The sequence below is a fragment of the Hesperophylax consimilis genome, chromosome 22 (genome assembly GCF_061612785.1).
Source record: "Hesperophylax consimilis isolate HC1 chromosome 22, BYU_Hcon_1.0, whole genome shotgun sequence".
Lineage (NCBI taxonomy): Eukaryota > Metazoa > Arthropoda > Insecta > Trichoptera > Limnephilidae > Hesperophylax > Hesperophylax consimilis.
This window is the reverse complement of record NC_142857.1, coordinates 25,097,017-25,157,150: the sequence shown is the minus strand read 5'-3', so window position 1 is coordinate 25,157,150 and position 60,134 is coordinate 25,097,017. Positions and strand designations below refer to the sequence as shown.

General features: G+C 35.8%; 2 protein-coding genes across 4 annotated transcripts; both read right to left on the bottom strand.

The window, feature by feature from the left end:
* Positions 1–12,317: 12,317 nt before the first annotated feature.
* On the bottom strand, positions 12,318–21,399 carry LOC149413354 (uncharacterized). 3 transcript variants are annotated; one of them, XM_089644988.1, is made up of 5 exons: positions 21,230–21,399; positions 17,876–18,062; positions 14,851–14,980; positions 13,214–14,059; positions 12,318–12,791 (listed from the first exon to the last, which is right to left on the bottom strand). In XM_089644988.1, exons 1-5 carry the CDS (start codon positions 21,280–21,282, stop codon positions 12,601–12,603), a joined length of 1,407 nt encoding a protein of 468 aa, XP_089501114.1. In that variant the 5' UTR covers positions 21,283–21,399; the 3' UTR covers positions 12,318–12,600. The 3 variants fall into 3 exon arrangements, with proteins under 3 accessions (XP_089501114.1, XP_089501115.1, XP_089501116.1); XM_089644990.1 differs by having other exon boundaries at positions 12,598–12,791; positions 13,593–14,059; XM_089644989.1 differs by lacking the exon at positions 17,876–18,062 and having other exon boundaries at positions 21,230–21,338.
* Positions 21,400–34,001: 12,602 nt separating this feature from the next.
* Positions 34,002–59,423, bottom strand: LOC149413353 (uncharacterized). The gene is made up of 4 exons (XM_089644840.1): positions 59,267–59,423; positions 40,333–40,540; positions 35,263–35,454; positions 34,002–34,657 (listed from the first exon to the last, which is right to left on the bottom strand). The coding sequence occupies exons 1-4, from the start codon at positions 59,282–59,284 to the stop codon at positions 34,458–34,460; spliced, it is 618 nt and encodes a 205-aa protein (XP_089500966.1). The 5' UTR covers positions 59,285–59,423; the 3' UTR covers positions 34,002–34,457.
* Between the last annotated feature and the right edge of the window lie 711 nt (positions 59,424–60,134).

Here is a 60,134-nt window from a genome sequence, read left to right as displayed (position 1 = left end):
ATTCAAAAGAAGGTGATTTTTTAAACAATATTCATTCACCAGAGAGTCAAGGTCATGCTGGAGTTCTATGCTTCATTAACATTCCTTTATCGCTCTTATACATACCCTTCTGTTATTCGGACTCTCGACATAGCCTGACTCAAGTATTTGATTGAATGTGACGCGTCTTCCTCAGGTGTCTCTGACTCTTTCTACCGTGCACATTCGTGTCATATATGAAAAATTCCTTAGAATTATTAACTATGAACTCGGTCCACCAATTGAAACAATAAACTACAATCACTTGATGAAAGAACCAAACTTATTAAAACTCTCAGATAAAATACTTGTTTCCGACTTGATTTTTATTTATAAAATTGTTAATGGTATTATAGACAGCTCTAATTTATTAAGTATAATTACCTTCCATATACTTATAAGAACTAGTCGATCCAAAACTCTTTTTAATTGCAATAAAAATATCAGGACTGAGTCATTTAGATCAGGGCTGTCCAAACCACGGCCCGCGGGCCGCATGCGGCCCGCGGTTTAGATTATTGCGGCCCATTGAACCTTTTTTTAACCGACTTCAAAAAAAAGTCCGGTTCGGTTACACCGACTACAAAGAGGTTTGTAGGTGTACCCACTGCATATAATAATACTTTATTAACACGCTTTTATATTAACTTCACTTGTATGTTTGTTTGCTTGCTTGCTTGCTTGTTTGCTTGCTTGTATGTAACTCTCCTGCTGCCTTCCTCGGCCCTAGTGGTAGCCGTTTCTCAGGCTCCCTCTCCGGAATAAAAGTTACCTGTTAGAACCATAGTCGGTAATAAAGAAACTACCATTAAATAAATATAGTTTAAAGAAACTAAAAAAACACGCTTTTGTAGCATACGAAACTAAAAAGTGAAAAATAAATATAGTTTAAAAAAACTAAAAAACACGCTTTTAAATAATATCGAACTAAAAACTTCAAAATAATTTTTAAAATAAGCTTAAAGCAATAATGAATGAAAAATGATAGTATTATTGTGAAAAAGCGTCGGGCGCACGATATACGAAAAATATGGCACAAAGCGCCCACGCTTTTTAACAATAATACTATCATTTTTCATTCATTATTGCTTTAAGCTTATTTTAAAAATTATTTTGAAGTTTTTAGTTCGATATTATTTAAAAGCGTGTTTTTTAGTTTTTTTAAACTATATTTATTTTAATTAATAATTGCTTTAACTTAGTTACTTTATTTATTTCTTGTCACATTTTGTATGAAAGCAATTATTATTCAGATTTTAGTTCATTATCTTCTTTGTTCGAAGTTTTAAATACATTAATGAGCAAACTATTTTTCTCGCGACGAAATTCAAACGTTTTGGGTATGTTCGATCACGTCGCTCACATCACTATTGACTCGAGAATTCCCCGAACTCAAAATAGGTACCTACCGCGCATCGTTCATTGGGCATTTGTTTGTCACTTGTCATTCAACGCAATGAAAGTTTTGATTGCGCAAGGTTACTCTCAGGTTATTAAAGACTTTTACATTATTTTAAAGTTTGGTATTACGTTGTTCGCTTTGTGTTTGAGTATATTGAACTTTTCATCATGTCTACAAAGAAGAGGAAGTTAAGTGAAGAAAATCGTACATTCAATGCGAAATGGGAGTTAGACTACTTTATCTCCAACAATAACAATAAAATTCAGTGTTTGATTTGTATGCAAGTTTTATCTGTAAGTAAAGAATATAATGTTAAGCGACACTATACTTCTTTACATGAAGAAAAGTATAAAAAACATGTCGGTGAAGCAAGAAAAGTTATGGTGGCTGAGTACAAAAAAAAACTAATACAGCAAACAAGTATGTTTTCAAAAGTAAGTACTGAGAATGAACAAAGCTTGGCTGCCTCATATGAAGTTTCATTACAATTAGCCAGAGCAAAAAAACCATTTAGTGATGGAGTTTTAATAAAAAAATGCGCAGTTGAAATGGCTAAACGCTTTATGCAGCCGAAATTAGCGGAAAAGTTTGAATCTGTTGCATTATCTCATCAAACGGTGGCGCGACGAATAGAGGACATGGGTAATTATATTACAAAAAAAATATGTGATTACTTTGTAGATTGCGAATACTATTCAATATGTTTGGATGAAAGTACCGACCAGACCGATGTCAGTCAATTAATAATCTTTAAACGTTGCATTTCCAAAGATTTTACAATCACGGAAGAAATGCTGGATTTAATACCATTTCATGGAACAACTAAAGGCAGTGATATATTTGAAGCGGTTAACAAAACTATAGTAGAATATGGAGGATTTCGTAAGTGTTCTTGTATTGTGACCGATGGGGCAAAAGCTATGACCGGGACAGTGACAGGATTCGCTGGACTTCTAACACAAAATGGCATTGATTGCCCGTTGTTGCATTGTATTATACATCAGGAAGCCTTGTGTGGAAAATCTTTGCGTCAAATGAATGCTATGAAAGTTGTTATAAGGATAACCAATTTGATTAGAGGTGGAAACAGGGCATGGACACATTGAAGGTTACACCCACCCTGTCCCACCCCGGTATAGGTGACTTATGGTCACCCCTTCGGAGCTCTCGCATGAATCTAATTTTTTTGAATAAACGGCTCTACAAAGTACAAAATGAAGCTAGACCTTCAATGTCCCCGCATACGGTGTTAGGAAGCGGTAATGCGAGCGCTTACAGTTACTAGTCTAAGAACAACACAGAACAATAAACATCAAACAATCAGGTGAAAAGTGTCAGGCAAATAGTTGGTGGAGGGAACCCACACTCCAGTACCTGTAAACACAAAGAAGAAATAAGTGACATAATAGAGTGGCGGGGGAGTTTCGCCGAACCACGACTGGCAGTCCTGTTGAGAGATTGGTGGTGGTTGGGGCGACTGGCGCAGGTCAGGACTTCCACACCCCTTAGCCAACCACCCGGTGGAGCCCTGAAGATAAGTATGGGAAAAAGAGGGATAAACCCTAAAGAACCTAGGGGAAAGAAGCGTCAGGAGGTCGGAGGCAGGGTGGAGGTTACCCCAACCCGCACAGTCGCCCCTCTGACCACCAACGCTCCTCAGGGGTGGCGCAGGTGATTGGCGGAGTCCCCCGGTAAAAAAAAAGGAAATAAAAGAAGCTCCAGCAAGGTAATGCGGGGACGAGGCCCGTTGTCCAACCCCTATTGGGGAGAAGTAAACAATACAAGACAAACAACGGAGTTCAGTTCTAGCCTGTAAACTCGTTGCCGTTACTGAAAAAAGAAAAAAAAAATACATATAAAAGAAGAGAAAAGAAAAGAGAAAAGGAAAACAATAAACAATCCAAAAGTGCCAAAAAAACAAAGTTGAAAGTGTAAAAATAAAATCTGCATAGTCTGTAAAGAGGACAGCATGTGAAGTATAAGATAACAAAAAAGTAAAACATAAGAAAAGAAAACTGAAAATAAGAAGAAAAATAAGAGACAAGTTATTTAAAAGAAATGTAAACGAAAGAAAAATCATCTGCAGCAGCTGGTACAGTAAGGAAAGAAAAATAATAAAAATAAGAAGAACAGAATAGCATAAACAATAATCGGAGATTTGTAAAAGAATTAGTCATGGAGCAGGAGCAATACACCAGGGGTTCTCAGTTATCACGCTAGTCAGCGACTCTAAGCTCAGACCATCTCTCAACCCAGATCCTAGTAAACTTCCTCAGACATTCGAAATTAACTCTGTTAGAAACAAGATCGGTGTTCCACACCGGTCTAATGGGGACATTCAGACCGTCTATCATTTCGTCTCTGGCATCCTTCAAGATCTCACAGTGCCACAGAATGTGCTCGGCCGACTGGTAAGTATTGCCACAAGCGCAATTGGGATGGGTAGACAGGGCAAGGCTGTGAAGCCTCCCCCTGAATTCCCCATGTCCTGAGAGGAGCTGCGTCATGTGATGGTCCAGTTTGAGGAAGGCCCCTTCCATTCTGAGTTTAACTGATGGGAAGAAGGAAAAGGTCCATCTTCCCATGCTCGACCTATCCCAACGGACCTGCCACTCTTTAAGCGAAAGGTCCCTCATCGTCCGAAGCAGTCCAGGGAGAGTTCCCGGTCCACCTGGTGTCAGAACGACACCAAGATGGGTTGCCGGGGATCCTCTGGAAAGTCTCTGCTTGGTTAAGACTTCCCTAATCTCCAGATCGATTGGCAAAATGCCGGCCAAAACTGGCAAAGCGTCCGAAGCAACAGTACGGTATGCGCCAGATAGTGCCAGCAAAGAAGTTCGCTGGCCCCTAGTAAGAGCGAGGAGTATAAGGCAGTTATCCAGGCGGTGCTCCCAAACAGAGGCAGCATACGAAACTTGCGCAACGTATACGCCCCTGTACAGAGCACGTAGTGCCGGACTGCGTAGTCCCCATTCAGCGGTGGAGAGTCTCCTCAGCTTTAGGAACAGCGCCTGAGCCTTGCTTGAAACATCTTTAACATGAGCCAGAAATGAGGACGATCGATCGAGTGTTACACCTAGGTACTTGACCGTGTCTGCAAATTTGATGTTGGTGTCTCCCATCCGGATGGTAGGGTTTCTTGTTCTACTGAGAGAGCCCTTCATCAGGAGACCCTTTGTCTTGTGGGGAGCGAAGGTCATCTTATTCCTCTCCCCCCATTTAAGGAGGGTGTTCAAACCATCACCAGCCTTTTCTTCAATTTCCTTTCTGCTGTTCCCCGAGACAAGATACATTTTATCATCCGCGTAGTCGATCATGATACATCCTTCAGGCAAGGGTAACCTAGAGGAGTCGTCAAAGTCAATATTCCAAAATTCAGGTCCCAGAACGGAGCCCTGAGGACAGCCCATATTTACTTCGCGTTCTATAGTAAAATCACCATAGGATATCGAGACAGTTCGTCCCGATAGGTAGTTGTCAACCGATTTAAACAGGCGTTTTGGACAATTCCTACTTTTAACCTTTGTGCGTATCATGTCCCACCACGCGAAGTCGAAGGCACCAGTTATATCTAAGAAGATTGCTACAACATACCTCTTTGTGCAGACCTTCACCCAGTTAAGCGCAAACGAAATGGCGTGCACAGTGGATTTACCCGGGACGAAACCAAATTGAAGTTCACTGGGCGGTGATAGTGTACTGCGAAGACGCTGCCGAATAAGTAATTCCAGGATCTTACCGAGGACTGGGAGCAAGGTTATCGGGCGATAAGCCTTTACATCGGTGAGTGGTTTGCCGTTCCCTTTAGGTATAATCCTGAGCACGCCCCTCTTCCATTCAGAAGGGAAAATTCCTCTTCTCAGGCACGATTCCATCACTTGAAAGAGCTCCTCTTTAGCGTGGACCCAGACATGCTTCACTATTTCGCCGTTGAGTCTGTCATGCCCTGGTGCCTTCTTTGGACCCAAACCCTTAATTATAGCATCTATTTCAGCTCTAGTGACGGGAGTGATTCTATCCTCTTGGGCGAGGTCTCTAGGTGGAAGCCGTGCTAGATTTCTAATCTGTTTTTGGTGGTCACTTTCCCCAATTACTGACTCTACAGGGACTAACTTGCCCAAAAGTGTGTTGAGAGTAGAGGCCACGTCCACAGTCTCAGCGTCCCTCCCATCAATATTCCCAATTAAACTTGACAAAAACCGATCCGATCCCTTGCCGGATTTTTCAATTGCGCTGTGGATTTCCCACGGGTTGGCGTTGCCCACATCTTTAACCCAATTATGCCAGACAGCTCGTTTCGCAAGGAGAACCGCATGTTTGAAAGTTGCCCTGGATCTCCTGAGAGCGGCCTGAAGGGCAGCTGTCTCCTCCTCCGTACAGCTTCCCCTCCTGGACAGTCCCAAGGCCCTATAGGCTCCTTTGTAGGCCCCCTTTAGCGAAGTCAGCTCAGGTGACCACCACGGCGTTCTAATTTTCGTCTTTGGGTTTGATCTGCCCAGAGAGGAATCAGCCGCAGATACAACGGCAGAATTGAAAAAGTTCCCCAAATTGTCCGGATCATTAGCTGCTACGTGATGAAAATCCCTTAATGTATCTCGTAGCGCCTCCCCAAAGTTATCCCAATTCGCCCTGGAGGTGTTGAAATTCCAGGAGGATCTCGGAGTTTCAGTTTTCTTAACACCTATTGTGAATGTGATTAATCTATGATCCGAAACTATTGCGCATTCATGGACTCTCCATTTAGATATCCTGGCCGCAACTGATCCAGAGCAAAGAGTTAGATCAATGTTGCTCTCTCCTAGTGTGTTTGAAAAGGTAAAGAACGAACTCTGTTCGTTAACGATACAAAGGCCTTGCGCAGCAATCAGGTCTTCGACGGCGTCAGTCCGTGATCGTACTGAATGGGTTTTATTATTGTCAAACCAAAGAGGAGAGCGAGCGTTAAAGTCCCCTCCGATAACTACGTTACGACCTTTAAGCGCGTTTAGGGCGCGCGTCAGACTCAGGATATGTGGTCCTACCGGGTTCCCCCATTTAAAATAGACTGAGATCAGATAGATCTCAGTATCAGCAAACTTAATACATACACAGGTTTGGTACTCATTAGACAGCCCAGCCAGAAGGAGGGGGCTGATCAATGATGTATTGACCAGAACACCCGCCCCTGGGGATGAGCCGACTTCGAGTACCGCTCCCGGAAATTCAATTGGTGTCTTACCTTCCCGGGTGTACTGCTCCTGAATAAGCAAAATGTCAATGTTGAGGTCAGACATGACCCGCTGAGCGTCCAGGGTGGCCAACCGGGATCGCTGCAAGTTAATCTGACCTAGGGAGAGTAAATTATGCGGAGCCATAATCGGTCATACGGACTTGGGCGTTTATGGCGGCCAGGTGGGCAGGACAGTCCCTGTCTCCCGTTGGATGGTCGGCAGTCTTCTTAAATCGGGTGCAGGTAGCGCAGACAGCGGGGAGTGCCTTCCTGGGGCAATCCTCATGATTGTGTCCCACAGCGGCGCAGTGGCGACAGGTTTCTTTCTCCTGGGAGCAGGACTTACTAATATGACCATACTGTTGACACTTGAAGCATCTGGTCGCACCTGTATAATCGCGAGTGCGGCAGGCGTTCCACCCAAGGAAGCACATTCCGCTGTCTAGTAACACCTTACGGGCAGCTGGATGACATGTCACCACCATGTTCATGGTAGGAGTGTCGCGCTTGCCAAACAGCGAGACTCGCCGCATAGTCCGAAGGTGATCTTCCAAAGACAATGTGGTCTGGCCAGATAAATTATTGGAGAAAATCTCAGTGAATAATTCCTGATCTGCGGATTGATCGCCCTTTGGCACGTTGTAAATCACTATTTTTGGAAGACGGCCCAAGGGATTGATCATCTTCAGGCCATTTGCAGTAAGTCTCGCTTCGGCTTTCTTTATATTCTCCAGATCCTTGGAGTCCTTGGCTTGAAAGGCCATTCCCGCTCCTTTGATTTTCCTAGATCGGACTATTTGGAAATCATCCTTCTTGGGGTTAAGGATTTTCTCCAACGCTTTCTGAGTTTGCTCCGAGGTTTTTCCCTCAGGGGCCTCAGGGTAAACCAAAATTGTAAGTGGCTTTTTAGGAATCGGACGCTCGAATCCATTAATAACTATTTTTTTAGATGCAGGCAGGGACGAAGCAGCCCTGGCGTAGGATAAGGTTTCCTTCGGAAAGGGAGCAGTGGTTGTCGACGGGCGAGTCAGGAGTGCTTGATCCAGTTTTGATGCCATAGCAGATTGGGCATTAAGCATCTCATCTATGGTGGAGCTTCGCGTAGTAAGAGTGTTTAACTCAAGCATTAGTCGGGTGATATCCGACATGAGGTCATCGAGAGTTGTGTTCAGGATACTTTTGTCGGCCTTGTTGAGTTTATTTGTTCCGTCCATCAGGATGCAGCGAATTTTTTGGCATTTAGCCAGAGCAGGGATGGCTTTGTGCTCCTGGTTGTCGGGAGAGTCACTATATCTGACTCTTTTTTTGTTTTCAGCGTTGGGTGACGCGGCAACGGTGATGGAGACCATTTCGTGTGATTCTGGTATAGGTGCAGAACGGTTAGTATCTTCATGGTCTGAAGAGTCAGCGAAATCCGACTCACCAGGCGTGGAGGCATCTTGGTCTTTGGACGTTGTTTTCCTTTTTGGTCTCCTTTTGCCTTTGGAGGGACCTGCAGGAGCTCTGGCGCCCAAAATATCCGCCTGAAGGCTAATCATACGGGCTAAAAGAGCACTTTCCCGCGTACTGGATGGTCCGGCACGTCTGCCAGTGGCACCACCGGTTTCGCCAGGCGAAACTACGTCGGAATCCATTTTTCACAAAAAAATGGGGAAAATGAAAAATTTACCCCACTTTTTGAAATTTTCCCCAAAAATGGGGAAAAAAATGCGGAAAATTTTTAACCTAAACTGTTGTCAAATTTCAAAAAAAGTTGAAATTGACAAAGTTACGCGTTTACCCAATGAATTTTAACAATTACCCAATTTTTAGTAAATTAATTTTATATCTTTTCAGTAGCCCTCCCCAATGTATTTAATAAAACTGCAAAAATTTAATGTTTTCAAAATCCACTTATTAGTCCTCCACTGTGAATGGATTATCTAAAAAAAAAAAAATGTTCAAACGGATATGGCACTCCCCTGAGATTTAAAAATTTTGGACTTAACCATATTAATTTTCAAAAAAAGTTGCAAAATTAACCGTTGTTGCCAAATGAAGGGTCAGTCCTCCAAGCAGTTCGCACAAGTTCTTTCGTCACTTCACAGAAATTATCGTAGAATATTCTAGAGAATTGACCACGTGTTGGACTTTAAAACGGTTATAAAACCAAAAGTATGGCACTTACAAAAAAACCGCGACGATCACTCGACGCAGAAAGAAATTCTGCGTCTGATACAGTATGTGTCGTCGAGATTCACTGCGAAATACGGCCGTAAGTAGTATTTCAATGAGGAACACCGCGGTATAAATTTGAAATCACTATAAAAAACTCAAAGTAGTGTCAATTTCACCGGAACTTTTTGTTAAACGATGCGGAAGTAAACTTTCTACCCTGTATCGATAATGGATACCGGGGAAGTGGTGAGAACCACCAATATGGCGGATTGTTAAATTTAAACACTTATATGCTATCAAACACTAGGAAAAAAGAACAACACAGGAAAAAAAATATTACAGGCGGATAGCCCGTAAAAAAATACACCTGGTGGCGCTAAAAGGTTTGTAAGAATTTTGACCGGAACTGATATAGAGAATATTAATTGCCGAGCAAAATTGTAACACGTTCTAACCGCGGAGGCTAGAACTGAACTTGCACATAGAAAATAGCATGGACACATAGAAAATTTAGAGACTTTTTAAGTGAAATCGATGCAAACTATGGAGATTTACTATTGCATTCGGAAATCAGATGGCTAAGTGCTGGCCAGTGCTTGCAACGCTTTTTCGCCTTAAGAAAAGAAATACCTTTATTTCTAAAAAATGAGATATCATCTGACACTTCTGAACTACAAGATAAAATGCGAGATCCTCAGTTTCTAGCTGATCTTGCGTTTTTAACTGATATGACGCAACACTTGAATGAATTAAATTTAAAATTGCAAGGTAAAAACCTCAATATAGCCAACATGTACGGAAATGTGAATGGATTCAGAAGTAAACTGAAATTGTTCAAAACGTCTCTACAACAAAATGATTTTTCTTTTTTTTCAAGTTGTAAAGAACATTATTTAGAGATGAAAAATTTTGAAGACTGTAATTTTTTGGACCACCTCAAATACATGGACGAAATAATCGTCGAATTTGAGCGGCGTTTTGCAGATTTTAAAAAAATTGAGAGTGATATAGCTCTCTTTACTCATCCATTAACGATCGCAGTTGCGAGTGTGAAGATTGATTATCAATTGGAACTGTGTGATCTGCAATCAGACCCCCTTTACAAGGGCAGAACAGAAACAGGAATTGATTTTTTTAAGCTCCTCGCTGAACGTTTCCCGAAACTGACGAATTTCGGGCAAAAAATGGGCTCGATGATGGGCAGTACCTACCTTTGTGAAAGTGCATATTCAACAATGAAGTTTATTAAATCGAAATACAGGTCTTCATTGACAGATACTTCACTTAAACATGCACTGCGCCTAGCTACCACTAGTATTGAGGTTGATGTTGACAGAATTGTAAAAGACAAATTAATGAAAAAGTAGATAATAAAATAACGATATTACGTATTATTACCAGTATTTTATTTTTATAAATATTTTGCGGCCCACCAATGTATTTAGTCTTTTTTATTGGCCCTGGGTCCCATCTAGTTTGGACACCCCTGATTTAGATACTCACTTGTACCTAGATTGCATGCAGTTAGAAATATATTTACAAGAAGGCTATAATAACATACCTCAGTAATAATAATAATTAAGTTTATCATAATACCATTTATCTGTATAATTTTAATTGCAAATTTTTATATTGATTAGTTTCACTGAATTGTTATGTTCATATTATCAAATGTATGTATAAGCTATTACGGGCGTATATTGGACGCTTGTGCGTTATATTTTAAGAATGAGTTTATATGGTTTTTGTTTATATCTGTCGCTACTATTTTATATTTGAAGTAATAAATAAATATTGTTTTGTGTATAATGTTAATCCGTGGATGTGACATTAATAAACTATTTGAAATTGTCCACATTCACGGAACCCTGCATTGTGTACCTAGCTTTAAGATTGTCCAATTGTTGTTAAATTCCTTGAAATGTAAAAAAATGTAACTTGTAAAAAATGAACAATAAACAATTGGCCGGCGGGTAGCGATTAGAAAGTGTGGGTTCTGAGGCTGGCTCGTACACTCCAACGGCTATAGAAATCCGACCAATGAGAAGCCATAAACGGGCCGCCGACCTTGGCCGACCTTTTTTTTGTGTGCCGTTGTCGAGTCGCAACTTTGACAAAAAGCAGCAATTTTAAATTTTAAAGTCTCTTTCTCCATTCGGTCACCAACGCCTCGGACCTTCGCATCTACCAGCTACCTGCCGCAGCCCCTTTCTGCCGAGTTCTGAGAATTTTATTGGCCTTTCTCCCTCATCGACTGAAGTATCCTGCATCGACTAGATTCCGGCGGGCACCACGAGGCTTAAGAAGCTGACATACTTAACCGCCTTTTTAACCCATTGGCCTCCGAATTGTTTTGTACCGAAGTTTTAAATCTGCAGTGGTGTACTAAATCTTACATAACTTTTAAACTAAACATGCAAACGAAACAATTTTTTTAAATTTACTCGTTCATTGAATTAAGGTATGCAAAAAATATATGCAGTTTTTTAAAAAATAATAATAATATGATTAAACGAGGATATAAAAATATTTTTTTTATAAAAACCATTTTTTTTTCTTTTTTTTATAATTGGATTAAGAAAAGTTTTACATTAATCATACTTATGACCATAATATATTTTATTTCAATTTGGGCTTATGTTAGCCGCCCACCATGCATTTTACGAACAAGCTTGTCAATTCCCGAACCACACGCTATTTTAAAAAAAATTCAATGACGCTGAAATATAAACAAAATTTCAATCGTAAATATCAGGAAAAAACTGTACCAACGGAGTCCTGCCAATTACTACGAAATGAATGCTTAATTATCTACAGAGCGATTGGCATTTAAAATTTTAAACACAGATGTCAATAATGTATCCCTTTTTCGTTTTTAAGCCGACGACACCAGACCCGCCGGGACGGCGTCGTTTGAGGCCAATGGGTTAAAGGCGATCTTTCACTTATTTGCATTTTGCACAAAAGTCGTCTATATTCCAGAAACGTCCTTTTCAGGACGAAAGTCAACTGATTTGCATTTACAAAGTCGTTTGAGGCGTGTAACTAACCCCTATTTTTACAGTCTGTATGCACACGACATTTAGTCGGGTACAGGGCGTATCATAAATAAAATAAAACAAACAAATATTCTCATTTCTTCATTCATTCCCTCTACATGCCCAAACCATCTTAGCGTCCCTTTCCTAATCTTACTCATTACGTTTACATCAACCTTGCATTCTTTGTAATCTCCACATTTTTCACATGATACATGCTTTTACCATATATACTCAGGGATCTTACTTCTACAGCATTTAGTCTACTTTCATTGTTCCTCTGCCAGTTCCATGCTTAACTGCTGTACACCAGGGTAGGTACCAGCACTCCATTGTCGACTGCTAGCTTCGCTTCTTCGGACAATTTTTGTTAACGCCTACCGCATTCAATCATTTATCATCAGAGTTTCCTGTCACCTTATTTATAAATTTCGGCAAATTTAAACAGTCTTATTCTAAAGAAAAAAACAATAAAAAATATAAATAGACTTTATTCAAGCAAAAAGCTATCTCAATAAAAAATATTGAATGGATTCAATTCGTCAAGACTTCAGTTATCAGAAACCGTAAAAATAAACATTGTAAATGTATCAAAGAAATTGATTATGAAAACAAAACAAATATTCTGTTAAGGCCATCTCCTGCAACAAAATGTTTTCAAAATATCCAACAAACATGTTTTGTTTTTCATGGCCGATGGAAAACAAAAAACGTTGGGGCCCCGACCCAATGTTTTTGTCAGATATTTTGAAAACATTTTGTCGCAAGAGACCCGATTATACAGTTTGGACCCCACATTTCTGGTGCGTTCTCATATGCCCCTTTAGGGTACATTTTTGAACAAATGCTTTATCACACAGGGTGCATTTATGAGCTCTCAGATTCGCATGGATTTTTAAATGTTCCATTAGGGTTTTCTTCCGGGCAAATGATTTGCCACATTTTTCGCAGGCAAAGGTCTTGTCACCTGGAAAAATAGAGCCATAGGTATTAAATTGGTAATAAACATGACCGGTTAATAGTTGAGTGGATATATGCTTCTCTTTCCTATCTGAGGTGTCGTGGGTTTTATTCCTTTGCTAAGCCCGTCATCACGGTCGGTCGGTAAGCAATTGCCATAAACCGAATGTTGCCCAGAGAAGACCCTGAGCAGAAATGTTCCACACTGAACTGTGAAGCAAACTGTTACCTTACTATAGCCAACTTAATTTTCTGCACAGGGTCTTGTCTTACAGCATTCTGTTTATGTCGATTGCTTACCGACCAGTGGGACAGGAAGCTAAGTCTTCAATCATTCTACAAGAAACATTTCCCATTAGTAGGAAGAAATGAAATATTGTTGGGTTATTCATAATGTGAGGACTGAAAAAAAAGTATAATTGAACAAACCTGAATGTCGTAACTTGTGCATTGACAATTCCCCATTTGTAAAGAACTCCTTATCGCACATATCGCATAGATAATTCTTCTGCTTCAAATGCAACCGTTTAATATGCTCTGACAGCTTGCAGTTGCGATAAAACACCCGATTACACGTTTCGCATGTATAAGTCCTGCACGGCAAGCCATGAACATCAAACTGGTGCCGATTCTTTTGAGAATAGTCATTAAATCGTTCTGGACAAAGGGTACAACAGTATCCTTTCTCGCCACGGTGGAATTTTTTAATGTGTTGTAGAAGTGCCCCACGATTGGTGTAGGTTCTTTTGCACATCTTGCATGGGTGTCTTTGATCAGAATGAATGGTTATATGACGAATGAGACTTACTTTGTCCAGGAAGGCACGTCCGCAAATATCGCAGAGGAAGTTTGGAAAGTGTATCGGATAATGCTTCCTCAGTGATGCGTGAACGCCGAAAGATTCGCCACAAACTGGACAGATTAAAGCGAACGAGTTTAAGATAGGTATGGCGCCATTTTTTGTAACGATTTTTTTCTCTGAAATTAAAGGTATCTTAGGTTTTATTTCAACTTTGATATCTTCGTAAGCAATATCTTCAATGTCGTAATATGGAATGCTTTCGTGGTCTGAGTTGAAATTTATCAACGGAATGTGCGAGTCTTCGTTTGTTGGGTCCATTTCCTGTTTTATTTTGTGTTTGTTGAATTTCAATTCGGTTTTTAATTTGTCTTTCAGTTTGTCTTTTTTATACTTTTTTACCGTTTTAGCTTTCCGCTTCTTGCTGTGTTTATTCAACATGTTTTTCTTTATTTCAAGTTGCTTGTTACAAGTATCTGAAATAAATACAGCAAATAAATTGTTAATTAATTTTCAAGTTGAATAAGCAAAGAAACTTAAAGAATGTTGAAAAATTTTATTCCAAAATATACCTACTACACTTTAAAACTTTTCAGGATAATAGTTTGAAACATACAGTGATCCATGATCATAGTTAAATGGATATTTCAAAGCCCTATAACTCATAATGGAAATGACGTCGGGAGCTAAAAATATGTGTGTTGGCCTAGTAAAATGAAATAGAAACTTTTCGAAAAAGCAGAGCTTCCATCGAGGAGTTTTTTTTATTTTTTTTTACCATACTGCCCCAGGACCATTTATCAGATAGCCAACACCCCTGCCATCCCAGATAGGTCAGCCCAAGTGATTTGCTACATTTGGTGACTTAACAGGGGTGCCGCGTTCATGGGGCGGGGTTTGTCTAGGTCTCGGCGGCGGACGCGTTTGCCCATCTTCTGCGTGGCGGGTCAGGCCGGGAGAGACTGGTTGAGTTGGACTTTCTCTCGACTCATAGCCTTGCACCGTAGTGGCGAGGATGGATTCTTACATACTCCTGGACACATTGACCCCCGGATTCCTATCCACCACTCATACCTTTTTCCTTCCCAGAACTTCCTCTCCTTGATTTCCCTCAATAGAACCTCCACACAGCATCCCCAAAGATGATATAGGCCATGAGGGAAAAAAATTCAGTGTCTCCTGAAAGGAGCTAATGCAAAAAAAATGAAATCCTAAAGTTTAATCAATTTAGATATTGTGTATTATAGTTAATAAATAGGTATATTACCATTAGAATGTCCGTTGTATGTTTCATCCACAGATTCAACCTTTTTCCGAAATACAAATGCATCCCTCAAATTAGTTATACAAGTGTTGCATATTACACTACATTTGTCTCTTTGATTCACACCTACCAGCTAAAAAATAAATTATATCGCATAAAAAATTAATACTTCATCGATGGTCAAATAAAATCACACTGGAAAAAATACCAGGTGTGAGATAAGATTGAGGGAGTTTGCATGGAAATTTAATAATAAAAAATAAAATCTAATTAAAATGGTGTGTATCAGATATACAAATACGTATCGATTCACTTTTTTCACATTCGCGCGCGAAATTACATTTCACAATGATAGGTATTTTGTACAAAATTCGTAATATTTTTTGAAGAAAAAACATTTTGTAACAGCGGAATGGAGGCAGAAACTAAAATGGAGAACGTCTTGAACCAAAGAATATCAGTACCATATCGGTACAACACTGATGAAATGTAATGAAAACGAAGTTTTACCGCTGTAATTGTATTTCAAGTGCATGTTTTATGACCACAGTCTACAATAACTCTACGAATTCAATAATTCTATGAATTGCCAGGTACCCAGTACACATCACACGAGATCTGGAAACTAATTTTTACTTCACAGAAATTCAACACGTTTTGGCGTTTCCTGAGGTCTACAAATAGCACAAAAAATACTTTAAAGCGTCTCCTACTCTTCACCAACAGTACGCAAAAGACGCCTTTAAGCTTCTCCCGCAAAGAATGGGTTAAGATAATCGTTACAGAAGTCATATATCATTTTTTCGTTTATCATGCCATTGTAGGAATCATCATCACAGGTTTATCAATTAAAATATTGATGCCCTCAATAATAAAAATAAAGCATTGCATAAATAAATATTTGTGTCCGTCAATTCTGAAAATATTGATTTTGGATAAAATTTTACTATTCCACCTGATTCTTAATGCGTATAGATTTTAATTGAAATAACACTTTGTTTCTACTTAATTACAATAACAACAACTATTAACTTCGGTGGATAGGTAAAATAATAAATTTAATTTATTTTAAATTAATATATCAATTTTTGTTATTTGTTTTTGGGGTGTTATGCCGTGTTGTGCTAAGTTACAGTTACGTTACAGTGTTCATCATCAGGGCAGATGTGTGATGATGGACACTGTAAAGTTGTTCGAAACGTTGGCTAAAGAAGGAGTTAGCGCAACAAGGCATAACACCCCAAAAACAAATAACAAAAATACTTTTGGCCGTGAAATCTTAAATCTTAATATATCAATATCTCCAATTTTGGTTGAAAATGAGTACTGAAATGTACCAAAGATTGCCTATATTTTTTATGGATTAAAATATTGCATCTCCTTAATCTACCATTCCAAAGATATAAACATGTTAAAATATATTGTAAATCCTCCAAGCAATGTTTCTATGAGCACAGATTAGTGATGCAACGGAAGTGTCTTAACGGAAGCAGAAACGGAAACAGATGTCAAAAGTAAATCTTAGCGGAAGCGGAAACGGAAGCGGAAGCGGAAGTGTTAATACTATGAAGAAAAATAACAATTTTATTTTTTAAGATTTGTTTAATTAAATTTGTATTTTGTACTTTTAGTACTCCAAATTAAACAGTGGTAAATTATATTTTATAAAAAGTAATTTGGCTGCTTTTTCACCTTTGAGTCTGTTTCGGTGTTCTTCATATATTAAACCAGCTGCACTAAATAATTGATCACTGGCTACACTGCTGGGGGGAGCTGTTAAGTATTGGCGAACTATTGGCAACAGATGGGGGTATTTGTGCGCATTTACTTTCCACCACATAAGGGGATCCTCATTGAGAGGTAGTCTCTTCTCTTTCTTGTACTCACGAACATGTGACTGTATCTCTAAATGTAAATTGTCACCATCGTCAGTTGTAGAAGAGTTCTCATTCTGGTCTTCATTTAAACTTAACATCGATTGCAATATTTGTAATGATGATGATGATTTTGAAGTAGAAGGCTGCACTTCGATATCTTCATCTTCATTCGCAAATTGAGTTCGACTTCTTTTGGGGGAAGGTACACGGTCATCATCTTGCATGGAATTGGGTTGTCTGGTTCTAAATGTAATATTGTTAATCATAATCGTTGCATTAAGTAATTTAGATTCAACCTGCTCTGTGATGATGCTGGTAAAAAAGTGAGATTTTTATCGCGGATCCAAATAAGTCGCGATAGTGTATGGTGCGGTGATGCGCAGAATGCAGAATCATAAATAAACCCAGTGTTGCCAAAATACATAAACTATAAACAAACGAAGTCGTTGCGACACGTTTGTATCGTTTGTGTCCCGCCCCCTGTCCAGTCGTCCCCGCGCCCCCCGCCTCCGCGTTCCTCGCTGTATTCTCCGTTTAGAGTTCTGTTATAAAGTTTGCGGAACCAGAAACGGAAACGGAAGTGAAAAACTTGCGGAATTTCTGCAGAAGCGGAAGCGGAAGCAGAGCTCTGTTGCATCACTAGCACAGATATACAGATATGCGTAATTTGTCGTTTTCAGTTGATACCATATTTACATACATACATATTTTGTCCAAATTACAGTAGACAATGCAGCCAACCGTACACAAGATGGTGTAAATTCTATAAATTCTTTAATTATATAAACACGCCCAAAGTATTAAAATAAAACTTTGTTTAAAACTTAATAAGTACACAAAACAACTATTTACATCGGGGAAGATGGATAAACATGCCCAAAATAGGTTAATAGGTTCTTAGTTTGGGTTATTTAAATTATTTGTGCAGATTCAAAGAGTAAAAGAACAGAACTGCTTAATATATAGAGGACTAAAATGTAAAATATGGGAAATATCATAGGTTTATTGATTTTAACTACTTAAATAATTAAAACTTTAATGCATTTTTTTCCATATCCCCCGATGTAAGAGGAGTATGATAATTTTACACAATATTTTAGTATTGATTGTTTTACACAAGGATTTGAACTTATAACAATAATTTAGCTTACTCTCAAATTGAAACAACTTAATAGCATTTCCGTGTAGTTTTCCAACACATTGTTATATGGATAGTTCATATGCATACTCCTTAAATCATGTTTACTATTGCAAAATACACAGGCACCAGGGTTTATGTTGGATTTCAAAATCGTCTTCCTGCGAACCCTTGGCTGGTCGCCTAAATCTGCCTCAAAGCTAGAAATAAAAATGGGTAAATACCCAGAATTGCTGGACATTGTTAATAAGCACAATTTAACTTTATTTTTACAAACACTTCGTATCAGTTTAACCCTTAGGAATCAGACCCCTGCATAAGTAGTGTTGAAGAATCGAGCCCACGGTATGAAGTCCTGCAACTGCAGGGTTGACGTGAACATACATTTTGTCATCAAATATTATGTATAATAGTCATAAAGACAAAACTAAAATTGTAACCTCATCAAATATATTATTTATTTTTTATAAAAACACAAATAACATTGTTTACATCACTTTATTTCGATACAAAATCTCAACATGTTTCATGAACCAAGTTCACTTCATCAGGAGCACAAGTATACTAAAGTTATAATTAAAATTAGGTCTAGAAAGAAGAGGTAGAAGGAGCGGGGAGGGATAAGAGTGGGGGAGGATTATTCAAAGTAGGAATTAAAATGTCATTAGACGGGAAAGACCGGGTAATTGGGAAAATATTTAAAATGGGGTTTATAAAATTTTTTTGTTTATTAATAATATCTGCTTTCATATTCACGTGTTTTCTTATTTCTAGGATTTCAAAATTATTGATTTGAGATACCTTGTAACCAGAATGTAGTATTTTAAAACCTGAATTAATATCGAAAGTATGGTCGTTATTTAATAAATGATCCGCAAATTCTGATTCACAGTTTCCCTTTAAAGCCCTAAGATGTTCTTTAATTCTGATCTCAAAGTTTCTATTAGTTTTTCCTATATAAAAGGAATTACAATCATTACAGTTGAGTTTATAAACACCTGATTTTTTAGTTTGACTATCAATATCTTTATTATTAAGAATATATTTTTTTAATTTGTTATTCGTATAAAACGCCGGTTGAATAGTGAAGGGGATGTTTTTATTTATAATTTTGGAAGTATCATTATCTACAAATAGAATTCTACGCCATTGTTTGTTTGTATCTTTATAAATAGGATAAATATAAAGTTTAAAGAATTTATGTTTAATTTTTTTATTTAGTATTTCATCTATCAATTTATTAGGATAGCCGTTATTAGATGCTATTTGTTTTATGATATTTAATTCTGAGATATAATAACATGTTGAGATTTTGTGATATGAAACATGTTCATGTTTGATTTATTAGAAACATGTTCATGTTTGAACATGTTCATATTTGATTTATATTTAAACATGTTTGTTTTATGATATTTAATTCTGAGATATAATAACATGTTGAGATTCTGAGATATGAAACATGTTGAGATTTTGTATCGAAATAAAGTGATGTAAACAATGTTATTTGTGTTTTTATAAAAAATAAATAATGCCATCACAAAGTGAAAAGCAGTTAGAAGAAGTTTTCTTCGAAAAAAAAAAAATATTATTGTCTACTGGTTGGATTTTACGATCTTATCTTTTTATGAAAGGTTTGATTTAAACATATATTTATAAGATGTGGATAATCTAAATATCGCCTGGCTGACGGCCGCACATATACAGTCGTATACCCTATTAAATTAATCACTGTTGTCATGTCACCATGCGTCGGGTCACATATCAGCCGTTGTCTTTCGGGAGTCCGCATTTTGTTTATTGACGGTCATTATTTTATGATAACTGTGTGTATGAAATTGTTAATTTTTATGTTTTTTTATTGATTGCAAAGGCAAAGTTTTATTAAAAGTAAAAGCGAGTTTGCTAACTTACCATCACTCCGTTTCACCGCAGGGGTAGGCAGAGAGGACGAACCGCCAAAAACTCGGTCTTGACACACACTCCTTGCCTCATTCACATTCATACACCGTCTCATACATACTCTTCTATTATTCTGACTCTTGACATGGCCCGACACAAGTATCTGATTCACTTGATTGTGCCATGTCTTCCTCGGACGTCCCCGACTTCTGCTACCATTCATATTTGCATCATATATTCTCCTTTCACTCCTTTCTTCGCAAATTCGCTCCACATGGCCAAACCATCTAAGTGTCCCTTTCTTAATCTTACTCATTACGCTTACATCAACCTAGCATTCTTTGCGGATCTCCACATTTCTCACACAATCATACATGGTTTTACCCACATATGCCTCAGGGATCTCACTTCTACAGCATTCAGTCTACTTTCATCCTTCCTCTGCCAGTTCCATGCCTCACTGTCATACATCAGGGTAGGTACCAGTACTCCATTATGGACTGCTAGCTTCGCTTCTTTGGACATTTTTTTGTTAGCGCCAACTGCATTCAGTCCTCCATTAATGGAGTTACCTGCATTTACCATTCTTTCAATATCTCTGTCAGCCTTCCCATCCATAGTAAACATACTTCCTAAATACACAAACTCATCCACCAAGTATTCCTCATTCACAACTATATTGCTCTTTCAAACACCATGACTTTAGACTTACTTACATTCTACATCAACTCATTCTAAGTATTTCCGCATGATAGAAAAAAATATTAAAATACTGTTATAAAATATGAACTCCCGGTCATATATGACCATCAAACACTGGAGGGATTAAAATAGATTATTTTATTTCTTCGGCGACTGAAATATAACGATTGAACTAATACAAAGTGTTTTATCCAGTGATTCTGGATATTGGTAAAGTTGTCGAGTTCCGCTTCATGCTTGTGTATGTGTTTGATTTCAACTTCAATATTTAATGGAGACTACTATTTAAGTCGGAGGTTTAGGTAAATATGCACAAAATAGGTTTTCAGAGTCTTAGTTTGGGTTATTTTAATAATTTATGAGTATTTCCTAACCTTAAAACTTAACTTTGATAAGGAAAATATGGAACTTAAATACATCTTTTACCATCTCCCACTACATAATTAGTTATTTCTTCTGACAAACAAATTTGTAACAAAGTTGAAACCAAGTGCTATTTATATATTTTTGGCATATAAAGCGTGCAGCGGAATTCGATATGTTTAATGTTGTTTCTTGTAGTAATTATGTTGAAAGCAAGTGCAATATATTTTTTTTGCGTAAGCATGAAGCGCAATTCGACATGTTTATCATTAAAACATCTGTAAAAATAATTATGTGTAGGTTCCAAAATATTAATTTCGATATCTACAATTATTTTACAGTATAAGGTAATTAAAAACGGATGATTTAAAAATCATTTAGCGAAATGGTTTTATAAATTTACCTGTTATCTCCTAAAAGCTTTAATACATTTGAATATAAATTTCCGGATGACATTGTTGTATGTACGATATTATAGTTGTCTTCAGAAAAAAATGTACGATAACGTTTACCAATGTTTACAATGCAATAATATCATAATAATATCAAACAAAATCATTTTTAACTGTCAGATCCATGTCAGATCTGAAAATGGCATATATTTGTTACCATACTGAAAATAATGTAGTCATTAATTTGTCAAAGCAGGTACCTTCATTTGTAAAAAAGGGGTATTGTCCGTAACCAATGCTTTGTAAGGAAGTATTATGACCAGACATGAGATTCTATAAAATCCGCCTACTAACATCATTTTTAAAAGCTTGTGCAACTAGGCGGGAACCTGGCGCATTTGTCTACTCAGCTACTAATCGTTAAAAATGTAAATAGTAGATATTTCAAAATATGTAGGCATATTAGGTGACTAATAAACTAAATCTAACAGGTTTCGATCGTGTGTCCTGGTCAAACTCCAACTCAAACCAATAAAAACACTCGCGACATCAAAACGGTTATTGTGGAAATGAAAAACCCGGGGAAGTTGTAATTTTTTAAATAGCGAGTTCAGTATTCATCCAAACTATTGAAATCATTGGAAAATTTCAAATTAAATTAATTTATTTAATGTAAATGGTTTTTATATATTAAATGGATATTGCGATTAAAAAATTTCATTATATTAGACACAGAAAATTTGATTTTATTGTTGATTTTAAACTAAGTCGGTACCAGGTTTCTTCATTATTCTGTAGATGATGTTTTACTAAAAATTGAACAAACAGTATGGAAGAAATTATGTATTTCTCAGTTTTAAAATAACAATATCAACTCCAGTAGGCTTATTTGTAGTACCTACATATCAACCATACAAAATTGAAAAGTGGGGAAAGAACTTTGAAACTTTTAGCCCCGGCTTTCTAGTGATTATCGTAAAGTTTGCTACATAAAATAACTTTTTTCTGTTGGTGAATCTTTTTTCCAATTCCGCGGGAATTAATGGCGTCTTCGAAGTTCTCATATAAGTGTATAATACTGTGCTGCTGAATTTTGTTTCATTATAATAGTTTTATCATTATGCAGCTTTTTTGCAAAGCAAAGTAGTAAATTTACGGATTTTTATAATATAATGTTTAAAATGGCCAGTGAAAACCTGAATGTGAAAGGCTTTTTCACCAAGAAGGAATGGAGTGTAATGTCTGAAGAGATACGTTACGGAGCGCATTGCATGTACGTCGTGTACAAACAAGGTAAGATTCTTTTCTCCTCCCCTCTCCTATTTCACCAACCTTAATTGAAAAGGGTTTTAGGATTTTCACAGCAAAAGTATTATTGGGATAAATTTGAAGGTTTTATGCCATGTTATGCTTCCTCCTTCTTTCATCATTGGGGAAGATGTGCACCCACACTTTGGTGAAGTTTTGGTGTACCCTGGTGTCCCTATTAAGTTTTTGTCTTGCAGCTGTTGTCTTTGTGCTTGTTGGTAAGTGATGTTGTCAATTTTCTATCAGTCTTCTTCACTGAGGATTACACTCAGGTACAGGTGTAGACAGAAAAGGTCTATTCCACTGTTCACTCACGGTGAATTCTTTCACTCCGCAGCGCTGTCACCGCTACGTAACTGTAAACTGTAAACGTAACTGTGACGCTGTCCGAAACGTTGGCTAAACAGGGAGGAATCGCACCACGGCATAAAACTCCAAAAACGAATCACAAGATTTATACATACTGATAAATGTTTATTACTTTGTCCACAGGAAAGATTGAAAAACCAGATTTTGTTATTCGGTATGAGAAATTCAAGGCAGAGCTAGAGTCAAAGAGCAAAAAGCAAGGTACATAATACTATATTATGCATGTTGTATTTAGATTCATAATAAATTTACTAAAGTGTTCCTTTTCTTCACTGTTTGTAGATAAGAGTCCGGCATTCAGGCTACAACAACAGAAGACCCGAATGCGGAATAAGCTAAAGAACCATAAGGTGCGTATTGTATTAATGTTCCTCTAGTATTAGTGGTGTATGTAAAAGGGAATAAGGTGTCATGTGTGTTGGTTGGATTGTTGCAGGTTGGCGCAGTGGAGCAATGCTTGAAGGGCTTCAGCCAACTGGAAATAGACGAGTAAGTGTGGAAATGAAGAGTTTGTTGTATTTTGTTTGTAACTATATAAATTATTTTATGTGATCTTTGGTCTTTACTATAGACACTTGACAATTATAATAGTGATGGCATTAACATAGTGATGTAACATAAATATGTTTTGATTCCTGCAGATGCGCACGGAGGAAAAAGTTAATGGATGAGGTGGTTAGAGCATTGGAGGAGGAGTTAGACACGGGTCCAGACAGCGAGCCTGGTGAGTCTTTAGTCCTATAGAGAATAGAGAATATACTGTGGTGTGTGTTGGGTTAATTGGCTTCATGAACACATCCTTACTTTCAGTGTACATCAAGAAGAGGCGGCTGAGAAGACTGAAGAAGGTGAACTACATGGAATTGCAGGAACAGGAGGACGACGCTTACAGCTGTAAGTGTGTAGTGGTGGGTGTACTCGTGTGTTGTGTAGTGGTGGAGTGTGTGTAACTGTGTGTGTGCTGAATTTCCAGGGTGTGATGAATGCGACGCACGCTTCCGGACGTTCTGTCCTCTGCACGGACCGCTGCTCATAATACCAGATGACAAGACGGGAGACGCAGAGCTCGGATGCCCCCCGCATGTAGCGCTGCGGTCCTCGGGAATCCCGGGGGCGGGGCGCGGTGCCTGGGCGGCGGAAGCTCTGCCCAGCGGTCTGCGCTTCGGGCCCTACCGCGGCCAACTCTCCATCAGACCCAACCCCAACAGCCAATACGTGTGGCAGGTACTACTCACCTACTCACTTCTTTTGCTATAACCGCTTACCACATGTATACCAATTACCAATTCGCAAATCATGCTGTTCAGGTGCGCCGTCCAAACGGAGGGAGGCACTATATAGATGGCGAGAAGATTAGCAATGCCAACTGGCTGCGCTATGTTAATTGTTCGCGCAATACCCTGGAACAGAACCTGCAAGCCTTTCAATACAAGGGGCAAATCTTTTACAGGTAAGTGCGGTATAATATACTATACTACATTACACTTAGTCGTCAGCTGTAAACCATACATTCTATTTGCACTTCTGCGTATGCTTTCAGAACAGTGAAGAATATAGAGTCAAACACGGAGCTGCTGGTATGGTACGGACCGGAGTATGGGAAGACGCTGGGTATAGATCCCAAGACGTACCACGCACCTCTTTGCACCCGTACACCTACTCCGCTCCAAGGTATACATTCTTCTATATTATATACCACTGCACCGTCTGGAGCCACTCCCAGACTGGAAGTCAATTGTTGCCAAGTACCTGGTCATTAAAATATATTCACTAAACATCTAAATTCTGCGTTTCACATAGCCATTAATAACTCGGACGGGTTGTTTTACAGAATTTGAACAATGAATCAAATTCAAGTTCTGTAAAGGTTCCATTAAAGTTCTTTTTTTATTTTACCATGGGCCGGTTGTTTCACAGTACTCGGATAATTACAGAACTTGAAAAACTTGTATATGTATTAGCTACGAAATTTGATGAATAGTTCAAATTCTGTAAAACATCCCACCCTCATTATTATTACTGTATTGAAGCTCATCTTTGAATCCACATAATATTTTATTTGTACTTTTGGTAGCAAATTGTTTTCAATCTACTTCACTACAATGAATAGAGTTGTGATCTATCTGTGACTACATATTTACATTTATTGAGCAAAAACAAAGACAAACATTGCTTTTCTTTGCATTATTTCACATCTCGCACTGGGGTGTGAAAAATTGTTATCACTTCTTCGATGATAATAAAAAGTACCTTAAAACATTGTAATTTGAAAAGAAATAAGTATGTCTGGGTTTGATCTTAAATAAGCCAATAAATGAAATGTTTAATTAACTGAGGAATTGAATAATCTTGACACAATGTTGCCTGTTGTATGCTGATGATGAGTTGCACATTTCTAACAGAATGGAAGTTCTTCAGTCTGTCGTATATAGTGGACGACGCACTGAGACGCTCCCAAGTGAAAAGGGCGAAATAAATTGTAAAGGCCTTCCTGTCAATGTAAAAGTATTTATCAACTTACTTGCTTTTTGGGAGCGGTCCAGTGCATAGTGCGGGCGTTGTGCGGACGGAACCAATGATGAATGCAAGCCGTGGTGTTTGAAAGAGAGATACAAAAGCACTGTGCAATATAGTTATGAACAATAACTACTTAGAGCAAACGGATGAGTTTGTATGTTTTGGAAGTAGGTTGGCTGTAAGGATATTGAAAGAAGGGCAAACGCAGGAAACTCTATTAATAGAAGACTTGGGGCCAGTTGTTTCACAGAATTTTGAACAATTCATCAAATTTCAATGGTAATTTAAGGTTTTATACCAACACTGGTGTATAGAAGTGAAGCTTGGAACTGGCAGACGAAGGATGAAAGTGAAGTGAATGGTGAGGCGTGTGTGTTTATAAAAGCATGTATGACCGTATTAGGAGTTATTTAATGAAGCAAGTGTTCTCTGCAGGCGGCAGTTCGCAGTGTGAAGAGGAGCGGGTGGCAGGTGGAGCCCCAACCAGCGGAATGGGGACAATCGACTCACAGCCCTCCACAAGCAAGGGGCAGAGCTACACTGTGCTGCTTCCACAGAAGAAACGTTTGTCATGTTCCAAATGTGAATACTCCACTAATGATAACAGAAATTTTAAACGTCATAACCTAATCCACACCGGTGAGAAACAATTCTCGTGTGATGTGTGTACGTACACCTGTTCACGAGCTGGCGACCTTAAACTGCATAAACGCACTCACACCGGTGAGAAACCATTCTCGTGTGATGTGTGTACTTACACCTGTTCGCAAGCTGGCCACCTTAAAGAGCATAAACACACTCACACAGGTGAGAAACCATTCTCGTGTGATGTGTGTACGTACACCTGTTGTTATGCTGGAAGCCTTAAGCGGCATAAACGCAATCACACTGGTGAGAAACCATTCTCCTGTGATGTGTGTACGTACACCTGTTCTCATGCTGGCCACCTTAAAGTGCATAAACGCACTCACACGCAATCATATCCAAAATAAACTTAATGCTAGTCTCACACGAGCGCTATTCTCTCATTATATGTGGGCTTGGTCTGTTTCACCATATCGCTCGCCACACATTCTTTAATATATAGATATTTTTTAATTTTAATTTTATTTATTTGCATTATAAACAGTATTTATACATTCTTATTTTACAGTATTAGGAATAAATTATATCACTGACCAATAAAATAATGTCATTAAAAGCTAATACCTATTCTATTCTCTCATAGTATAATATAATATGGGCTTGGCCTGTTTCACCATATCGCTCGCCATACATTCCTATGGCGAGCGATATGCTGAAATAGGCAAAGCCTATATTATTAAAGGTTAGCACTCGTGTGCGTAACTAAACACAATTTAACATTTTCCTCGTAACTCGCGATGTGTACCCGGGAATATTCCCCAAACTAATTTAAATCCCCCAAAGTCCGGAATTTATTTATTTTATTAAGAGAGTTATTCAGAATGAGGTTATCTTTTTTTGATGAAAAAGTATGAAAATAAGTTAACAGTAATAAGTAACAGTAATAAGTTAATAATAAGAAAATAAGTTCGATATCTCCACAAATGACGAAGTTATGAGCCTTTAAAGTGAACATGAGTAAAATATTTACAATTGCGTCTTTTGACATCACACAATACATAATTCAGAACAATTCATAGTGCTGCAGTACTGCTGCGTCATTCATTGTATGTACGTTGACATCACTCGCTTATCGGCCGTCCGGAAATATCCACATTCATTGTATGTACGTTGACATCACTCGCTTATCGGCCGTCCGGAAATATCCACATTCATTGTATGTACGTTGACATCACTCGCTTATCGGCCGTCCGGAAATATCCACATTCATTGTATGTACGTTGACATCACTCGCTTATCGGCCGTCCGGAAATATCCACATTCATTGTATGTACGTTGACATCACTCGCTTATCGGCCGTCCGGAAATATCCACATTTTGACGGCTTATATCTTCGGTACTATTTGGTATTTTCCAATCATTTTAAAAAGTTCTGTCCTCAGCGTTATCTGATTAATATGATACATTGGAAATAACATGAAATTTCGTTGTAGAAGACAACCGCACGGGAATTTCAACATTTATGTGAAAATTCACCCAATATCCCGGAATACTCCTGGATTTTTCCAATTTCCTAATTATTTTTTTGTCTTTATGTTTTTTAATTTTTCTAAAAGTTAGAAAATACAAATAACAATACGCAAAAGCCGCGTTATATTCCTGAAAATTGTGCATTTCGCATTTTCTCGTTTAATTCCAAAATCCCCGTTTTTGGCTCAAAACTCGAGTATCATAAGAATTCGCGATATCACAAAAGTGGAATTTTCAATTCACTACTAATAATTCTTCACACCAAATTACATAATATTCAATAAATAACAATAACAATATGATCCTACTTTCAACACTTCGACATGACACATCTTACAGTCATTCATGGTTTTACCACACAAACACCTCAGGGATCTCTCTTTTACGGCATTCAATCAACTTTCATCTGTTGTCTGCCAGTTCCATGCGTCACTACCATCCATCAGGGTTGGTATCAGCACTCCATTGTGGAATGTCTAGCCTCACTTGTTTGTTTAATACAATTAACCGTCACATTGTTTAATGAGCGGTAGAGAGAGGTTGGTAGCACTTCATCTATATCGCTCCAAGTGCTCCTTGCTTCATTCACAATGAGATTTAATCATTTCAAGTATATAGGTACTTAATCAAATCGCAATCATTCAAAACTTCCCGGTAAATAGTCAAATGACTGAGAAACTTACGACTAACAAATCTAATGTAATCTTTCTTACAACTTACCACCTGTAACTAGAAACTTACAACTACTACATTGACTCAATTTAGTAGTTATAAGTTTTAAATCTGAAACAGAGGCGTGTAGGTAAACTAGCGTGGGTATTTAGCGCCCGGGAAATAACTATCCTACCCAAAAGGGGCTATGAAAATATGCATTGTTATTTAAAGCCCAATATATTTATATTATTCATCAACTGATGGACGAATGCGCCACAGGTGAAAAATTACAATACATAACTTATTTGTTACAACGTAGATCAACTTCTGTATTGCCTTATTGGTATTACCTGTAAAGAAGTTACAATTTAACACATCCCACCAGAGGCGACTTTAGGGACCCAGTCGTGGTAGGTCATTTGAAAAAAATGTGTGACTAATCTTTATTTGATATTGTGAAAAATGTGTGACTAATCTCTATTTGATATTGTGAAAAATGTGTGACTAATCTCTATTTGATATTGTGAAAAATGTGTGACTAATCTCTATTTGATATAGTGAAAAATGTGTGACTAATCTTTATTTGATATAGTGAAAAATGTGTGACTAATCTCTATTTGATATTGTGAAAAATGTGTGACTAATCTTTATTTGATATTGTGAAAAATGTGTGACTAATCTCTATTTGATATAGTGAAAAATGTGTGACTAATCTTTATTTGATATTGTGAAAAATGCCCATTTATTATTATCTATATCAATTTGTTATAGTATTTAGAGTCCGCTAACATAGTAAATTGGAAATAAATGCACAATCCATGTACTTACGGCAAATTCTGTTTTAATGCAGTTGTGCACAACATTAAAGTAAATAAAATAAGAGTTTGATTCTATTTGGCAATGATCTTTTAATTTTTATGTTTTTTTCATTCTTCAGCTTCATTCTGAAGGCGTGTAAAATGAAAAACCGAGATATTTTTATGTCACCATCTCTGTAAAACATACAATATTCATCGTGTTGTTTCCCCAACGGTCATGACCTAAGCTTTCATCGGTACTTAATTTTTACTTAGACGAAAGACATAATGCCGTCTCGTTTATTCTATGGCGCGCATAGGGACAGAAGATGCCAAAGTGGACATTCTTTAAATTGATACAGCGAATCGTGTGGACTTGTGAATGAAAGCTTCTATTAGAGACAACAGATGTCACTGCTCGTCACTCGCCGCAGTCGCTGTTCGCGTTACATTTTAAATAAATTAAGAATAAGGCCAGTTGTTTTTATGCACATAATTGATTATTATTGTTATCTTATAATTTTGGGGGTCAAACACCAAGTGACCTAAGGGAAGAACCGCCACTGCATCCCACATTTATTTTGGTTTTATCTTCTGCGTTAAAATTTGATTGCTCAATGTATATTATTATAAGAGTCAACAATCAATTCCTTCATTCCACTATATTATTATTTAAATTAAGTTCATCTGAAAATATTTCTATGTTCTTGAAGGATTTATTTTCATATAGCATGTACCTAACAAGAAAAATTAAAAGGTTTGTTTTCCATTTATGTTAATATGGTAACTGTATAGAATATATTAACTAAATTACATAGTTTTATAACTGAAAATATTTTTATGTACTAGAATGATTTTGTCGCATATATTAATAAAAGCATGTACCTAATAATAAATATGAAAAGGTTAGTGTTCCATTTTCATTACCATGGTGACTGTGTAGTTGCGTGAATTTCAAAAAAATATATAAAATTGAAATACTAAACAATCCATTTTGTTTCATTGAAATAGTTGTGAAATTTTTTTTTTACTTAATCTCCACACTGCAAGTCCTAGTGTCTCTTTCGGGGTCTATGCCATCTTTGAGGATGCTGGAGGTTACCCACCACATTCCTAAGGGCATCACAACTCTATTTTATTATTGACTGTGCCTACTCAGTGAAGCGCAGATGGTTTTAGTAACAATTGAGGAATATTTTTGCAAAACTGACTGCCTCCACCTGAACGCTTTGTTGGAAAATCACAATAACCAAATATATATACAGCAGGGTTAATACAAGTATGTACCTACCATAACCAAAGTATGGTTATCAGCTCCTCCTCTGGTACATGAGAACGTCTGCCGGAATGAAGGAGTAACAGCGGGACTATCCACCGTCCCAGTCAATGGGCCCATTTGAGGCAGGAAGTGCAGCTTAACGACTCCGAGACTCTTCCTAATACAGCAGCGTTCCAGCGGTCCAGGTATATTTCTATAAAGGGGATGGAGATATCTCCCGAGGTCCCTAGGGGAATAGAGGGAGCCGGAGACACCTGAAGCGCACTGCCCGGTCGAGGAATCGGAGGAGCATGACGCCAACACATACCCCGGAGGATGCTGTATAGAGGGTGTGCTTCAAGTATGTTTCTATAAAGGGGATGGAGATATCTCCCGAGGTCCCTAGGGGAATAGAGGGAGCCGGAGACACCTGAAGCGCACTGCCCGGTCGAGGAATCGGAGGAGCATGACGCCAACACATACCTCGGAGGATGCTGTGTAGAGGGTGTGCTTCAGGTATGTTTCTATAAAGGGGATGGAGATATCTCCCGAGGTCCCTAGGGGAATAGAGGGAGCCGGAGACACCTGAAGCGCACTGCCCGGTCGAGGAATCGGAGGAGCATGACGCCAACACATACCTCGGAGGATGCTGTATAGAGGGTGTGCTTCAGGTATGTTTCTATAAAGGGGATGGAGATATCTCCCGAGGTCCCTAGGGGAATAGAGGGAGCCGGAGACACCTGAAGCGCACTGCCCGGTCGAGGAATCGGAGGAGCATGACGCCAACACATACCTCGGAGGATGCTGTATAGAGGGTGTGCTTCAGGTATGTTTCTATAAAGGGGATGGAGATATCTCCCGAGGTCCCTAGGGGAATAGAGGGAGCCGTAGACACCTGAAGCGCACTGCCCGGTCGAGGAATCGGAGGAGCATGACGCCAACACATACCTCGGAGGATGCTGTATAGAGGGTGTGTTTAAACCCTAAAGACTTACCTTTGGCAATGTACTTCTCATATATGAAATGCAGATTGTGCGGAAAATATTTTCGCATTTCATTCGATTTCAGGTAAATATGCTGTTTTTTATTGTATTTCTAAATAAAATACTGTTCATGAATGCAGATAAAAGACTCTTTTGATAAAGTCTTTAAAGTGATTTAAGGATGGCTTTTAAATAATTGTTGAAATGAAGTGTGATTTACGTATCTGTGGCTTTAAGCACGGCGGTAGATAAATAATTAACCTTATTTTGATTAAACTGATTCAAAGTATTTTTAGTAATTATTTCCCTAACCGTTGCACTTTTTGCCTTTATTAGACTTTGTTTCAACAATGACCACAAGAAACGACTATTTACATGCACAAAAGAGGTTATTATTATTATAGGTTCTTACTTTGGATAATAATTAAGTAATTTATGCATATTTAGATTGAAACAAAACTTACGCAAGTGTCACTCCATACCAATAAAGTCGAATATGGTGGAAATGGGGTCAATTTATTAGGTAAATTTTGAATTTTAAATAAAAATGGAATAACAATCCATCTATCCTGACATATATCGTTGTTTCTTGTAGTAATTAAGTTGAAACGAAGTGTAATTTCCATAATCTGTGTCTTCTAATATCAATGAGCTTTTGAATATTATTACAGAAATATTAATGTATGTATATATAATTTGTATGTACAGTATTACCAGAATTAAAAAGTCGCATATATTAAAGACGCTTTCAGAATTAAAATATTTAAATGATAATGTTTACAATTCAAAAATATCGTACAGAAAACACACCAAAACATTTTGAACTTTCATATCTGAAAATGACAAATATTTGTCGATATACTAAAAAGAATATAAAGTCAATAAGGTGCTACGAATCCTCTTAACAACATGAGAAGACTTTGCACTAGAAACAGACACTCTGTATAACTCATACATACACACAATACAGCACTGTTGATCATCAGATATGGGCAGGGTCTGAAAAGCATTCCACCAGCTTTCCTAAATGGTGAACTTCTGAGAGCAGTGGAAGAAACAAAGTATCTCGGGGAACATCATCAAGCTGATAGACTACGATGACATCCACCAGCTCTGTACATCCTTTGTATACACGCCAACTTTTGGCCAACTTTAAGAACAGCAGCATGTATAACAACGCCTACCGTGTGGTTTTTAGCCTTCCTAGATACTGTAGTGCTTCCAACATGCTAACGGAGGGATGAGTTCCTGTTTTTGCAGTCCTCGTAAGAACCAGGGTGGCAGGATTAAGGGACAGGATGCACAACACCGGAAGAGACTTCATTTTGGAATCCCACTAAACTCCAGATTCCAGCATCGAAGAACACTAGAGAAAATTACTCGCCCCATCAATTTTGAATAATGCTTTAGACCAGTCATTTCCAAAGTGGTCTATATGGACCCCCAGGGGTCGATATGTACATGTAAGGGGTCCATGTTAATAGAAAAAAAAAATTTGGAGCTCATTCGCAATAGGCAATCATTTAGGTCAATTTTAGGGCACATTTTTTAGGAATGTCACTATGTTGTGGTTTTGTGTGGAATCGTTTTCAAAGTAATATGTGTGATATCCAGGGAAATTCTGAAATATTGACGAAGAAGTCGAATTGTGGGAAAATCTCATATATTCTAGTGAAAATCTCAAAACATTCAAAAGAAACTATTATGGGGAATTATTATTTCGTCTGAAAATACTGTGGAGAATCGAGTACTGAGCAATCGAGAATACCTCATTTATACAAACCCATTCTGAAATCTAGGGAAAATTCAGTTTAAAAATCAATTAATTATAAGCAATAATTAGTCTCCTGAAATACCAATACAAATTGAAAATATCTCCCGAGTAAAAATAAATGCCGCCAACGGGAATATTTTCAATTTGTATTGGTATTTCAGGAGACCAATTGTTGCTTATAATTATTTGTTATCCTTTGTGCTATGCATAAAACCTTGTCTTATAAACATTAGTTTATCATTAAATAATAATTATTAAAAATCAATATTAGGAAAGCAGGAGGTCTACCGAAAACAAAAAATAGGAATGTGTTCTACAGGACATAAAAGTTTGGGGACCTCTGCATTAGACCATGAACATCTTTCTTTTGTTCTATATTATTTTGTATTTTTTGTTGTTTTTTATTTTCTTATATATATTACCTGTATGTACATACTTATGGATTTGTTGGATCACACTAAACTCATCACATTCCAAAATCAAATAAATTATTTTTATTATTTGTCAAATTAGTATTTTTGGGCATTGTCCGTATCCAATGCTTTACAAGAATGTACTATGACCAGGCACGACAATATTAGTATTCCTCCTAGTACTATAATTAGATTACTTGTGCAGTAGATAATGAGGACACTACCGGAGAAGTGGGTGGGAACTTGACCATACGTCTACTAACCAATCAAACATTGCCGACGGTAATGATTTTACCTACAGTAAGAACTTTGCTCCAAGTTTCAATCTTCAAAATTGTTCAAAGTTCAAATATTTTTTGAAAAAACACTTTTTAGTTAGTTGTGTCTTAAAATATTAAGATAAACCTCTAATTTTAACTCTCGCTAGTGAAACTTTTTTGTGTTCAGCTAACATTTTCGGCTTTTCTGTAGAAATGTCCAATAAAATGGGCATAAATAAGTAAAAATCTCATTTTATAATAAATTTATATTTTATTCTTCATATTACATTAAAAATATTTATTACTATAAAGGGTAAATACGGCATATTTATTTATTATATTTAATTCATTAATACAATAAAATTTATTAATGAACCACATTAATAACAATGTTGGCACAAACTTTTGCAAAACAATAATTGCATTTTTTCTTGATATCTCTCATTATTTTATGGAGCTTGGAAAATAGGTAGGGAATATAATAATATAGCTTGGGCTTGTAGGTCTAAAAATAAAAGCCGAACAAGAAATAGCTTTGGATGGAAATGTAAATACAAAACAAAATATGTTTTAAATGCTTCACACAGGATAGGCAAGAACCAATACAAGTTTGTCGTTTTTTATTAGAATTAAAAAAATCATTTGTAAAGTTGGTACCTATTAATTATTTTTGATAAAGAACACCTTGTCATAATTCGAAATAAAAACGCTGCTTTCAGGATAAGTAGGAACCAGTCCAAGTACTTACTTATTTTGCAGAAAAATCTGTGGTATTTTTATTTCTTTGTTCATTAATGCTGATATTGGTCATATTGATGCCTCTCGTCCAACGCTTGTTGGGGATCGTGCAGACCTAGCGCGCGCCTCTCTGCCTCTCTCTCGGCACCGATGCGGGCGTGGTCGGCGGCGATCTGCTCGAAGAGGGTGAAGTGCTTCACCTTGGCGTGCTCCACGGCCTCTGTGTCGTGGGGGGCGTTGGCAAGATGGGCAGCTACAAGAAAAACAATGTTGTAGTACAAAACTGCAACGTTCTCCTCCCATTTCAGTAGGTTTTTTTCCTGTTAGTGCAACGTACGGATAAACGTGTGACAAATATTCTAGTAATGCTATCCTTTTGCATTATATTTTTGGATATGTTATTTTGACAACATCATCAATTTTTTTTGGGTATTGAGATGCAAAGAGTTTCCCAAAAATTTATTGAAAAATGTACCTACAATAAGTTTTAGTTTTTTACTTTTCACATAAATTTATTTTTTTGTGATGTAAATTGTTCTTACACCAATCACCCACCTTTCCCTGCAAAACCAGTGATGGTATTCCCCAAAAAAAATTTTACATTAATTTCAGGTAAATTTTTCCTAGATATCAGAATGGGTTTGTGTGAGGTGTTGTTGATTACGTAGTACTGGATTACCTATAATATTTTGTCGAATCCATGGAGGGGGGGGGGGGGTTATTAGAAAATTTTAAATTTCACCAGAAATTGCCCTCACTTCATCCTTTTTTTCGAAATTTCCCTAGATGTTTGTATTCTTTTCCCTTTTCCCTAAAAATATATATTTCTCCCACAAATCCAGAGAAATTTCCACTTACGTGCGGGATGAGGGTTGGCCTGGTGGTCGTGCGCGATCTGGTTGTAGAGGCTGTAATGGCGGTCTCGGGCGCGCGCCACGGCAACTGTCTCAGCGGGCGCGGGGTGGCTCAGCGAGGGATGGAAGCCATTGGAGTCGGCCACGTACTCCACGGTGCGCACCTCCTGGCGGGGATCCACGTACGAGTAAGAACCTGGAACACGCAATGTATTAGAGTATGTCAACTCATTCAACTAACAATTTGCATTAGTAATTACTATGTATCCAATAACTTTATACTGATAATAAAAAAATTATAATTTTAAACAGTTTTCTTATGAAAGAAACAGTACACATTACATAAAATAATGTTACACAATGTTAAAAGTGTGCTTCCAGAAATTAACGTTTCCTAGAAATTGTAATCCTAAATAATCCCAAAATGTTCATTGTGCATGTCACTGCAAAATAGATATATTATTTTAAAAAGGCTTTTTCGCTAAAGAAAGTAGGTACCTATTTAAACAAGAATTTTTAAACCACAAACAGGGAAATATGCAACATGCAACCCAGTACACTGAGACAGGTTTGTAACTGCCGAATTCTTTGAATAATTAAGTAATTGTGCATAGAAACGTGATAGATATTTCAACTGCAATATGTTTACAATACAGTGAAGTTAAGTATCTTTTTATGTTTTAACATTATGGCACGTAGCCACTGTAAATAATTCTGCTGTTATTTATTGTTGTGTAAAACGATGCATAATAAATTGAAAATGGACAAACAATCTGAAAATATTTAGATGGATTTTGTTCGGTGTTCTCAAAGCGTGAAATTATTTCTAAAAAGTCTCAGAATGTGAAGGTCAAAACCGCATCCTTTGAATAAAACCCCGTGAGGCATTGAATTGAGACAAGCGCGAAAAGGTAAAAATCATCAAAACTTCGGACTGCTTTTAAGTTTTTCTTTTATGTATTCAATATTAATATTATTATTCAATTTAAAAAAAACAGTTTACTCATAAAACTTACCCTGTTCCGGCCCATTTTTGTGAAGGGATTCTTAAAAGTGTTATAATTATGAAAATACTAGGTTAAACCAATTTAAACTTCTCGTATTTATTTAAAACACCTTAATTATAGGCCTTAGTCGTAAGTCACTGGATATAAGTCTTAGTGATAAGTCAGTAATTCTAGTATTAACTATTTAAGAAATATATTTGCACAGCGCCCTTGAGGTGATTTCTCACGAAAACGGCGCTATATAAATTAGCCAAATATTATTATTATTATATCATTTTTGTATGGTAGTTTTGCCAACATTGGCCTTTATGGAGAGCCACATTGCAATGTTTGCACATATACCGGTGTGATGGTTTGAACACATACATAATATAAACGAGACGAACGTACTCCAATTTTTTTTGTTTAGATTAACAACATAAAATGCGACATGCATGCCCTTCAAACAGACTTATGAATTCTTTACCACGGAATTGGAGACCTTTGCAGCGTGCTTTGAAAATAAGATGTACTCTTTTAGACGTGAGTTGGGAGAATTGATTGAAGTGTTTTAAAGTAAACACGTTCCCACGGAAAGGGAGAATATTGCGGGACGAAGACAGTCGGGGTTTAAACTTCAATACGGAGAGAGCTCGGAGAAATTAATTAAAATCAGTGGTGATTGAAAAAGTGTGTGAAAAATTGCTCTTAGTTGGTGAATTCCGATGGTGTTAGAAATTATTGTTGAATATTAAAGTGGTGTGAAATATTATTGAACCGGTGTTTATGTGAAGTGAAAATGGTTGGACTCAGTGAGGATACGATTAAATGTTGTGCGATAGCGATTATATTATAAAATGTGTTAATTTAAACGTGATTTCGTAAACAGTTCAAACTAAATTACTTATCTTAAAAACATAGAAATAATAATAATAGTAATAATAATAATTGCGTCTTAAAACAAAGCGAACGTATTTAGCAGCAGAAAGTGTTTACCATATCGGTTAATCGAGCTAGGGAGGAATTAATAATTAACGAGATTGCGTCCTATCCACAGAGACCGTAAACCAAAGAATCAAACAAATCATTAAATAAGAGGTTATGTAGCTCTGGGATAAATCATAAAACTGCGGGTTCGAATCCTGACAGAGGTTTTAGGGAGGTACAATTTATTTACAGAATTATTTTATTACTCTTCTATAGACGTATGGAGGAGACCATAAAACTGAGCGAATTGCAAGGACTTCGCTAAAAGGAGGAAGGAATGCCGAGAGAGAAGTTAAACTAAACTGATTTAGCTATGTAGGGTAGAACCAAGTAAGCTTCATACTGGGATTGGGAAATGGCTGACAGGGTGAGTTTCTTTATACTATTTATTAAATTTCAGAGGACCCTTTAAAGGACGGATGCAACCTAGGAACAGGAACAAGGTTTATAATACCTGCCATACCAATAATGTATTATTGCAGGAGTCCAGTCACAGTGTTCAATACCAGGTTTACAACACCTGCCATCCAAATAATGTTTTCATTACAGGAATGTGCCAGACAGGATTGTCTATCAGCTGTAAGAGGGAGACGGGCCAATGACCTTTTCATATGTGGGTCGATAACATTTGAGTTTGAGTCGTATTTAAAAATTACCTACCTGCCGATCTGTTATTCTTTTAAAACATTACGAATCAAATCATGAAGTTTTCCCTGCGATAGGTATTGAATCGCCGACGAAACATTAAATACCTATTACAAATAAGGCCAACCAACACAGGCTTGTCCTAGTGAGGTTAAAAATTATAACTTTAAAAAAAGATACAATGTAAAGAAACGATAAATAAATAAAAAATATATAAATTCGCAGTATGAAAATACCTATCTACAGAGTACCTACCACAACACTGGCGTACAATTGAAACAGCGAACACTATCAGGAATAGAGGCGTTTAGGATAGGCGCAGAGTACATTCAGTAGAATGGGAGGGAGTTTTGCTAGCGTATGACCGCCCGAATAGAAAGCGATCGGATGCAATCAGACAGAACAAAAATGAATACTTATCATCTGTTATTTGACTTTATAATTTACAAATTGGGATACACAAGAACAAATCTAGAGTCAAAAAGGGGAGATGGTAATCTCCGAAATAAAACTACCAACCGAACAACTTTTCTCAACAGGTCCCTTTTCGTGAGGTAGGCAGCCTCGTAAAATTAAATGCCAAAATCAAACCAATTATCCGTTTATACCTACCTGAGAGGATAGGTATTCAATAGAAGTTACCCATACCTAATACACGAGGGTGCTAGTAACCTCATAAAACAATTACTGGAACCAAATATTAAAATACAGACAGTCCTCATCCTAAATTTGGCATTTCGAGTAGACCTTACACATATCTCACATGATAATTGGCTGAATGGATAAGCACACAACTTATCGATAAAAGCTGACTTAATGTCCACAAGATCGTCGTGTGTTACCTGTGTTATTGACCTAGAAAGGGATGTAAGTTCCCGACGACGAGGAATTTACAGCGTTTTCTGGAGGTGGCATGTAACTTGAAACCTTACCTACGTGTCATATTTTCGCGACTAGATTTGTGACAAGGGATGTCATGGTTTTCCCCTTCTACATTCAGTAAAGTAAATTTTCCTGGAGGTGTAATGAGGTTGGGGCATTTTTGAAATTGGTATGAAGACCAGGTTTTCATTATTCTGGCGTGAAGGTTGCCAATCGGAACAAGGGGAGGCCGCGCGAAAGCCCGTCAGCCCCGGCCGGTTCGGATATCCAGACACGTAGAGATCGATTGCCTTGTTCTAATTATCATCCATCAAATTTGTTTGGTAAGCGGAGGAGCCAACTTAGCTTGAACAAATTCATTTCCGTTTCTCCTTCCCCTTCCAAAATATACATATGGATGGCACCGACAACTTACACCATAAATTTATCGTATGTATATCACATGTATATAAACTCTAACACTTTATCATACTCACATTACCCTACGAAAGGTAGAATCACGTAGCTAGTTGGGGAGCAGGCGAGACAGAAAATAAGGTTTATGAAATGGCTTTAAAACACAGCGGTAAGAGATTCAACTCACTCTATCTCAAAAGAACCGAGGGATACCACATACATAGATAATCAGGTTTCTATACCGAGAAACAAAAAAACAACACAACGTTCGGTGAGACCTTTTTATACTGAACCGTCACGTGAAATAATTACGTTCAAGGTCGTAAAACACGCAGACAAACTAGGATGCACAAACTTGAGGGGGTGTGTAATCAATAGAGAGAAGCAAAGGCTTGTACAGACGGTAGGGAGGATATTCCTACTCCGGATATATACATAATCTAAGCCTTATGGAAAGGTTACCTATGGAACCTAAAGAAAATTCATCGCAGAAAGAAATGTTTGAAAAGTGCAGATGATTACACCGGGTCTCACTCGTTTTTTTTGTGCTTTGCACACACCTTGCAGGTTCGGCATGGTATTGCACATTAGATAACAGTTTTGGAATGGTTCGAGTAGTTGCTATTCACAGAACTACGAAAAAGTTATAATAGAAGTCATTAGATGCCACAAAATGTACATTTTTAGACGGCTGGTCAATCACGTGAAAACACGGGACCGGAATCATTGACTATTACGACTACATCAATGACCGGGATACAATGTGTTAACTTATAAAGAAAAACGAATTGATTTTACCATAAATCAATAGTGACATATTACGTATGCCATTATTGATTTCCGAAATCATTAATGTTTTTTTCATAATTAAATTAATATTACCCTTTAAAGTTTCCCTCAAATATTGTATTCTTTAAATTTGACCAAAGATCGTCAAATGAACAAATGAATTTAGAAGTGTAAATTAAAATGTATAAACATGAAAAGAATCTATTTTAAGATTAATACTTACGTAAATAAGTCAAATAAACAATTTTGATCCTCGGAATTAGTACAGTGCAAAACTGTTTGAGTAATGTGACATCCCCAATTGGAGTGTGTTTGTGAAGCTGAAGAGTGGGGAGAGGAGGAAGAGAGTGGGGGGGGGGAAGAAGATAAAACGGTGTCGCGTAACCTACCTCTCACAACACCGTCACCCTCGCTGACCTCGCTGTGCGTCCTGTCATAGTGCCCGGGGTATCTGCCCGCCGCGTAGCTGAAGGAGTAGGGCTTCGGGGGCGGTGGGGGCTCCGTGTACACGTGGCGACCGTGCCCCGCCAGTTCCTCAGGAGACAGGTGGGAGACGTCGGCCAGGGTGAGGTACACGCACATCATGAGGGGGAGAAACTGGAATGAAATAATAATCATTAGGAAACAATAAGGTTACATATGTACAGTAATATCCTTGATATTAGTATATGAGCTCACCCGTATAAGGCACTCGATTTGTATATTAGGTTAGCCATAGATGGCGTCAGCTGTCGAGAATAAATAAGGTGCTAATCTCAAGGTCGGAGTCCAGATTATTCCTACCGCCTACTTAAGATTTCAGAGTCCATTAAATCTATCTCGATAAAAACGAGAAATTTAAATTGGCTTAACCCAGTATTTTCATAATTATAACACTTTTAAGAAAGGGTTGTGTTGGTTGAAGCCAGTGTTTTATTGACTAAGAGAGTTTGCGAGAAAACTCCAGAGATACAACATATACATACAACACGTACATATAACATGTACATATGTTGTAAAGGTGTGCGTGAAAATGAAATAACTAGGTGTATATTAATGGTATACCATTTAGTTATACATCGCAATGTGTTACTGAGACAATCGGGGGCGGCCCCGTGTTGGCACATTTGGAGCAGTCCGCTCCGGGCCAAAGTCTTGCCAAAGCGCCAAGGATAATAATACCTAACACATAAAATAGCACCATTGAGGTTATTACTAGCACCATGCGGAAACGAGAAAACTTTTCGTACGCCTTTTTACAGTAAGACGAGTTTACTCGTTTTGTTGTGCAAAGCGGTAAGGAGCGGGAATTTTGTAAACAAGGGGTTCTAAATGAGTGCGAGGTCATGTGTTTTCTATTGTCGGCTGTACACGATCTATCTACCTGTCAATACAATGAGTTTGAAACACAACAAAAAAAAAATCGCTGTCGCGTATGTTCCGCTCACAAACTACGCAGTGAAACGCGGTACATGTGCAAGTTCTGCAATGTGCCCCTGCATAAAGGAAAGTGTTTCGAACGCTATCATACATTGAAGCACTATTAGGTTTTAGAATTTTTTTATATGTATTGAAAATTTCTAAATAATCTTGTAATTTAGTACGAATAAGTTTCGATTGTGAAATACTGTTTTTTCTATGATTCCCAAGAAAGTAGAAAGTTTTTGTTCATAAAAAAAATGAATTACACATACATTGCTGAGTAAATAAATAGAGACATCTTTTTAAAGTAAAACACTGAAAGTTTCATCGAAAAATATCAAATAGATCATAAGATATTAATATTTTGCGGAAAGTCTAATTTTGGCGCTAAAATTTAAAAAAAACACCCGCGCTTCGCCTCCAATTTGGCGGTAAAATGCCCGACCATATAGTGTTAAGTTGCAGATACCGGATTTTTTCGACGTATACAATGTTCCCACGAGATAAAGTCCGTTGGATCAGGACTTCTAGTTTCTACTTAGAGACAGCCAGCCGCACAAATGTCTCCATTTCATCAATTGTCTGCCTACATTCCTTTTTTAGAAACTTTGGAGGCGTTGTTCGCCAAACTAACCTTCCAACTTGAGAAACAGTGACAAAATTTTTGGGATGAGAAACTTCGATGAGGAAAGTCACCATGGAGTGACCATGATAATAAATATGTACTGATGTATTCGCGAAATCCTTGAGAACTTTCTTAGCGGAAATCTTTAAAAACGACTACGCAAATGCCAATAACGATACAGGCGAGAAATTATTATACTTCATCCATGATGATTGCATTAAAAATAATAGATTCATTCACTCTTTTTAACATCTCTCTAAAATAGTGAATAGGTACTTGAAGAATTTGGATAGAAAAGCTATGCAAATTTCATAACATCAGAAGTCACGTCTTTGTACTGCTTCTGGTTATTGGTTGATTAAAAATATTTTACTTTAAAGTCATAAATTGTTCGATATAATACGAGGCGTTGTTCAAATCAATTATTTTAGTCTGTAAAAAAAATTACCCTTAAAAAGCATTTTTTTTTACAATAATACATCTATTTTTATTAATACATACATATATATATTTTGGTTTGATGAGGATTGAATCTTCCTCCCCTGGGACTGACTAAAATGACTGAACCACGCTATGACCTAGGCAAAATCCTAATTGGATTTTACCGTGATTAATTTCGTATATAATTACGGTAATTTTTTAATTAAATTTCAGATAAATACGTGTATGCGTGAGTGCCACAAAAAGTTGATAGAATTAATTGTCATCAACAACGAGTCTATCTGCCGAATTTCAGCTCGATTGGATATTGGGAAGTGGCTGAATTTTCACTTCCAAGATTCCACTTCATTCAATTAAGAAAATAAAATCGAAATTCTAATACATGAATTTAATAATAAATAGCGAGCAAAACTTGATTTCTAAATTGATTTTTGTCCGTCAAAACTATAGGTTATAAGTGGGTACCTAAATAGTTGGCAGGACTGTAATGAAATTCAAATACAATGATTGTAATACATACGGAATACTATGATTGCGAATTTCATTTCATAAAAGGTTCAAACAAAACTGAATGCAATCTTTATCAATGGATTATTATAGCGAGATTGTTGAACTAACACTTTGTTTATTTAAGGCGATGCCATACGTACCTAGTAATGCAAAATCATGTGTTTTTGGTTTGAAAATTTGGTCGCCTAGAAATGTTTCAGATGCTTTAATTATATACTGCGAGTAGAATACATTCTGGCCTTTGAAATAATCGAGTATTTTTTAGATAAGTCTTTTTATAAGCCCAGAAAAAAATAATGTAAAGGTCTATGAAAACTGCGTTAAAGTTCAAAATCTTCTACTTACGAACCCATTTACGGTTATGATTTTATTGTATAATGTGGCAAATTAAGTTATTTATAAAATGATCGAAAAAAAAATAAATATTTATGCCTGAACATCCACAAAATAAAATAAAAGGCACTTTTTGGCAATGTTTTTTTCTTGCATAAATCAAAACAGGCGGATGGTGTTAAGCGGGAATTCAAACCTAATCGCAATCTACGTAAGGGTGGTTATTGATAGCGGCTCAATTTGAAATATTACACGACGTAGTGCATCGCCTTAATGATGAAACTGAAAATTACTTAGCTAGTTAAAAAGTTACTGAAAATACCATAGAAGTTAATGAAAACTCTCTATCCAAAACCTACTTCGCCTTAACACAGGGGAGGATAAAGAAAATATTCTATATATCTCTTTTTATATTTATAATTTACATATAATCTTCGAAAGCAAAATTATATACTACCCAAATAATAAATTGTGGAAAAATAGTATGAAACAAATGAGAAGAAGAAAATGGCGGAAAAGGCAAAATCAGTAGATAGATTTATCAATACTGTTGGATTTCTGTTAATGTAGGTAGGTAAAATATGATACCGCTAGAAGAAAAAGACGGATATTGGATATTCAGTAACCTTCATTTTAAATTACTTGCAAGAAACATGACACCATCGATTCTTACAACACATTAAATGCAATATTTAATCAACCCATCATCATTATTAGACATTTATTAATAAATTATAAACAAAGCTGTTGATGTTGATGCAATATGAATCGATACTTTTTCATTTTGAAAACGTGGGTAAAAACGTGCATCACTGTTGTGACCTTTGCAAAATAATCACTTGTTTTGTGAAGGCGAACATTAATTCATAATTTATTGAGACTCGATTTCGTTGATATCATAAATATAATATTATAGGTATTTATCGTGCAAGCAGCCGACAATAGGGTTGTCAGAATACTGTTTTGTTAACTAACTAACTAACCATCACGTCGTTTTCCGAATGGGCAGGCGGAGATGATGAACTGCCGTATAACATTGCCTTGGCATACCTACTCATTTTATTTTATTTTTTAGTTTTTATGCGTTAGTGTCTGGTGCGTGTGAGGCTGTAGCATCCTCAATTGGGGTTGTGACCTAAATGCTTTGTGGGTGAAAGTAGTGGAGAGTGAAAGGCGATAGAGAAGAGGATGGTTGGGGTTGCGTTATTCAGGTCTTGTCACTAAACACAAATAAACTATTTATACTGGAGCGTTTTTGGCATATTATTCAAAGTTTGCAAAAACGTTTTGAGCGATCGATTGAACCTAAAATATAGAACCTAAAAATATGCAATAAACGGTGAAATCTAGGTGGATTCATTGAATTGTAAGTTTGTAACTTTGAATAAACGGTGAAATAAGGGGGATTAATTGACTTGTAATTGTAAGTTTGTAACTTTTTTTAACTTTGAATAAACGGTACAATCTAGGTGGATTCATTGAATTGTAAGTTTGTAACTTTTTTAACATTGAATAAACGGTGAAATCTACTTTTAAGTTTGTAACTTTTTTTAACTTTGCGAATAAACGGTGAAATCTACTTTTAAGTTTGTAACTTTTTTTAACTTTGAATAAACGGTGAAATCTAGGTGGATTCATTGACTTGTAAGCAGTTTCAATATTAATATTTATAGGGATGATATTAATTTCACCAACCGGTGGTTATAGCAAATTTTAATCAAAATGTAAGAAATGTTCTGCATTCAAAGTACGGCACGTGTCTGAAGATGAAAACAATTTTACATCTAAGAAAGGAGACACGAAAACAGAAGGATATATAAATAGTTGTTTACTTATGGCAGCCCTAATCAGCAGGTACATCCGCATAGAAGACGAATAAAGTTCCTTGAAAACGTGTTTCGTGTTTCGATGACCAGGAACACGACCTCTCTTCACAGGTACTCTGTTTTTTCTTTATTATGCTATGGTGAACGTGACCTTTGAGTTTTAAGGAATTGAAATTCCACGACTGAATGAGTAATACATTATTTCTTAATGGCACGGTTTTTCACGGCACGTTCTGGAATATAAACATATAACATTATATATGAGATGGAATTCATGCACGGAGAACTTTTTTTGCTAATTTATCAAGAATCTCTTCAAATTATTCGTTATCCGGTTAAAAACAGGATCGCCCGCCCTTAACGAATGAATCAACAGGTTTCCTGATAAACTTTTAGTAACATGCCAATTGTCTAGTGTTCTAGTATTCGTAAAAACCCTAACATTTTCGCATTCTGTCATTATATATTATTGAAATAAACGCAGGCGTATGAACACGTGTTCCGATATTATAATGAATTTACAAAAAGTTTACCAGGAAGCGGCAATCCCGTTTTAACAGGATTACCAATAATAATTAGAATAGATTTTTTTATCATTTTTAATACTGCTAATTTTATTATTCTATGAATAAGATTTTTTATGTGAATACCGCAAAAGAATTCCAACCGCTCTTAACTGACTGGAGCCAGTGAGACTATGGCAACCCCAATTGGGGTATATTGTGAGGCTGAAGGTAGTGGGGAGGGGAAGGAGACGAATAAGAAGAAGGTCACTAAACATGGCTAAAGCCATTTCAAGTAACGTTTCAGTTCTTAATAGTGTTCTTACACCAGGGCGATATTGAGAGTATCTTCCAATCTGAATATCTGGACCAGAACAAATTGTAAGTTAAATGAATATATTTACTTAAGGCCCCGTAGTTAGCGTTCAAAGATGGTTTGAAAGGGAGATATGTAAATAATAATATTAGAGGGAGCGCGCTAATATAAAAAAATGATAAAATATTTAATAAAACTCGACTCAAATGCTTTATTAAGCTTAAATATACCATTCCTAAGAGAAAGTCCAGTTATATTCAATTTTCCAATTAAGTCCTAAATCCTGTATCTAAATTTCGCCAATGAACAATTTTATAATGTTAATTAAGTGTTAATCTCAAGTGACCTACCAGGTAAGTATTGTACTGTATATTATCTCCATAAATAGTTAAGTTATAACATAGATCACTGCAGAAATGTATTATAAGTTTGTACAGCGCCCTTGAGGTGATTTTGCACAAAAACGGCGCTACACAAGTCATCCAATTATTATTATTTATTTTAAAGATACACTGTGAATTTTTTCATGCCTATAACATATTAAATAACAGAACAAAACTTGTTTTTAATAATTTTTCGAGCTTAGTTTGCGTTTTTTTTTCTATCGAGGGAATTTCATTTAATTAACGATAATTTTTATTTTTTTATTTTATTTTATTTTATTAACGCCTAGAAGGCTTTTACATATACATGTTATGGGTTTTGTTGTTCAGTAGCATTATAAAATATTTTAATTACATAGCATAATAAATTGAGTATGAACTTACATAACAATGTGTAGGGTTATTGTTATGGTGTTATTATTTTATAAACATAAGCAAGCAAAGTTTATTGTACAAAGTACGTCGGTTGAATATTTTACAGAACATAGGTTAAACTAATACATAAACTTGAGAAAAATATAACAGATATAGGTAGGTAGTTAAGTAGATACAATTCAAGTATATAGTTACGGTGTTATTGGAATTTGGACAATGAGTTCGATAAGTTTATATAAATATAGTGTAGTTACAAGAGTACAATAATGTAAGTAGGTAATACACACAAGACAAATAAGTTTGTTATTATTATTATAAAGATAAACACTACAGTTTGTTGTAAACCATCTTTGTAATCATCAATCTTTATTTTGCCCGATTGGGAATTTTACAAAACAAAGCTTAGTTAATGAAACAATAAAATATGCGTTTGAAAAAAAATTATGAATCTGTTACAAACATTCTAATATACTGTATTTTAGTTTGTATACTGATTGGTGATGATAAACATCAATTGAGCTATACTTATTACCGAGTATGTGAAGTCTTTGAATAGGTGAGTTTTGAAAATAATTGTTAGCAGATATGGGAACATTATATAGAGCGGTCTGTCGAGTGTCGCGCGTAGGTACACGGAGCGATATAAGACTCGTCAAATCAATGGCGTCCAGTCTGCCATTCGAAATTTTGAAAAGAGATACTAAGTCGCTCACTGTGCGTCTCAATGATAAATCGGTTAAATTTAGTAAGTTCATGAAGAAAGTGTAATTAAGATATTCGTTTGGAATTCCTAATTTATAATTAATAAATCGCAGAAATTTATGTTGCACTCTTTCAATTTTTAATTGGTGAATCTTATAAAATGGAGACCAGATTGTTGAGTTATACTCTAGATTACTTCTAACTAAACCAGTGAATAGCAGTTTGAAGGAATTTATTAATTTAAAATCTTTCGTTGTCCTTAATATAAAACCCAAACATTTCATGGCCTTGTTAGTTATTTCGTTTATATGAGGAACAAATGTTAGTTGCCTGTCAAAAATAATACCAAGATCCTTAATATTCTCAACTCTTTTTAGGAAAATGTTGTTGATGCTATATTGATGCGTAATGGGATTTTTGATTCGGGAAAAAGTTATCGTTTGACATTTATCAATATTGAGAAATAGTTAATTGTGGGTGCACCACTCTTGTAGCCTCACAAGATTAAATTGTAGTACGTAACAGTCATGAATATTTGTAATGGTTTTATAAATTTTGAGATCATCTGCAAATAAGAGAATCATGACTCCATCAAAAACCGTAGTTATATCATTGATAAACAATAAAAATAGTACTGGTCCTAAATGAGACCCCTGTGGGACGCCGGTAAAGACTTCGAACTGGTGTGAATAGTGTGAGTTGAGTTTAACACATATTTTTCTTTTATGCAGATAACTCTCAAACCATCTCAAAATATTCCCTGTTATTCCAAGGGCACTAAGTTTATGTATGAGAATTTTATATGAGACTTTGTCGAATGCCTTACTAAAGTCAGTATACACTACGTCTGTTTGAAGACGCTTTTGCATTGTATTAAATAGGTATTCCTGATAGATCATCAAGTTTGTAAAAGTAGATCTTTTTGCCATGAAACCATGTTGACGATGTGAAATAACTTTGTTAATCTCAGGCGAGAGTTTAGAAAGCAGAGCAGATTCAAATAGTTTAGGTATTGACGATTGGATACATATAGGTCTATAGTTAGAGATATCTGATCTATTTCCTTTCTTAAAGATTGGAAATAGAAAACTGGTTTTCCATTTTTGTGGAAAGGTGCCAATTTTTAGAGACAAGTTAAAAAGTTTAGTTAGAGGTAATGTTAAAACTGATAAGCATTTTGATAAGAAAATTGGAGGAATGTTATCGGGACCAGCCGATTTATTAATATCAAGGGATTTTAATTTAGTTCTAATATCGCTTTCTTTGAATATACATTGGCTAAAATCGATCTTGTTGTCATTGTTAGCTGTAGTTGTATCGAATAATGGAGAGTTGTTTGCAGTATCATAGACTTTGCTGAAAAATTCAGCAAACAGATTGACGACTTCTTGGGGGGTATCGGCCATTTTATTATCTAAGTACATGTTTGACGGAATACTAGAGTCATTATTATTGAGCATGTTCGCAAATTTATAAATATTCTGAGGATTAGCTGCTGCCAATTCTTCGCAGTTTTCGATACACCTTTTGTAACATAACTTGGACATATTTTTAGTTGTCTTTCTTAGTTCACAAAATTTAACATAATCTTTAGGATCACGTGACGATTTATAAACTTTATGAGCAATTTTTTTGTCTCTAATTATTTTAATAAGGTCGTTGCTAAACCATTTTGGGTAGTTGTGCACAGTGATTTTAGTGACGGGTACAAACAATTCAATTGCATTATTTAAAATTAAGTAAAATTTGTCTACCATTACAGTTAGGTTTTCTTCAAAGTCAAGAAAGTTCCAGTCAGTAGACAATAGAAGATTTGTGATTTGCTTAAAATCAGCTTTGAAAAAGTTTAATTTTGTTGATGGAGATGGATTTTTTTCTATTTTTGAACTGTAGCATTCGATCGTTAAAGGAGGGTGATACTTGTCGATTGGGAGAATATCTTCAGCAGATGCGGATACTTTTACAGAAGAAGAATTGGAAAACACTAGATCGAGAAGACGAGCGTTAACATTGTAGACATAGTTTAACTGCCGGAGACTTAAAAAATTTGACATCTCGATTATATCATGGGAACCATGATTGATGTTGTCCGTGCATGAAGTTTTATTGTTTTCTGTGTCCCACGTTACATTAGGTAGATTGTAGTCTCCTGTTAATATCAAAGTGGCATCTGGAAATTTTCTTCGTATTGTTTCAGCTTCGAGGTAGTGGTCTTTGTATAATTGAGCATCAGAAGAAGGGGGTATATATAAGCAGCCAACAATAATTTTTTCCTTATTGGTAGACACCATGATGAATAGTTGTTCCAGATGAGTGTAGATGCATTTGAGTTTTCTTGAGTTGAATTTCTTATTTACGGATATTAACACACCACCTCCTCTAGTTTTATTGCTATTGCTTCTATCTTGTCTGTACACTGTGTGTTCAAAGAAACCCAATTCCGTAGTATCAATGTTTTTGTTCAGCCATGTCTCAGTGAAAGCTTAAGAATCGTAATCCAGAGTAGGTAAGGTTGATTTCAGGTCCTGTAATTTTGTTCTTAGTCCACGTACGTTTTGATAAAATATTTTTATTTTAGAATTTAGTTTTTTGGGTTCGATTTGACTATCGACGGATTATTATTTATGTATTTTATCGTGATATCCGTTTCACCAGAAGATTTTCTATTTTCCAATTCTTTTCTTAGGTCACTCAATTGTTTCCGCTGCATAAATGACTGTGTAGATATTATCTTCAAAAATAACATAAATTTTTTTTGAAACTTAAAAACTTGAAGAGTTAACAAGAAACTTGTTATAAATCAGTAGAAATCGGCTTTGCAACTCAGGTGCGTTCCGTAGGTATACTATTGTTATTGTTTTTTTTAAACGTAAATAATCTTACTTTAAATCAGTATTCAGTATTCTGTATTCATAAATTATAAATTTTTAAATATTTTCGTTTATGAAAAGAGATCAACTTATGGTGCATAGCGAAACCTTTAACTATTTATGTTCGGATTTTTTAATTTCCGTTGTAGTACAAGTAAATTTAATTTTATTATTTGTGTTATTTTGATGTAAGACCACCATTCAGAATTTAAAATTTGGCCGGGTTTGGTGACCAGATCGAAATATTCTGGTATTTCCCCTATCTCCTTCCCCTCCTCACTACCTTCAGCCTTACAACATACCCCGATTGGGGATGCCGTAATCTCACTGGCTCCAGATGGTTAGGTGCAGTTGGGGACTTTCACACAAAATCAAAAAAGTTAAAGTGATTACCTGATTAACTAATCGTTAAATTTAAAAAATAATATAATATCTTAATAATGTCTTTCATTCAGAATTTCCCATTGAGTATGTACCTACAGTTTTCTTGCCTAGATTTGTGAAGTCGACGATTTTATCATTTTTCAAGAAAGCATTTCAAATTCACTCATTGGCTATGGTTTCACTCATTTTAGATATTTTAGGTATTCTAGGTTTTTTAGGTATTCCAGGTTTTTTTTAGTTATTCTTAGGTATTTTAGGTATTATAGGTATTTTAGGTATTCTAGGTATTTTAGGTATTTTATGTTTTCTAGGTATTTTAGGTATTTTAGGTAATGTAGGTATTTTAGATATTCTAGGTTTTTTAGGTATTCTAGGTATTTTAGGTATTCTAGGTATTTTAGGTATTTTATGTATTCTAGGTATTTAAGGTATTTTATGTATTCTAGGTATTTTAGGTATTCTAAGTTTTTTATGTATTATAGGTATTTTAGGTATTATAGGTATTTTAGGTATTATAGGTATTTTAGGTATTCTAGGTATTTTATGTATTCTAGGTATTTTAGGTATTTTAAGTTTTTTAGGTATTTTAGGTATTCTAGGTATTTTAGGTATTATAGGTATTTTATGTATTCTAGGTATTTTAGGTATTCTAAGTTTTTTAGGTATTATAGGTATTTTAGGTATTATAGGTATTTTATGTATTCTAGGTATTTTAGGTATTTTAAGTTTTTTAGGTATTTTAGGTATTCTAGGTATTTTAGGTATTTTATGTATTCTAGGTATTTTAGGTATTTTATGTATTCTAGGTATTTTAGGTATTCTAGGTATTTTAGGTATTATAGGTATTTTAGGTATTCTAGGTATTTTAGGCATTCTTGGTATTTTAGGTATTCTAGGTATTTTAGGTATTCTTGGTATTTTAGGTATTCTAGGTATTTTAGGTATTTTAGGCATTCTAGGTATTTAAAAAAATTATGTCATGGGTGAAGCCGGATAGCTGGTAATAAATAAAGCACTCCCTCGTGAGGCCAATAATTAATCACCAAAAAAATCAAGATCCGTTCTTGCATGACTACATGTACAAATGGATTCCGTTGTTTGGCGTGGAATTTTGCCTTGTGTTTGCATTTCGTAATAATTGCAAGAATGTTTGTTCGAAAAATCTGCATTTATATACATTCTATATAAGCATTCTATGTAAACATTCTATATAAACATTTTATATAAACAATTAGGGAAGAATATATGATACCGCACAAAATTGTAAGTGCAAAATCTGTTGATAATGTAAAATAATACTACCTTATAAAGAAAATAAAAATACGATTTTAACGTACACGAAGAAAACTTATAGATATAAAATATTGCTAATTTATTGAAAACGCTCTTAAATTTATTCGTAATCTTGTTAAAAAACGGGACTGCAGGCCCTGAACGAAAGAATTCATCGGGTTTCATGTTAAACTTTTAGTAAAAAAGCAAAGTATTATCAGCAAAGTGTTCATTAAAATCATTGTATTTTCGCATTTCGTCATTACGTATTAACAGGGGAAACGCAGGTGCACTCACCCCAATATCACCAATTTATATTCGGAAAGTATTAACATTTTATAAGGAAACGGCATGCAGTCCTATATGATTTGAGATTTTCACGGCCAAAAGTATTTTTGTTATTTGTTTTTGGGGTATTATGCCGTGTTGCGCTAACTCCTTCTTTAGCCAAACATTGCTAAACATTGCTTCTTTAGCCAAACTTGGCTAAAGAAGGAGTTAGCGCAACATGGCATAATACCCCAAAAACAAATAACAAAAAAGGCATGCAGTCCTGTTTGTAATGGGATTTTAATAAATCACCAATACTCATTTTTCTCCGTGTAAGAAGATCTAATATCTAGTTAAAGGACATTCCTTGTAATGTAGATTTTTAAATGTTTGATTATGCAAAACATGTTAAGTTTTTATTAAAATAGTTTGCAATAAGATGATTTTATCCATAAAGTAGATATTCTGTCCGTCTGTTTCGACAAAAACTCTCGCACGGTGAGCTGAACATGAAATCTGTACAGGTAGGTATATCTGGAATTTAAATGCCAACGCTACCATGTTCATCTCGCCACACCATTTTCATAAATATTAGCAATAAAGCTGTGAAATATTATACATAACAATACTAAAAATAAGATATCACGCCATATTGTTTTTTCCTTCATAATTTTAAAATATCGCTAAGAAATTATTTGAAACAGAGAAGTTTATGAAAATAGTCAACCAATTTCACAATCTTGTTTTTTTAATGCAGAAAAATAGCTTATGCAAACATAAATGAACGAATAACAACAATTTTAGCTTGAGATATAATTAATACGCCGGATAAAATGTATTCTCATTTCAATTTGATCGCTTAGTAAATTTATTTGTTTTTTATACAAAGATGAGAAACCTGTTTACAAAATATAAACACAGAAATCAATTTAAAGCTTTTATTTATCGACTCATTGCGGCGTAGCTTACAAAATCAATGGCCATCTTTTTTAAAAGCATTCCAAGCGAATTTTGTTTAAAAAAAACGGTCTTAAATTGATTATTAAAAATATTTAGACTGGAACGAAATAACATCGAGGAAGTTTCAAATGATTTATCATAAAACATTTTCCTGTTGAGTTATTGCAATTATTATTAAAACTAAAACAAAAACACGTAAATAATTTAAGCATGAAATTAATTCTATACGAGACGCATAATCGTTCAGTTTTGCAATTATTCTCCGTTGCATCACTGCAACGAAATTTTGTTTTATGTTTTTGTGGTGAAAATAATGGGATAGATTTTAATGTGCCGCGTTTATTGACATTCGGTTCCTACTTATGCGGAAGTAAAGGAAAGTGTTTCGCATATTGATTGATTAAACAGCTTTTTACGTTTATTATAAGCAATAATTACACGCCTGAAATATCCATACAAATTGAAAATATCTCGCGAGTATAAATAAATGCCGCCGACGAGGATTGAACCCGCACCTTCAGATTGCCTGTCAGGTGCTCTGAACCACTAAGCTTCGTCGACTTATTACTAGTATTTCAATTAACAATTATTGCTCGGGGGATATTATCAATTAGTATGAATAATTTAGGCGACTAATTTTAGTGTATATATTACTTTATAACCCTTTGTGCTATGCATAAAAAACCTTGTCTTATAAACATTAGTTTATCATTAAAAATAATCGTTTTTTAAGCATTTTGTAGCGTGAAATAACGATAAACACTGCAGTCTTAGACTATGTTTAAATATATCTATTTGATCGTAATTCGAAGATGTACAGATAAATCAAGATTACATCATTTTAATGAGATTCTTGCTTGTGTAGTGGTGTACTGAACGGATAAACACCAAATTACGATAAGTAGGTACCTATAAATGGTATACTTACGGGTACATCATGTTTTTTTACATTTAATCCAATAAACAAAAGTAAAAAAAAAAAAAATTCTATGTTCCAACTTGTACAATTAGAATAATTCATTCGAAGTGTATAAATCATATAAAAGAGAAAATTACCCCTATAACTGGTGTACTATACATATAGGCTTCAAGGATTACTACCCATTCCTTTACTAACTTCAGTATACTATGCCATGGTACATTCACACCTTTCCTATCTCTGCTGTATCTGGGGTTTTACCTCAAAGAAATTGATAGCTGACCTGCAGGTGGTTCAAAACCGAGCTCTCAGAAATGTGTTTGAACTTCCATGGGACACTCATGTTAGGGACATCTATTCAGTTTCTGGTATCCTTCCAATTACAATCCTTCCTAAATATGAAATCACAAGCACCATCCTACAAATTACCCAAAAATCAACTCACACCAACATCAAGCCACTTTACAATCAAGACATCCACAACCACAATACTCGAAATAACAATAAAATCCGCATTCCTCAAACACACACTACAAAATATGGGTTAAAATCACTGAACTATATTGCCTATACACTATATAATTCGCTTCCAGATATGTACAAACACATCCACCATAATTAAAAATTGCAAAGCAATGCTTTAAAAGAATATTTTTTAACTACATTTAAAAATGAAAATATGTAACTGTGTTGTCATTTCTTGTTGTATCTTATCCATGTTTTTTTTTTCTTTTTTCTTTCTGTACTTGTTTTCTTTTGTTGTTTGTTCTACTTAACGTGTCATTATATTGATTTTTAATTTTTATGCTGTATTGAATGTGAAACTTATATTTGATATCAAAATACCGTTGTAAAATTGTACCTACTACCTCCTACATATGAATTGTAAGTTTCCTCCTGTCCTAAAATGAGTTCTGTAACTCATAGGGATTGCTCTAGCAAGAAATAAACACAATTAAAAAAAAAAAAAAAAGTGTACAAAATTCTATGTTTCAATATGTATACTTCGAATAATTCATTAGAATTGTACAAAATTCTATGTTCCAATATGTATTGTATGTATATGAATCTATTACAAGGCAAGGAATTACAGCTTTGGGATTTTCCTGTATAACAAATATTGATCATGTTCAATAAGCTGAAAATGCATTATTCAAATTATTGGCTAATAAAAGTTTATTCGAACAAATGTATAATATCCAATACTTTTATCGGAATCTCAAAATTCTTCCAGTAAGAGCAATTCTGTGGTATAAAATTATATTTATACCACAGAACACATAAATAGATTGAACCGTATTAACAATACTAGTTTTACGTCAATTAGTTCCCGAATTATTTAAACAAATATGGGCTATGAGAACGCTGGACTACATGGTACCTAATTGCTTAAATATGTTAACTGCCAAAACTAGCAATGTACTAATATATAACTAAATCTTATGTTTTATGTTAAACTGACTTGACTTGGCTTGGCTCACTGAAAGAAATAGTTTGAATTAGACTATTATCTCTAATACAAACTATTTCTATTAGAATATTCTCTATAATACAGGATTTTCCAATAAGAGGTGTTATTTTGAATAGCCCGCTATTTCGGTAGAAGTTACTTTTGAAGCTATCATTTTTTGACATTTGACAAGTAGAAACTACGCCATTAATAAAAATGGAACAATACACGCTTCAACAATGCATTGAAATTATTAAAATTCACTATAATTAATTATTAGAGTTCCATCGAAAAATCATCTTGAGTGATGAGGCCCATTTCCACCTCGGTGGCTTCGTCAACAAGTAAAATTGTCGCATCTGGGGCCCGGAAAACCCAAGAGTTATTGTTGAAAAGCCTCTCTATCCTCAACGTGTGACTGTTTGGTGCGGTTTATGGTCCGGCGGAGTCATTGGAACTTACTTTTTCAAAAATGAGGCTGGAGCAACAGTTACGGTGAATGGATTGCGTTATCGAGATTTGATTAATGATTTTGTATGGCCGGAATTGGATGGTATTGATCTGGACAACGTTTACTTTAAAAAAAGACGGCGCTACGTGCCACACAAGCAACGAAACCATTGATCTTTTACGGGAAAAGTTTCTTTGAATATCAAAATAACACCTCTTTTTAGAAAACCCTGTAGTTTGTATCAGACTATTATAACCTCTTATGCATGTACACATAATTTTTATTGTTTTATACCATCAATGATAACCTCCACGTGGTTCTTATTTAAAATGTTTTTAATTTTTAATCTCTGTAAAATAAGTTTTTTTTCTTTTCAACGAGAAAAGCACCATTTCACAAACTACTACAGAATAGTTTATTGGGACTTTTCTCTTTCTTGTATTATTTCATATATGTAATATTGTAACATGTTAAAAAAATAAAAAATATATATTCTATAAATTATACTTGAGAACTTATGATAAAATAATTTATTATTATTATTCAATTATAATATTTTTAATACACGTCGCTATGCACCCAGTATCTTTGATCATTTGCGGGGTAAGAGGGGAAATGGCAAACGTTGTAAACTAGTTCTGAATACTTTTTTTAAAACTTTCTTTACCACTTGTCTGCACAAATAAATTCAAAGTGTCCTCAAGAATATTTTCATATTATAAAAATACCCTTAAAGGCCAGACAAACGAACTACTTATGAAATATAATATTATTGTATTTCATAGGTAGATGACATGTAAAAAATATTTTTTATGTATATTGGTATTTGATATGTGTTTTTTTGTTTGTTTATGTAGCAACTAAATTTCATCTTGGCAAGTCAAGCAACTCTAACTAACTAACTAACCATCAAGCTTTTTCCCCGCAGGGGTAGGCAGAGAGGACGGACCGTCAAACAACTCGGTCTTGGCACACATTTCTTGACTCATTCACATTCATACATACTCTTCTATTATTCTGACTCTTGACATGGCCCGACTCGAGTATCTGATTCACTTGGTCGTGCCATGTCTTCCTCGGGCGTCCCCGACTTCTGCTACCATTCACATTTGCATCATATATCCTCCTTACACTCCTATCTTCGCTCATTCGCTTTGCATGCCCAAACCATCTAAGCGTCCCTTTCTTAATCTTACTCATTACGCTTACATCGGGCTGGCACTATTTGCGGACCTCCACATTTATTACACGATCATACATGGTTTTACCACACATACGCCTCAGGGATCTCATTTCAACAGCATTCAATCTACTTTCACCCTTTCTTTGCCAGTTCCATGCCTCACTTCCATACATCAGGGTAGGTACCAGCACTCCATTGTGGACTGCTAACTTCGCTTCCTTGGACAATTTTTTGTTAGCGCCAACTGCGTTCAGTCCTCCATTAATGGAGTTACCTGCATTTACCCTTCTTTCAATATCTCTGTCAGCCTTCCCATCTCTCTAGAACATACTTCCTAAATACACAAACTCATCCACCTGCTCCAAGTATTCCTCATTCACAACTATATTGCACACTGTTTTCATACTCTCTCTTTCTTAAATAGTAGACTTTGTAGTGTCTCTGCTATCTTCATTACAAACATTCATCGACTAAAGATCAATTTTATTACTGAAGAACGCCATCTAAAAAACAACTTGAACAGAATTTCACTTTCTCACCATGCATATGTGCATGCTATACAAATTCTAACAATTATTCACCTCGTTACTTTAATTTTGTGGAATTTTAGCAACCTCAAATAGAGAATGTCACGAGAATAAAAATGGATTCAATGGATTAGGTAAAGGATATGTGAAAATAGTATAATATAATATATGAAAAACGAATGTAAATTCAATCTTTATTTCTTACACCAGGTTTTGAGATCGCGATCTCTGGAATCAGAGCCAAGAACTGTGCCTTACTATTTCTTAGTTCAAACTGTGGACCTGCCGACAGAAACGTGTGTTTCCTGTCAAGAAATACAAATCATCTAGATATAAACCAATGAGATACGAATGGTACGGGATCTTTGGTAATGTATGAGTATCTAATACAAGTTTAAAACTTCTAACAAGACCCCGAGGACGGCTCAGCAGACTTGACACCAAGGTTCGTGTGGAATACGAAAAATATTTTGAACAACTTTTGAAGGATTTACCCATTAATGTTATATTTAATAATTGAAGAAAGAGATAATAAATATTATAACAAAACAAGACACAGAAAATAAAAAGGAAACTGTCTCAACTGGGAAACGAACTCAGGATCTCTATCTCTATCTTACGAGATGATTTAACGCATTATATATAAATCAAAAAATTGGTTGAAGATAATATTCGTAATACTGAGATTGAGATATGTAATGAACCAAAATTATATATGATAATCAGGCCATTTCAATGACCGAGTTTTTAAGGCGTTATCCCGGCAAGATCTGATCTTGGGATACGATTCCAATGATGAAAATATGGCTCAGTTACTCATGGAGTTGAATACCATGTTGCGGATCCAAGAAAAATGACAACATATCCAATAGTAAACGACAACCATTGTGAACTTCATTGTAGACTGGGACTGGCCTACAGTCAAACGAATAAGATAGAACACGGAAAAGCATATGGTTTAAGTGCTTATAGGAACTATGTAGACACTACGCAGGAAAAAAATCATAACTTAAGAGTTAGGCAGGTACCTACTACTAAATACCGAGTCAGGAACGATCTGCAAATATTTAAAAACAACCTCGGGGTTGTTAAACTTCATTAAAAGGACTGAATAATTAAGATAAAATATGAGACCATTTACAGGGAAAAATCCACCATTATCTCATGGGTAAATGACCGATCCAGAATATCTACACCATCAAACAAGCAACAAAAACCCTTGTGAACCTCATTTCGGGGACTGTCCTACTATAAAATATCTAGACAGTATATCCTGAGTGCTCAAAGAAGTAATGCAGATCGTCTTCTTACTCCTTGTCGATAATATAAATTAAAATTGCTCAACAAGCACACTCGTGGGAGATCCCATGTACTTTTTTATACTCCGAAAGCGAGGACTTCTGCCTATCAGAACGCGCCATTAAACTGCGTAACGATTCTACATTGACCATCGACATTTAACCTTTTAGGTTAACGTCACTTACAGAAAATTCTGCAACTATCTTTTGACGTATGTCACAAAATAGCCAAACTGCCCCATTTACCTTAAATTGGTACAAAACCATCTTATGCAGAGCGTGAATAAATAAATAAATTTATTGATGTATGGTTTATAAACTTACTGCTGTAAATCTCAGCATGTTGAAACACAGTCACTTATTACAAATAATCAAATTAAAAAAACACGTAACGTGTTGTCTGAAGAGAGTAACGTCTAGACAAAGCACACTATCGACTGACTCGAACAGAATCGCAAGTTGCACTAAGTTAGCAAGTGACTAGCGTAATATATCCACTTGTATTCGTATTGCGCTAGTGACGTAAAACCAATAATGCCAAACCTTCTACTAACTCTGCAGATGCCATCAACATTTTCTGGGAAATTGAACAAAAATATTTTAATATTAAAAGGTTAAGTTTTTGGTACACACTTTTTAATTCGAGTCGAGATATTTTTTATGGATGGCGTTGCATCATGGTGGTATAGTCTTTAGTGAGGTTCATATTTGGAATCCGGGTGTTATAATCTTGAATTAAGATACTCTTTGATTAATAATGTCGCTGTTGATGTATTTTTTTAGCAATAGTATCGGAAGTTTTAATCCCTTCCTTAAGCCCCCGCATTCCGATTTCCTACCAATCTATAATATATTTCTATTTAACACTTTAGGTTTCTAAGTTTATAAAATAAAAATATTTTATTTTGGAAGATAATATCTATACATTTTTTAATCCAAAAAACACGGTTCGTTCTGTTATTTAATATGTTATAGGTATGAAAAAAATCACAATGTATCTTTAAATGCGACTTAAGAGGAAGTTACAAGTCAAAAATGTGTTTATTTTTGGGATACCTTATATTGTACGTAATAGGCATTAATATCGCTTGACAGACGGAGTCTAGAAACGTTCGATTTCAAGCACAAAATTGTTTTTTTTTAAATTTATTTTGTAAATAATTTTATAAGAAAGCAAAAAATTTAATCAAAT

Bases quoted from the DNA above. Each gene is read 5' to 3' on its own strand.
- LOC149413354 (XM_089644988.1), bottom strand. From the start codon at position 21,282: ATGTCATCCGGAAATTTATATTCAAATGTATTAAAGCTTTTAGGAGAT. The intron at 18,063-21,229 runs GTAAATTTATAA...TTTTATTTCTAG, and splicing joins AAGCTTTTAGGAGATAACAG to CTTTGAGGCAGATTTAGGCG. The intron at 14,981-17,875 runs GTAAGCTAAATT...TTTATTTTTTAG, and splicing joins TAAGTTGTTTCAATTTGAGA to CTGGTAGGTGTGAATCAAAG.
- LOC149413353 (XM_089644840.1), bottom strand. The intron at 35,455-40,332 runs GTAGGTTACGCG...TGCGTGTTCCAG, and splicing joins GGGTGACGGTGTTGTGAGAG to GTTCTTACTCGTACGTGGAT. The intron at 34,658-35,262 runs GTAAGTGGAAAT...TTTTTCTTGTAG, and splicing joins GGCCAACCCTCATCCCGCAC to CTGCCCATCTTGCCAACGCC.